The 59534-nt window shown below is 38.0% G+C and overlaps 1 protein-coding gene and 1 long non-coding RNA gene across 6 annotated transcripts; one reads left to right on the plus strand and one right to left on the minus strand.

Moving 5' to 3' along the window:
* The first annotated feature begins 8585 nt into the window (after positions 1 to 8585).
* On the plus strand, positions 8586 to 29806 carry UPRT (uracil phosphoribosyltransferase homolog). Of its 5 annotated transcripts, none has more exons than XM_085006081.1 (7): positions 8586 to 9186; positions 18839 to 18881; positions 22029 to 22098; positions 23134 to 23196; positions 25056 to 25217; positions 26178 to 26276; positions 28595 to 29806. In XM_085006081.1, exons 2-7 carry the CDS (start codon positions 18861 to 18863, stop codon positions 28699 to 28701), a joined length of 522 nt encoding a protein of 173 aa, XP_084862207.1. In that variant the 5' UTR covers positions 8586 to 9186; positions 18839 to 18860; the 3' UTR covers positions 28702 to 29806.
* A 4268-nt stretch (positions 29807 to 34074) lies between these two features.
* Positions 34075 to 44830, minus strand: LOC146394662 (uncharacterized). The gene is made up of 2 exons (XR_014835659.1): positions 42629 to 44830; positions 34075 to 37673 (listed from the first exon to the last, which is right to left on the minus strand). It is a non-coding gene; the product is annotated as an uncharacterized LOC146394662 (long non-coding RNA).
* Between the last annotated feature and the right edge of the window lie 14704 nt (positions 44831 to 59534).

The following is a 59534-nucleotide window of genomic DNA, read 5'->3' on the forward strand; positions in this document are numbered from 1 at the left end:
CTGCTGGTGGTGGGGCCCTGGGGGGTCCTAGGTCAAGTATTAGCTCAATGGTGAACAGAGCTGGGTTCCCAGGTCTCTGGGGGTTTTGGAGCCATTGTCATGGCCTCTGGTGGGCAGGGACATTTACTGATACATTTGGCTATGGGGTCCATGGTGCCCTGAAGCTGATGTTGGCCCAGTGGTGGGTGGGGCCACATCCCAATTTGGCTGGCTGAGGGGCATAAAGTGCCTCAGAGCTGGCACCATCCTGCTGGTGAGTGGGCTGGGTCCTGGGATCCTAGGGTTGGTGCTCACCCACTGGTGTATGAGGCCAGATCCTGGGGCTAGTAACAGCCCATTATTGGGCTGAGCCAAGTCGTGAAGTCTCTTGCTGTAAGCCCCAAGTGTCTTGGATCTGGTGTTGGTCCATTCGTGTGTGAGGCCAAGGCCCAAGGGGCCCCAGGGTTAATACCAGCTCACTGGTGATAACAGCTGGCTCCCAGTTTCTGTCTTCAGAGCTCTGCAGGTCCCAGAATTGATGTTTCAGATTTCTGTTGGGCAGGATCAGGGGTCAGGGGCTCATAGGGTTGTTGCCTACCCACTGGTGGGTAAGGCTAGTTCCAGGGCTAGTGCCATCTTGGCCACCTCCCCCTCTTTGAGCACTTTGAATATGTTATCCCACTGCCTTCTAGCCTTCATTGCTTCTAATGAGAAGTCAGCTGCTTTTTTCCCAAGTATATAGATCACATTTTCCTGTTTCTTTGCATGACTTGTAAGATTTTTGTTGAAAACTGAACATTTTAGATAATATATTGTAGCAATTCTGGGTAATGCTCTCCCCTCCCCAACTTGTTGTGGTTATTTGCTTCTTTATTTGTTTAGAGATTGGCTGAATTATTTTATTTTATTTTAAATGATTTTTCTTTTTTTCCGTTATAGCTGGTTTACAGTGTTCTGTAAATTTTCTACTGTATAGCAAGGTGCCCCACTCACACATACACAAATACATTCCTTTTTCTCACTTTATCATGCTCCATCATAAGCGGCTAGATATAGTTCTCAGTGCTATACAGCAGGATCTCATTGCTTATCCATTCCAAAGGCAGTAATTTGCATCTATTAACCCCAAATTCCCAGTCCCTCCCACTCTTTCCTCTCCCCCTTGGCAACCACAAGTCTGTTCTCCAAGTCCATGATTTTCTTTTCTGAGGAAAGGTCCATTTGTGCCCTATATTAGATTCCAGATATAACTGATATCATATGGTATTTGTCTTTTTATTTCTGACTTACTTCACTTAGTATGAAAGTCTCTAGTTCCGTCCATGTTGCTGCAAATGGCATTATTTTGTTCTTTTTATGGCAGAGTAGTATTCTATTGTGTATATATACCATGTCTTTTTAGGGATTGGCTGAAATATTTTAATGAAGTCTGTTTCTTGCTCCATCTTCCACAGCGTTAAGTTTCTTATTTTTCTTCTCAAGGGAGCACAGATTTGGTATGCCACAGTCACCTTGGCATAACAGTAGTAAAGACAGTCCCCGACTTATGATTTTTCAAATTTACAATATTGTGAAAGTGATATACATTCAGTAGGAATTATATTTCAAATTTAAAATTTTGATCTTTTCCCAGACTTGTAATATTCAGTACAATACTCTTTCATGATGGTGCGAAGCAGCAGCAAACTGTTGCTCCTAGTCAGCCACATGATCATGAGGGAAAACAACCAATGCATTTAAAACCATTCTGTACCCATAAAACCATTCTGTTTTTCAGTACAGTATTCAATTACATGAGATACTTGACACTTTATTATAAAATATGCTTTGTGTTATGTGATTTTGCCTAACCGTAGGTTGATTTAAATGTTCTGAGCACATTTAAGATAGGCTAGGCTGACACTGAATTCTTTCTTGTGGGGTGCTCTAATTTCAGAGAACCTTGAAAGTCAAGAGAAATATTGTAATAGAAGCCAAATTTAATGTAATGGAGTGCCAGAGTATTTCATGTCAGCAATGATTGAGGATTGTGTCAAGACTTTTATAAGTAGGTACATATGAGATCATAGTCTTCTGACTTCCTTTTAACAAATCAAAGCCAGAACACATTTAATTAATCTTGTCAATCCAATTCACTGATAACTAGGTCTGATACTGTAATTTGCAAAGTAGGAATTTAAACAACTATAGCATTGCTTCTTGCCTTTTGATATTTTTTTTTGACAATTTGAAGCATCAGGTTTACACAGGCCCTTTGATAGTGAGATTATTTGGAATTATCTTTGTTTATGTCATAAATTATGTGCTTTTGCAAACAGACTCTGAAGTAGGGATTTGTGCATAAGAAGTTTAAAATGGAGTGATTTTGAGAACAACACTTGAGAGGGAATAAAAGAAGCAGAATTGTGGAGAGCAAATATGCAACAGAAGACTTGGAAAACTTCATGAGGAGCTCTGAGGTTGGGATTGTCTTTTAGAGATGTTTCCAATTACAGTAAGGTGTCTGAGTCTTATATCCTCATATGAAACATGATGGATGCAAGCTGTCCCTGGAGAGAAGACAGGGGTGTAGCACTGCATGGGGCAAAGTCCTCAGAATAGGACAGTTCCTATAGAGGGAATAAGTTGTGAGCTTGTCAGGTAACATTCCAGGTAGCTGCAGGAATGAGTGCCTTGGTTGCCCCTTCACAAGGGATGAGAGTGACACACCACAATAGTCACATTTTCCTTCCTTTAGATGTGGTTTTCTCTCACCTCCCCACACTTCCACCTCCAAGTAATTTCCTTGTCTTACTCTTTGTACTATTAAGCCTGTAGCAAGGTTCAGCAGAATTGTACTCTCTTTCTCTTTGGCTTTGAAATATGGCTTTTGTAGATAACTTAAAATCTTGAAGAAGTGAGGGAAATTGACCAGCAGCCAGAAACCTGGAATCATAATACCTCAGTTCTTCATAAAAATTTTTATTGTGAAAAGAACGCAATATGAAATGTATCCTCTTAACACGTTTTGTGTACAATGCACTATTGTTAATAGGTATAATGCTTTATCGCAAATCTCTAAAACATATTCATCTTACTTAACTGAAATTTTATGCCTATTGATTAACATCTCCCCATTTCCCTCCCCTCGCCAGCCCAGAGTAACCAGTCTTTGATTTTATAAATTTGACTATTAAGATAACTCATTCAAATGGAATCATGTAACAGTTATCTTTCTATGTCTGGCTTATTTCACTTAGCATAATATCCTCAAGTTACATTCACATTGTTACATATTACAGAACTGTCTTCTTCTCTAAGTCTAAATAGTATTCCATTGTATACACCACAGCTTTTTTACCCATTTATCGACACTTAGGTTTTTTCCATATCTTGGTTACTGTATATAATGCTGGAATGAACATGGGAGTGCTAATATCTCTCTGGGATATTGATTCAATTTTGGGGGGTATATATCCAGTAGTGGGGTAGCTGGATTATATAGTAATTCCATTTTGAATTTTTTTAAGGAACATTGATACTGTTTCCATAGCAGCTGCACAATTATTCATACTACCAACAGTGTGCAAGGGGTCTAATTTCTCTACATCCTCACCAACATTTGTCATTGTTGTTTTTTAAAACAGTCATTGTGACAGGTGGGAGATGGTATCTCATTTTGGTTTTGATGTGCATTTTCTGATGATTAGGGCTGATGAGCATTTTTTTATATATCTGTTGGTCAGTCATAGCCCTTTTTGGAGAAATATATATTCAATGTCTTAGCCCACTTTTAAATTGACTAATTAGATCTTTTGTTATTCCATTGTATTAATTCCTTATATATTTTGGACATCAATCCTTCATTGGATATATGTTTTATAAATGTTTCCTCCCACTTTACTTTGTTTATTATTTCCTTTGTTATGCATAAGCTTTTAAATTTGATGTAGTCTGTCTTATTTATTTCCACTTTTCTTGATTTTTTTTTAGTGTCATATTCATGAAATCACTGCCAAAACCAATGTCATGAAGTTTTCTCCTATGTTTTCTTCTAGGAGTTTCAGGCCTTATATTCAATATTTTTAAAAAATTTTAATTGAAGTATATAGTTACAATACACTTATTATATAAGTTACAAGTGTGCAACAGTGAGTCACAATTTTTAAAGGTTATAATCCATTTATAGTTATTATAAATATTGGCTATATTCCCAATGTTGTAGAATATATCCTTGTATCTTATTTTACTGAAAACATTTGTTTTAAATCCATTTTGAGTCTCTCTTTTGTCAGAGAGATAAGGGTCCAACTTTATTCTGTTACATGTGGATGTCTAGTCTTCCCAACACCATTTGTTGAAGCACAATCCTTTTTCCATCGTGTATTCTTGGCACCTTTCTCAATATTTGTTTACCATATAAGTGTGGGTTTATTTCTGCACTCTCTATTCTGTTCCACTGGTTTATATGTCTGTCCTTATGATAGCACCATACTGTTTTAATTACTGTAGCTTCATAGTATATTTTGAAAACAGGAAGTGTGACGGCTTTAGCTTGCTTCTTCTTTTTAGGATTGGCTTTGCTATTCATGGTATTTTTTGGTTCCACATGATTTGTAGAATTGTTTTTTCTATTTCTCTAAGAAATGTCTTTGGAATTTTGATAGGGATTACACTGAATTTTTAAATTTATTTGGAGCATATGGACATTTTAATAATATTAAATCTTTCATTCCATGAACACAAGTTGTCTTTCCATTTTTTTTGAATCTTATTTAATTTCTTTCATCAATTTTCTGGTGCTTTCAGTATATTAGTGTTTCACCTCCTTGGTTAAGTTTATTCCTAAGTATTTTATTCTTTTGGTACCATTATAAAAATAATCGCTTTCCTAATTTCCTTTTCAAATATTGTTAGTGTATAGAAATGCAAATGATTTTGTATGTTGATTTCATATCCTGTAATTTTAATTCATTTATTAGTTCTAATAGTTTTTTTTAATGGTGTATTTTTTTTTCTTTCTACAGCTATGGAAATTCCTGGGGCTAGAGGCTGAATCAGAACTGCAGCTGCTGGCTTATCCCACAGCCACAGCAATGCTGGATCCAAGTTGCATCTGCGACCTATACCACAGCTTGTGGCAATGCAGGATCTTTAACCCACTGAGCAAGGTCAGGAATCAAACCCGCATCCTCACAGCCACTATGTCATGTTCTTAACCCACTGGGCTACAACAGGAACTCCAGGTATAATCTTTTTTATAAGACATGCCTATTCTCCCCCCCAAACCTACTAGAAATTGTCTAAGATCTACTGGGGAGGTTTTGTACTTACAAGTAAATTAACTTCATAAGGCTGGCTATATTTATTTGAAAAGTGATTCAAATATTTTGGAAGCAAGAGTAATAAACAGTAAAGAAGGTAAGATATATATCTGAAAAGCTATCCAAATAGACATTTTGACATCATTAAGAACCACAGAACCAAGGTAAGGTATACACCTAAAAGGTGATACAGCTATTCATTTGGAAAAAGTGAATCACGCTATTTGTTCAGAACGTTGGCTATCCTTTTATAACAGATTTTTGTTCATAAGAAATTTAAAATTACAAAGCAATGGCTTAAGGATCACCAAGTCAACTTGAATTAAAGAACTGTTGGAGTTTAGGGCTCAAAGGGATTGTCAAGGAATTCATCAGAGTACTAAGCATTAATAGAAATTATATCAGAATTTCCCAACTCAGTCATAAAGTGTAATTTTTTGTTCATAGGTTAAATCTGTTATTGCAGGTGACATTATTATCTAGTACAAAAAGTATGGTATGCAGTAGAGGAATATAACCTGGAATAATCTAAGGACCTAAGTTTCTATAGAAACAAACTGACCTGATGACACATAGGTTCAAATTCCTGCTCCTGCACTTATCACCTGTGTGACATTATTAAGTTACTTAATCTTACTACGTCTGTTTTCCTATCTGTAAAATAAGGGTAACAGAGTCTACCTCCTGAAGTTATTGAAAGGCTTAAATGAGGTAACTAAAGCATACTGCATAGAAAATAGTGTTTAATATCAATATTACTTTTCCTTTGCCTTCTCCCAACTCTCCTACTTATGATGTCACTCTAAATTAGGCTCCTAAGTTTCAATTTTCTCACCTGTAAAACAGGAATTACAATACTGGGCCTAACTACTCCACAATGTCGAAAGAGATAATCTATATAACAGTGTTTTGTAAAGGCACTATGTAGATGCATGTGGGTGATTTCTGATACATGCAATTGGTTTACTATTTCCCATAATTTCTAGGTATCATCTCAAATTTATAACTTAAAACCTAAAATGAAATTTACAGTCATCTCAATTATTATAGGAGAATTTTCCAACTTTTTGCTTTATCTGGCTCCATACCACCATTAAAAAGTGGGAAGCAAGAGAGATATATTCACATTTATCAGTTCTGCTATCAGTATCTTTGCAATAGGCTTCCATTTTGCCTAACATTATCCTTTAGTTTTCAAAGATCCATACTATCCATAATCTCCATGACCTCTACAACCATGGAGAGTTCCAAGATCTTCGCTCAATTTTCTTTTTATCTATTCTAGCACCCTAGCAACATTCCTGGCAAATAGTAAGCTCAAACACTATTTGTTAACTGAATGAATTGATGAATCTGTGGATGTGTATAAAGAAGACTGGCTTTAAAGTCAAAAGACTAGGGTTCCTATCTTGGCTTTGCTCCTTTTTGAATGTGTGACCTTGGAGAAGTCACTTTAGGAAAAAGAATTACATAGATATCGTCTAGAAATGGGGCTTGGTAATCCTCAAACTTTTTTTCGAGAATTAAATGAGAATAGAAGCTCTCTGTACATTATAACTACCGAATTGGAGTTGTTATCATTATTAGTGAATTTTACTTTAATAGCATCTTAAATAATTAAACAGGCTAGAAAAATAGATTCACTAATGATTACTGGTTAATATAAGTTAGTATATGCATGGGTGTTTCCTATAAGAGTGAAAACACAAGACATGCTTTCAGTTGTACTGTTCTTATTCATATTCTGTAGTATTGAGAACCAGGCCATTTGCCTTATAAGACACTAGACAATAATGACTTCAGTATAGTTTTGGTCCTCGGATGTCTCACAGTACCATTTTAAATTCATTATTGCATTTAAATTGTCAATAATGAAAAATACTGTATTTCAGTGTTTTCCTTTAGAGTATTTATTGGCAAAGTAGCTATTTAATTGCTCCTGCTCACTTCATGTTAGCAGATTCAGGTTTTAAACCCAGAGACCCTTTGAGTCACATTCTGTACTAGGAGAAAAGATGCGCAGGCTTTCATAAATGAGTGGGATTACAGTTCTAGGTTGCAATTTTTATCATCCAATCAAATTTAAACTCTATAATTACAGCTAATAGTGTACTGACCCAGAGGGTCAAACACAAAGCAGAGAAAATGGGAAAGAAAAAAAGGGAGAAAAATACTATTAATACCAATACAAAACAACAAGGAAAAATGGAAAAGAGAGCCAGATGAAGGCTCAAGTCTCACAAAGGCTCGATATTCCTGTTATCTGTTACTCATATTTCTTTGAATCTCTGTCTATGTTCATTATGTTCCTGTATGGAACAAGGAACTTTAAGAATTGGCTTTTAGAAGGCAAAATAGAATTACAGAATGTCTAAATTGGAAGAACATTTAGGGGTCAAATAATAAATGCAGCTCACTTGCAGACGGGGAAGGTCAAGTCCAGAGAGGGGAGGGGTCTTGTTAAATGCTGCTCAATAATTTTGAGCAGAATTAGTAGGTTTCCGACTTTAGTAGCTCTTCAAAAGGGAGCCCGTAAGCCACTGTTCTCAAAAAGTACCATTTAAAAAAAAAATCACAATTGCTGGGTTATGTGTTGGAAGATTCTTGGGTCCCATCTTAGATCTACTCAATCAGAATCTCAAAGTTAGGCCATGAGAACCTGCATTTTAGCAAGGTTTATAATTGTTCTAATTAAGTGTTATAAAAAGTACTGCCCTAAGCATTCTTATCTCAAGCCTTTATACAGTTAAGTCTGCACAGTCAAAAAAACAAAACAAAACAAAGACATGTCTTTCCAAGTATTTAAAAGAAACAAAACGGTAGTGGATCTGAAAAGCTCTCAGAATCCCATGGTAACTATACAGTGTAGGGCCAAACTAATAAAGATAAGGAAAGCTCTGGCAATCAAGCATACTTGGGAAGCTGCAGCTGGTAGAGAGAGGGCAGGCTCTTTCAGCAAGCTGCTAGGCATTTTTTAACTTCCTTTTTGGGTTACACAGACAAGCCTACTATAGATGCATTTAGAAAAGTCTGAAAATATGGGCCTTTGTGGGTCATCATTTCATCATCCTCTACCCCTAGTTTTTTCCAGGCTCTACCGCTCACTCAAAAGTTCTGCATGCAGAAGCCCTAGGGGGTCCAGGAAGATCCGCAAACGGAGCGAACTGGGCCTCATCAGGTCTTCCAGGCTAGATGTGGAACCCCACGCAGGCGCGGCGACGCAAAGGGTTAAGGAGCAGAGAGCTGGAGAGTGGCAGGGAGCGGAACCAATCGAGTGTCTAGGCAGGCGGTACGGCTGGTGTGGGCGGGTCAGGACCTAGCGAGCGATGGGGAAGCTGCGGTGGCCTTTGGGGTGAGAAGGCCTGGGAGGTTGGAGGTTGCGAAGAGGCGGGAGTGGTTACGAGAGTACGAGAGCCTTTGCGGGTTTTCCCTCCTCTCTTTATCCTTAAGGGTCGGCTGCTGCGGGGACAGCCCGGGCCCAGTGTATGGCCACGGAGTTACGGTGTCCGGACTCCATGCCCTGTCACAACCAGCAAGTAAACTCTGCCTCGACCCCAAGTCTCGAGCCGCAGCAACCTGGCGACCTGATGCCGGACCATGCCGGGGCAAACAGCGACTCCACCGCCAAGCAGACTCTCCTCAGCGTGCACGCCCATTCTATCGTAACCGCCGAGCGGGACCCTAAGGCCTGCGGCAGCGCCAGCTTCAACTCAGAGAGCAATGGTGGCAACTATGACGCATCAGCCAGCGACTCCCTCCTAGGGGACTGCGAACTCTTCCGGCAGATTGGGGCGCAGCTTAAGTTGCTGCCTATGAATGATCAGATCCGGGAACTACAGACCATCATCCGGGACAAGTGAGCCGAGAGCGGAAGGAGAAAGGGAGGTGGAGGGTCTCTGAAGAGGTGGGCGGAGATTGGAAGTGAAAAGGCTAAAGTTCTTGGCTTTAGCCGGTCTGTAGGTTTCCTGGCGGGGCCATTTCTTTGAAGAGGTGGTCTCACCTGACTCAGGCCTCCTACCCTCTTTCCTAGTACCTGTGTTTAGCGTAGCTTTGTGTAGGGAGGAAGCATTTTAAGTAACCCTCTTTGTTTCTTGGAGGGGGGGGGGGGTGTCCTCTGTCATTCCTAGCCGGTAAATGCGCCTACGCCATCTGCCCTGTGCCTGTACACGTGGTCAGTCTATAACCCAGAAATGGCTGCTATCCAGGGTTATGCTTTACCTCCAATCACCTCAGGCTCAAGAGTAGAAATTAAGCAATTTCAAGAGAATTTTGTTAAGCTCAGCAGGGCCTCTGACCCTTTACTTTTTGCTACTGCAAATATGTCTTTTTGTCTAAGGTGTTTAGTCTTGGAGTTTAAGTTTACTTGGTCACATGAAAGCTTATCATCCAACTCTTATCAGGATTGTGTTACTGTAAACTTTTAGAACATCAGATATTTCTTGTGTAGTTAATGAAGCAAAGGGTGCCTAAAGGAGCCTTTGGCACCCCTCCTAATCTACAAACGAAGGTAGCCAAAGTTACATGTTAAAATGCTATTTTGAGGGAATTCTTAAAGTCCGGAACCCATAGGTTAACATTAAGGCCTTTCTTCATGGTTCCTAGGAACTATTCTGAAACATCTCTACCTCTGCTCACCTCTAGAGTTCTCTTTACTCTGCATGTTCAAATTTCACCTATTCTTCCACATTCAGCGTTAAATGTCCATCTCTCCCAGGAAGCTTTCCTTTAATCATTATTCCTCTCTAATTAATCTTCTCTGGCTTTTTTAATGCAAGATTCACCTTCTATTTTGTATATTGTTATTTGTTTTGATCTTATTAGATTTTAAGAAACTGTATCTTATGCAATTAGATTTTAAGAAATTGTATCTTTTACATTTTTGAATTCCAACTATACCTCCAAGCAATAGTTGCTCAATTACTAAAAATTCTTTCTAGCTCTTAAAATATATTTATGAAAGTATCCTATTTAACTGTTTCTAATGAATCAATATTGAAAACTATGGGCCTGTGATCTAGTAGATGAAGTAGTGATCTTAAAAAGTGGGAGATATAGGCTTGGTAGTTGTAGTAGGGGAAACTGAAATAAAACAATCTGTAAAACAAAGAAAATAAGATGATTCTTGTTTCTATAGAGCAAGAGTTCCTGACCTTGTGTCTCAGACCTATGCTGTCTTGGACCTTGTGCTGCACTTGTGGATGGGCTTTAGGGCTTTAGTAAACCCTCAGAAATTATGTGGGAAATGTTATTTGTATGTGCATTTTTAATTTGTTTTAAATGACATCTTTATTGAGCTATAATTCACATACTATACAATGCATCTTTTAAAATGTGCAATTCAGTGGTTTTAAAGTATGTTCATTGCTTTGTAACCGTGACCACAATCAATTTTAGAACATTTTCAGTACCCCAACAAGAAACCCCATACCCATGAGCAGTCACTCCCTATTTCCTTCCAGCCCACCCAGAGCCCTAGACAACCACTAATTTACTTTCTTTTTTTTTTTTCTTTTTTCTTTTTTCGTCTTTTTAGGGCTGCACCCATGGCATATGGAGGTTCCCAGGCCCGGGGTCGAATTGGACCTGAAGCCGCTGGCCTACACCACAGCCACAGCAACACAGGATCCAAGCCTCATCTGCAAACTACACCACAGCTCATGGCAATGCCCTATCCCTAACACAATGAGCAAGCCCAGGGTTGGAACCTGCATCCTCATGGTACTAGTCAGATTCATTTTTGGTGGGAACTCCCGCTAATTTATTTTTTATCTCTATTTATTTGCCTATTCTAGACATTACATATAAATAGAATGATACAGGAGTTCCTGTCGTGGATCAGTAGTTAATGAATCTGACTATGAACCATGAGATTGTGGGTTCGATCCCTGGCCTCGCTCAGTGTGTTAAGGATCTGGTGTTGCCCTGAGCTGTGGTTTAGGTCGCAGATGTGGCTCGGGATCCCGAGTTGCTGTGGCTGTTGCCACAGCTCCGATTAGACCCCTAGCTTGGGAACCTCCATATGCCGCGGGAGAGACCCTAGAAAAGGCAAAAAGACAAAAAATAAATAAAAATAGAATGATACAGCATGTGCACTTTTGGGACCGGTTTCTTTCGTTTAGCATACTGTTTCCAAGCTTCATCTGTATTTTATCAGTACACCACTCCTTTTTTTGCTGAATGGTATTCCACTGTATAGATATATCACATTTTGTTTATCTATTCATCAGGTGATGTACAATTTGTTTGCTTTCCATTCTTTGACTAGTTATGAATAATGCATACATTTGCATATGTGTCTTTTTTATGGGGTGAAGATTCCTTCTCTTTCATTAGAGTTCACAAAGGGGTCTTCATGACAATGTAAAGGTGAACAACTGCTAAAGAATTTGGAGAGGGCATGGCATTCAACATTAATATATCAGTATCCATACCTGATTTTACTGCATTATTCAGAAAATTCAGTGTGGTATAATAAACCTGAGTGTAAGTGAAATCTTTTTTTTTTTTTCTTCTGAGTTTGGAAGGTGACAGCAGTTTTCAGTGTGATCTTAGGCAAGATGTTTAGCATCTTCGTGCTTCATTCAACTTTATCATTTGTGGAATGGAGATATTCATAATATTTCATGGAGCTCCTGGGAGGCTAAAACTAGGTATTTGTGAACGTTTGTTATAAACTGTGAAGAGCTATGCACATTTAAGGTATTTCAAGTCTTCAGGTTTGGATTTGTTCATGGTTCTGATTGCATCTATAAGTTCTGGTTTCTTGAACTTTTGGGAGACAGAGTAATTCAATGGTACATAGAATTCACGTTCTTATTTTAAAAGACAACACTGAAGGATCTTAAGTAATTTTTATCGTACTGCAATACAGAATAGAAAGACTCGCTACAATTTTTGATATGCTTAGTTATTTAGTGTGGAGACCGTTTTGTTTTTGTTTATCCAGTCTGTTAATAGAAACCTTTGTTCTTTTATCTTCAAAAACTGGCATCCCATCACACAAACAAGACCTGTTTCACACCCCTTCTGGGGGGGGGCTGGCATAGAGTGCTTGTGGTTAGAGGAGCTATATTTTTACATGGGTCTAGTTATGGAAGGTGACATCAGTTATCACATTCTGTCTTCTTTGGGCCCTTATGTTCTTCTCTGTTTTATGTGGAATCATATATGTGCACTATGGTCTCATGATAGAGGCTGTTGAGTACTGGTTATTCTTTTTACTGTTCCTGGTCCTTCCTACCTATATAGTGAAGGGATTGTTTTCTGAATTAACTTTGGCCTGGGGAAATGGGGTGGAGGCAGAGGATGGCATGTTGTAAATATATAAAGCAGACAAGATTGAGAACGTTGGACTGATTTAAAATGTCTTTTTATTTATTTTTTTGAAATGCAGAGTATTTGCAACATAATATGTTGGTTGATTATTGAATTTCAAGGAAATAGTTTTCTATCTGGGTGCACAGTAATCTAAACATCAGATGATCAGATAATTTACTCAGTCACACAGGGTCACTGGTGAACTCAGGAAGAAATGACTGCTTCATTTACAGTTTTTGTTTTTGCAATGAGTTTAAACCACGCATCCTTTCCTTTCTGCTTCCTTTATGTACTAAACCCAGCAAAATCTGAGTATAATGCCCCTTTCCCTTGAACATAGTTCATGACCTCATATTTAAGAAAATGCTGTGTATTTAATAGATCATCCCCCCTCCTCAGTTTTTTGTTTTCTTTTGTCTCCTGAAACAGTAAAGTGAAGCTGTTTCATGAGCTGCTCAACGTTTCCTGTCTATTTGTCCTCAAAGGGGCTTTGTCATGGCCTCAGCAGGCAGCTTGGATGAAAGTTGAGCAATCCTAGGATATTTTAGTCCGTGAAATAGCACTAAAGAAGGAGTGCTTTCAGCCTGTGACTTTTTTTTTTTTTTTTTTTTGGTTACCTGGTGGGGAGACAATTAACCTCGGGTGGATGAACATCCCATGCAGCTCTAATTAGTGAGTGCAGCCTAATGTTTTTGAGTCATTTGACTAGGTAATGTTCTTAACCAAAGCTGTATATTTGAATTGCTTGGAGAATCTTTTTGTTTTTTTGAAGCCCATCCTTAGAGTGGAGTAGTAGAGTAGTCTTGGGTGGAACCTTTGTACTTGTAGCTTTATACCACAGGTGATTGTGTGGTGCTCAGGATGGGCCACTCCTCCACTGGGAGAATAGGAATTTTCCTTTGCATGGTGATTTGGCTGGTTTTGGATTTGTGGTATGGGCTGAGCCAGGGATTCTAAACTAAACAGAACCAGCCTAGAGAGCCTGGCCTGGCATCACTCCAAGCCAGGAGGAATTTCAGAACTGTTCCCTTCAACTTGTACAAAAGCAAAATGTCCACCACAGAAAAAAACTGACTTGCAAGTTTTTTAATTCATGGCCATGGTTTTGATTTTTCATGTGAATTTTCTAACTGGCTTTTAAGCCAGAAGTGAGGAATTCACCTCTTTATACATACCCCTGTTACAATATTTATTGGGCATATCCTGGTAACGTCTCACCAACTAGTTTGGACTCTGGGGAGGCAGAAGGAAGGTCTGGCCTGGACAGTACCTGGTTCATAAGGGTTTTGATGTTACAACATTATAAAAATTAATAAATAAACTTGAATGACTGAGAACTGGGTTCTAAAGGGAAAATGAAAGTTTCTTCTTTTTCTACCTGATTGTGAATGTTTATATTGAATTCTGCCTTTGAGATTCAAATAAATAATTAATGACACTATTTTATGAGATTTTTAAGAAGGTGCTAAAGAGCTACCATCTTGATGACTTGCACCTGGCAGGTAGTAAAAGCTATTTTCATTTTTGTTTTTTTCACATAAGATTAGGTTTGCTCCAAGTACTTCACTGGGGGTTTGTTTTATGGAGGGTGAAGGAAGGAGGAGGAAAATCATTTATAAATCATCTGCATACCATGACAAACCTTGGAGCTATTCTTTATTTTAGTGATCACATGACAAAGTAGCTATGAAAGTAGAGCTTATGTTTTTGGAAGTTTCACTAAACATTAACTATAAGTGAAACATTCCTTTGGTTTAAACCTTCCAGAAAAGCTTTTATGTTTATTTCTCTTTAACCTATTGCTTAAAAAAACAAACAAGAGCTAAAATTGAGTCTATTTAGTTCTTCCTCTTTAGTTTAGGTTGCCAGGTAAAATATAGGTTATCCAGTTAAAACAATGAATACTTTTTTTCATGTAAGTATATCCTAAACATTGCATGGGGCATGCTTCTGAAAAACAAATTTAACTGGGTGCCCTATATTTTTATTTGGTAAATCTGGCAACTTTATGCCCAGACTTAACTTCTACCTCAAATGCTAAAAACACTCCTTTGGTGTAATCTTCATTTTCAAAAATGATACCTAATTCAGTGCAACTGGGATTTGATTTAAGTAAATTGTTTTTTAAGAGACAAGTCAGAGGTTTTAATTTAATTATTTTAAAAGGGTGTATTCACCTTCATTACATATTCTTTACAAGCCATATTATAGTAGTGGGTTCTCCATCTTTAGAAGGAACATTTTAATGGTGTGTTATTTGCCTGTCAGACTCTATTTCATTGTTTGCATTATATGTACATGACACTCTGATTCACAGGGAGAGAAATGTCATTAAAATACATCTAAAAATTGGTTACCTTTAAGCAAACATTCCTTTTTTAGAGCAAAATATAGATAATTGCTTTACTTAGGGACTTAGCATCGGGCTGGAAAGAACCTTGGAATACGTTACCTCTGTAAACCTCATTACTTTCATCACTAAAGCAGTGGTAATAATAGAATCTACCTCAAGATTATGTGAGGATTAGATCAGATAATGCACCAAAAATGCTTAATACTTGGCACCAAGGAATCTTTTAATAAATGATGGCCTATGGGAAAGAAGGGAGTAATATATGTACAGCATTATAAAATCTGCTATAACTTCTGGACCTTTTCAGAAAAGCCTTCTAAATAAATCTTTGTACACCTTGTGTATGTATGTATACAGTTTTTAAAATAATTTTTCTTTAAAAAAAGGGGAGGGGTTGTCAAGTTTATTCTGAATGGAGAGAAGTAACAGAGAGTGATAAATGGTAATTTCGGCGTAGAATGCTCCAGGAGACGTCTTCCAACACACTAGAGAATCCCTCTAGCAATAGCAGTAGTGGTAACAGTAGCAGCAGAAGCAAGGTCTAGTAAGAGGAAGGGAAAGGATCTCTATTTGAAATCTTTTTTTTTTTAATATTATAAAACATTCATGGAGTTCCCTGTGGCCTATCAGTTAAGGACTTGGCATTGTCACTGCTGTGTCTCAAGTTCAACCCTTAGCCCAGGAATTTTGGAGTGCCAAAAAATAAATAAAAATAAAAACATTCCTCTCTCACAGTTCCATATGTTGTGGATGTTAAGTAAATACATACTAGCCTTTTGGAAGAAAGGTCAGGGGTTCAAGAGGTTTCATCTTGGTTTGGGTTTGCTGAGATATATGTGTTTTAAAATATATACAATTGCTACAGCTTCTCTGGAAATTTTAAGCTGCTTTATAGACACTATTAAATAATGAAGAGTTAGGTTTACCAAGTCCACATTAAAATGAGGATTTGGCTTCTGGTATGATTTTCATTCTTTTGTTGTTTCTGTGTGAAGATCATTTTTTTTTAAATGGCTGCCTTTGGCTTTCATTTTTTACTACAGATGTGTGACACATTTGCTGGGGAGAATCCACTATATTATATTCTTAATCCTATTTGGGATTTGCACAATTTAAAAGATACTCAGATTAACACTAATTAAATTTCCATGCTCTGAATTATGAGTGCTTGGAAATCATTGTTTAAATATTTGAATATATTTTAGAATATTCCAGGGGTGTGTGTTGGTATGTTTGTTGCTTTATGATAATTTTTCATTAGATTTTATTTGGAACAGTTATCAGAAAAAGGATGATTAAAATGTCTATTAAAACTTTGTTTCTAGTATGGTTTTTTTAAGAAAATGGTTTTGAGACAAAAGTGGATAGAATTATGATTTGAAACAAAATATATGGAGTGAATAAGACTTGGGGTCTGGTTTACATTAAAACATCTTAAAATTTTTTTTTAATGTTTGGGCTGTGCCCACAGCATGTGGAATTTCCTGGGCCGGGGATTAAACCCACATTGCAGCAGTGACCCAAACCACTGAAGTAACACCACCAGGTCCTTAACTTGCTGCACCACAAGGGAACTCTCAAAACATCTTTATTAACAAATACTGTAGTCTAGTGTTGAGGCTAAAGTAGGGGCTCAGTGATTATGTGCACTTGATTGATCCAACAAGCCAATATCTGCTTTATGAAACTCTAGTGTTAATAATGTTAAGGATTTAGATGTAGCTATGGAAGACCACTGCGGGTTTTTTTTTTTTTTTAAATGCAGCCAACTTATTGTATTCTAGCTGTACTTTAATTTCTAAATTGATTTCGAGTAAATGGTATGGGTCTAAAGTCTGTCTAAAACAGCAGGTATTAAGTTAGTAATCTGTAGTGGGATGACTTGGAGCAGTGATTTTTTTTCAGTTGGAAGTCAAATAGCTATCAAGAGATGACAGTTCATATTAGGTTCTCATAGTGTGTACCTTTTTTGGAATGTAGAGAAGATCCTTATCCTGTAAAAGTTATCAGCTGTGGCTGATATTTTGGGGGAGAGTGTGAAAGGTGTTAAAAATGTCTGATTCTAAAGTTAAAAAATAACAAATTTGGGTAACTCTGATCACTTAACCTAATATAATTTTTCTATGTAATATATTTATGTGTAACTGTCTAGAAATTTTAAAAAACAAATATTTCACATGTATTCTCAAGATATATTACTAGATATTTCTTTAAGACAAATCCAGACTTTTCTTCCCTATTGAAAAACTGTGTTCTGGTAGCTTAGACAAGTTTGTGTAGGTCTAGCAAACAGGTCAGTAGGCTTTGGGTTTTTTTTTTTTTTGGTAGTTCACTGACTTTTACTTCCTTGACAAGAATGTTGTGAAAATCAATTATAGAAATGAAAGGTTCTAGTGTGATAGTATAGTTTTATTTAAAAACCGCAGTACATAACCTAGAGCCTGTTTTAAATGAGCTCTCTGTGTGTAGGTGTGTGGATAGAGTTTTCTGAGTTTAGGGAATATTTATATATAAAGAATACAAACCTGTATTCTTTCTTTTTTTTTTTTTTTTTGTCTTTTGTCTTTTTAGGGCTGCACCTGTGGTAAATGGAGGTTCCTAGGCTAGAGCTCAAATCAGAGCTGTAGCCGCTGGCCTACACCACAGCTACAGCAATGTAAGATCTGAGCTGCATCTGCGACCTACACCACAGCTCATGGCAACCCGGGCTCCTTAACCCACTGAGTGAGGCCAGGGATCAAACCTGCATCCTCATGGATACTAGTTGGGTTCGTTAACTGCTGAGCCATGACGGGAACTCCCAGACCTGTGTTCTTGCTATTGCTCAACTGTGATCCGTATTTTAGAGAGTTAATATCTGTAATATAATAGAAATTTGGTTACTCTAAAGAACCTAATGCCATTTGTGTCAGGGATATTTCATTGCTTTTACCTGTCAGAGAATGTAAATGCAGCTTGAAAAAGAGAGTCGTGATTAATGGCATACTGAGATAATATATGCTTGTCATTTTGATGTTACATTGGGGAATATTTTAGGTATGCTATGGATAGGCAGATGGGGATTTTTAAGTACATAAACTGTAAATCAGTCAGATCATTTAACTTAGAGCAGGAGGAGAAACAATAGTAGATTTTTACATACAGGAAAAAAAAATGTCAGCCCTCTAACATTCCCTTTTGGCTGATTAACAGCTTGTGAATAGGTGCAACTGTGGATTATTATTACTTGGGTACCTCAGGATCTGAAAGTTTTGACCAGGAGTATTGGTTAATGTACAGGAACTTCTGTATAGAATGTACAGTAAAATGGTAGAAAGATCTATAGAATAAGATCTTTGAAAAAATCGGCAAAAGGAAACAAATTATCTATAGTTTGAGGAAGAGGTCTGGAATGCAGTGGCAAAAATAGAGGATTTACTTGTTCATACCATTCTCATTCTAAAAAAAAATTAGAGACAAAGTAGATGGGTTACTTATGTTGGTAACAAGGGTTTTAGGTCAAGGTGAATGGTCGGTGAGAATGGGGAGAACCTGCTTTTCTTACTGCAAAGTTTTTTTCTTGAGCTCTTGGAATGACACCATCTTCCAGGGGGAGCTTGTTCATCTACTGGTTGCATAGTATATACTTGAGCCATTCAGTGGGCGACTACATGATCTTTTAAATTCTTGTCTCTAATGTTGATATCAAATGATATTTATCAAGTCATTCCACTTAGGTTCCTATGTCCTAGTGAAAAATATCATGTCTCAATAATAGTCTGTTACAGGTAAACTTTTAAGCTTTTAGCATGTAATAGGTCTTAATTTCAGTGTTACCCTATATATTAAGTAATATTTTACTTTAAAGTTCTAATTTAGACTAAAACTTGTACTTCCTTTTTTTTAGGACAGCCAGTAGAGGGGACTTCATGTTTTCTGCAGATCGTTTGGTAAGTGGATGGAGGCTTTCTATTTTCATTTCATTGTTGTTCTTAATGATATAATCATAGTAGGCCAAGGGGCTTTTTTTTTTTTTTTTGTTCTAGATCATTCTGGGGATGAGAGATTGTGTCAAGTAACTGACATCTTGCTAGACTTCAAAAGTGTTTCACTGTTGCATTAAAGCTTTGCCTCAATCCCATTCACCTCAAAGCATTGTTCTCTATAGTTCTGAGGTACCACTGCCTTTGAAGTGGATCTTGGTAACCTGATCCTGAGCCTTAAATGCCTTCTTTTAGGGCAGTGAAGTACATTAAAAGGCAATCAAAGATGTAAGGAGACCTAGTAGTTACCCTTGTGGTATCCATTGAATGCATTAAAAACTAATACTTCTCTTACAGTTTACATGGATGTGGATATTTATTTTGCCTCTTCTTTTCTTTAGTATCCTCATATGTGAAATACTAAGTTGGACTATCTGTGCTCAGGAACTTCCTTTTATTTATTTTTATTAAATTTTTTTTTTTTTTGCCATTTCTTGGGCCACTCCCGTGGCATATGGAGGTTCTCAGGCTAGGGGTCCAATCGGAGCTGCAGCCGCCAGCCCAAGCCAGAGCCACAGCAACTCGGGATCAGAGCCATGTCTGCGACCTACACCACAGCTCACAGCAATGCCGGATCGTTAACCCACTGAGCAAGGGCAGGGATTGAACCCGCAACCTCATGGTTCCTAGTCAGATTCGTTAACCACTGCGCCACGATGGGAACTCCTTAAAAATTTTTTTTTAACCATGGTATGCAGCAGCTTGATGTAGGATCTCAGTTCCCAGACCAGGGATTGAATCTGGGCCACAGCAGGGAACTCCTAGGGACTTCGTTTTAAGGCTTGAACAAGCCCAGTTATCTTTAGCTGATCTCATCTGATAGGATCTCAGACCAAGTTAGGTGTCTTGGGCAAGTATTTTTTACTTCTTATGTGTATATATCTAAGTGTGTTTAGTGCTTGGAATGAGGTTGACACATACTCTGCTGTGGTTTCATCCATTCATGAAATATACATTGAACTCATGTGAGTCATACATTGTGCTTGACTGTGTTGTTGGGTGAGGAGATACAGTCGTAAAGAGTATAGACATTGTCCCTGATCTCATGGGGTTTACAATCTAAATACTGTTCTCAGTATTTAGTTTGGGAAAGAATGAAAAGTGACTTATTAAGCTTACAGGTATAATCAGATAGAAGATAAATTATTAAAGGGAATGTGGTGGTGGGGGGAGGTGTGAAACTTTTCGTTTAGATTTTCCCTGAAGAAAATTTTTATTTCAAGAGAGTATAGATAACTCCTATTCTACTTTTGATTTTAAGTATTCTTATAGGCTACTTATATTTGAGCTTCCAGGGCAGTAATGATCCTTGGATATACGTCAAGATAAATGTAATTGACATTCTTGGAGTGGCAGTTAGGTTCAAAGGCTACTTATATTTGAGCTTCCAGGGTAGTAATAATCCTTGGATATACGTCAAGATAAATGTAATTGACATTCTTGGAGTGGCAGTTAGGTCATGTCGTCTTTAGTCTTTTATCAAACCAAAGGGACAGGTTCAAGGCAATTGTGTCAGTGGCTTCTGTGGGGAAAACAGAGGTCTTGGTGTTAACTGGTAGAAAATGGTCCCTCTTTCTTTCTCTTGTTCTCCTTGTGCCCTTTTTCTATAGAAAATAGGAGTTAACTTCATGGTTATTGTAAAATACTTGCCTGAAAGACCAGGCATTAGATCTTATTCAAATGAGATAATGAGGACCTAGGGCATAATTCACTTAAGGGGATGGTAATTTGGACCTCTCTGTTCTCTGCAGTTGGATTTGAAGGTCCAGATATTGGAGGTGGGGGGTGTGGAGGGTCGATTGTGGTGAGGACTGGAGCTGTTGAGTATTTCTAGTACCCTGTCTCTTCTAGCACAAGGGACCTATTATAGTTGACATTAATTCTATCCTGAATTTGTCAGGATTGGCTTCTCTGGCACTCAGGTCTTTTTTATTTTTTAATTTGAGTTCTTTATATTTTAGTCACTCTTCTGATTTTATGTTCTCCTGTAAGGCTTGGACACATTGATTTCTGTCCCAGAGCTGTAGGAGATGTGCAGGCAATAAGACTATAGGAGTATTACTAGGAGGAGAACTAGGCTCTTCAAAGAAAATGATCCTCTTCTCTTGTACTTTGCTCATAAGCAGCATTAATCTCCACATAAAGTGGTGGCTAGAGGTGAGTATGCACACACACGCACTATTCCTGAGGTTCCTGGACCTTCTGGTGCTGCAGGTTGACAAAGTACTGGCCTATTTAGCATTGATCATTTTAATGGCAGCAGGGTATTGTGTTGTAATAACAGATCATTGGGCCTGGAGTTTCTCCCTGCTGTTCCTGATTCTCAATCAGTAATGTAATATCGATTGGGAAAAATGAGCTTTGCAGACTCAGCATTGCTTTTATTGTAGTGGGCTCTGGGTGCTCATAGGAATATCATATCTGGTGGTTTTAGGAGGCTCTTCCAGTACTGGTGGATTCTTTCCTATGAACCATACATTAAAATAATTAGGAGACTTTTTTTGACGCTGGGAAGTCCCAATGCATTCAACTGGATCCTACTTCAAGCTCAGTAAACTGGTTCAGCCGCCTCCACTCATTTATTTCCTCGTAAGAAATTCAGGCTTTATTTGCATTATGGTGGGCCTTTGTTAAAAAGAATCCAAATTAACAATCTCAAAGTACTAAAGGAGGCAAAGAAGTTCCCAGTGGGCACTATTTCTAGAGTAACCAGAACCATATTACTTCCAAGGATGCCTGCCATGGAAGTAGTTGCTGTAGTTGCTGTAGTTTTGCATTTCTCATAATATAGCCTGGACTGACTGAATGAGAATCAGAAGGGATATTTGAGCCTTTAGTGGCAATCATGTGCCTCACCAAGGATATCTAGCAGCAAGCAGCCTGACATTTGGATCTATCTCTGCATCTAACACATGAGAGGGCCCCTTTCCTATGACCATAAGCTAAATCCTTGCCTAGTGTGTTACTGACTTTTTGCCTAGTGTTCAGCCCCTTAGGCTAACAGCTAATAGATCCTTAGCAAGTTCTCAACTTGTTCTTCCTTTGACTGTCTAGATCAGACTTGTTGTGGAAGAGGGATTGAATCAGCTACCATATAAAGAATGCATGGTGACCACTCCAACAGGTAACCAGGGCTGTTAATCTCATATTCTTCTCATAAAAATTCTGAGATAGAACTGGGGAGAAATGGAAAGAAAGCAGTCTAAGTAAACCAGTATGCAAAATGAGGAGTCTACACGGAGCTGTTCTTTTAAACAACTTAATAAACTTGAGACATTTAGAAACGAAATTCATGTGAGTGGCTTGCTTATCAGTTCAAGTTAAAGGTTAATAAATATTCTGCATCATGCAGGTGTTGCCTTTGATGATGGCACATTGGGACAGAGCTGAGGATTGCCAGCAGTTTATCTTCACCTCTGTGGGGAAGCTGCTGGTGTTAACAAATGGGTGGGCTAGTTTGGCATTGAAACTCCAGGTAAAAGGATGAAAGTAAAAAAGAAAACTAAAATGACAAGGATTGAAGAAGCTGCTTTGTTCTGCTGTAATAGAAAGCAGCCAAGGATCCCTATTTCAGAGATTTCAAATTCTAATTTGTTCTTTAGTAAATAATGGAAGTTGCTATATCCAAAGGTTGATTTTATGAAAATTGGGGGCTGAGCTTGCTGCATCATAATTGAACAAATTCAGAATGAGACCAAGGGTTGAACATGTCTTGATAATTTAGCCTTTCTCTTCTGCTTTTTAACACAGAATGGAGGCTCATAAAAAGGGACGAGAATGAGGAGCTATCTTTTGTGCCTCACAGTGGGGTCCTAGTTTGAATTGATGGGGTTTATAGCATTCTTGGAGTGCAACAATTTTCCTCTGATTTCAGTCTGAGGACCATATATGTGAATGTCATGCTATCATAAATGCCTATTATCACTCGATGAAGTCTACCTCACCCAATTATCCCCACAGGTTTCTTATGAAGAATTAAGACATAACTATGAAAAATCATGACCCTGCTTATTACTTCCAACTGGGAACCTAAGATGTTATACAGTATGTCTGGACAAGAGTTGCTCTGTATCCATCTGCTTTAAACCATAGATACTTTATAAAATATGTAGTTGCTCCAATGAAGAAAGATAAATTCTTTGGTTTTATTCCTCAACAGGGTACAAGTATGAAGGAGTGAAATTTGAAAAGGGAAATTGTGGGGTCAGCATAATGAGAAGTGGTAGGTTTGCATACATGTGTGATTTTCTCTGTTTGCATGCATATATACAGTTAGCTATTTTCCAGGAGAGAGGTGGGCTTGTCTCTCATAATTGCAGCCTGCCTTAGCTTAAATCTCACCACTTGTGTTGTCTCTTTTCATGCTGCCTTGGAATCATGGGCTTGTGTGTTGCTGAGTTCGGCTAATTTTAACTGCAGAGCATCTTTTCCTAGTAGCCTGACCCCATGGGCAAGCCATCTTTGAAAGATATTCAGAGAAGGGTAGGAGAATAGGAGGATGCAATGATGCTGTCTTGGAGAGAACAAGGCAACTTGAAGACTGATGGAACATAGTACAAATTCAGGCCTGCAGAACTTTGAACACCTGATTATAGAAAATCTTTGTTTTGGATTCTTAAATTTCTTTTGTGAGGAACAGTCTTGCTCTGTCAAGATCTGGACTGAATCACCTAATATTTTTAGTTTTATATTTGATGAATATGTGACTGTGTTGCAGAATGACTGTGATTAACTGGAGGTATTTCTATTTGCTAGTCTTATAAATGTATTTATGTTTGAGTCCAACTGATTGCCCTTCTAAACCAACCTTTGTGTAGCAAAACTAAATGCCTGTAATTAGGACCTACACCTGTTACATGGGGATGATTATTTCCATTCAGCAATTTATCATTAATTATTCTTTGCACAAAGTCCAAGGTATATTAGAAGCCCCACTTGCTTGCATTGGAAACATATGGATTTTTTTTACCACATATAAACATTCCCTTTTCTTCTCTGGCTATAAAGTTCTGTTTGTGAATAAGTCAATATCTCAAAATAAAATAGGAACTTTAAGCTCTCTTTTTTAAAGAAGGTAACTTAAGCAGTGATAGGATTTTCAGGACAATGTTGTTCAACCTTTTAAAACTAGTGAAGGTGATGGACATGGGTTTTTAAGACAAAATTTCTTCTGTTTCAGTCCAGCTCCTGCCCTGTGGGCAGTAGCATGGTCCTTACACTCCTAGTGTATACCAGATGACCGGTGATGCATAGATAGGGTGTTTTTAACCTTAATAGCTATTGGTTGATTTTCATACATATCAGAAAGAAACTTCTTATATTTTCATTAGTGATATCAAGTTTCTTCTTAAAATAAATGTAAATGAAAACAATTAAAGAAAAATATTAAGTAAATAATTATACAAATAGAATTCCGTTATGCCCTAAAATCTTGAAGGTGGTATGAAAATGACTGACTTTTGGTGAACACTTCCTTAAAGGAATTCAAACTCAAAAATAGCTCTATGTTCAGCAGCAGGTGGTGGTGGTGGTAGTTGTGGTTCTCTTGGGAAAGAGGGGACAACATACTACTTTTCACTGATTGCCAGCAAAGCTTCTTCCATTGAAGTCATGACTGGGGCTAAGTGATATCTCCTGATTCCACCTTGATCTAAATGGAGAGCCTTTGTTCTATAGCCCCCATTCTTCCATAAATATTTTATATTTTTGTCAGGTGACAGCAACAGAATTTCCTTAAAATAATAGAAGTGAAATGTTCTTGATATTAGAAAAGCTCATGGAGCAGCTTAATAAAACACTTTATTTTCTGTAATCATGGAAGCTCTAAAACTTGCAAGCCATTGGTAAAATTAGCTTATTCCAGTTTCATTGACCAGCCCTTAACCTACTTTCATTGACCAAAATTAAGTATAAAATATGAGCATATTAGAATTAAAAGCTGTTAGCTTAGGAAGAATTACTTCCATCTTGACAATGTCTTTATTCTGTTTATAACAGTAACAAACTCTGCTTTGGCCTATTCTTGGACTTTCACTCCAACTCCTCCTAATCCCTTTTGTCTTTTTTACTTCCTTCTTCAAGGTGAGGCAATGGAACAAGGTTTACGAGACTGCTGTCGATCCATACGAATTGGAAAGATCCTGATTCAGAGTGATGAGGAGACACAAAGAGCCAAAGTATATTATGCCAAGTTCCCCCCAGACATTTACAGGAGAAAAGTCCTTCTGATGTATCCAATTCTCAGTAAGTGGTTTGTATTTAATCTGTAACCTTTGGTTAGGGTTTAAATTCAACTTAGTGCCTGCCTTCTGGGTACCCTTATATAAAGGCAAAAATCACTTCTAAATGTTTTTTTTTGCCTTTCCTCAGTTGGATTTGGAGTTACTCTGGGCAGCTTTTTAGGGAATTATCATTGTATAATAATATACATTAATCAAATTGTAGAAAGTCTAAAAAGCTTCTATCTTAAAATGAACATATTGAAGCAAAGAATCATATGAGGCAAAATATATAGAAGATGGAAAATATATTGAAATATGTCCCCTCTTTGGCCCAGTGAATATTAACAATGATTTTCTCAATTTATCCTCTTTGGAGGTAATATTTTTTTCTACTATTCTAATCTATTTCCTAAGCTTACTCTGATGGTGGGTATTAAATTTGCTATCTCAAATACTGAATGAATTTAGGGCTTGTTGTGCATTTGAAAACTGGAAAGTATATGGCTTATGTCCGTTACTGAAAATAATGTCCTCGGTAAAGAACAGGCACCTTCTTTTTTTCTTTTTTTTTTCTTTTTTGTCTTTTTGTCTTTTAGGGCCACACCCACAGCATATGGAGGTTCCCAGGCTAGAAGTCCAATCGGAGCTGTAGCCTCTGGCCTACACCTCTTCCACAGCAAAGCTGGATCCGAGCCACGTCTGCGACCTACACCACAGCTCATGGCAACACTGGATCCTTAACCCACTGAGCGAGGCCAGGGATTGAACCCACGTCCTCATGGATGCTAGTTGGGTTCACTATCCTCTGAGCCATGACAGGAGCTTTAAGAACAGGCACCTTCAAATGAAGCTTTGACTAGTGTTAACATAATATAGTATCTTGTGTTAGATCACCAAATTGCCCTTACTTCAAAGAAACTTCAAAGACATTTTGAGATGAATGTTAAAGTTGCCAATGCATTTGGTTGTCATTTGATTTCAGGCACTGGAAATACTGTAATTGAAGCTGTAAAGGTTCTCATAGAACATGGAGTTCAACCTAGTGTTATTATCCTACTCAGTCTGTTCTCCACTCCTCATGGTGAGTTTAACATAGGGCAGTAGCTGCCAGCTCTGAGTGGTCGTGGGATGGGTAAGTGTGCATCTGTCCAGCCTCTCTTCCAGAGGAAAAGTTCATTTGCATCTACATTAAAATTGAATTTTGGTAGTTATAATTTGTGTTTGTCATCTCTAAGCTTAGTAATAATACTTTACACCATTCTAATGTTTTTCAAATTCAAATAGAAGAGTATGAACTAACCCCACTGAAGGGGATTGTAATTGTTTTCCTGGTGGTCCTTTTTGAGTAGAGATTGCAAATGGCTGAGAGTTCCCTATTTTTCTGTTCCCCACCTGAGCTTGAGAATTGTTCTCAAACAGCAAGAAACTCGAAGTTCTAGCTAGCACTCTGGTCTAACTGAAGTAAATTTTGCAGTGTGAAGCAAAGAGAAGTTTTTAAAGTTAGACTTCTGCTCAAAGGGCATGGTGAGAAAACTTGTGTTCTCCATTTCCTGAGGGAGATAAGCCTAATTTAAGAACATGCTTTTTTTTTTGCCATATGATCTAAGACAATTGTGAAAGTGTCCTACAAATATAATCATAAATGCATGTAGAAATTCAGCGTTTAGGATAGTCACTAGAGTTATATTTCATGTAAGAAGAAATTTGAAAGTATGTAAATGAATTACTTGGAAATGGTTAAAGAAATATACAATTGACCCTTGAACAACACAGGTGAACTGTGTGGGTCTACTTATATGTGGATATTTTTCAGTAGTAAATACTACAGTATTTCACAGTCCATAGCTGGTTGAATCTGTGTATGCAAAGGAACTGTGGATTCAGAGAGCCGACTCTAATAAGTTATATGTGGATTAACTGCCCCCTGCCCCATGTTGTTCAAGGATCAATTGTATATTCAAAATAACATAATATTATGTAACTATTAAATCATGTTTTTGAAAAATATTTAATGACATCAGAAAATCTGGTAGATGTAAAAGAGAAGAATAAAAAATAATAGCATTAGACTAGTATAAAATGTCATCACCAAATTTAGAGATGACTAATACAAATTATGACTATTATAACTACCAAAATCAGGCTTGGATTTAACATGGAACCTAATAAATCTTTCCTTAGCATCAGAGGCTAGACAGATGCACAATACTATTTCAATTTTCATTTTAAGTTACATAATATTAACAGTGGTTTCCTTAGGGTGGTGGGATTCTAAATGATTCCTTTTCTTTTCTAAGCTTTTTTTTTTTTGTATTTTCCAAATGTTCTACAATGAATTTGTACTTGTATCATAATTGAAATGAAAGTGAAATATATGGATTCTAGTTAGGGCATTTTCTCATTTGCAAAGTTTCCAAGTCTCAGCCAACCCTGGAGAGGCTACCGAGAAATCAGTTGGGAGTGCTGCATTTAGTAGGCCATTGATTGTTCAAATGTTGATGGTGACAAAGGGTGATTTGCTTGATCGTCCATTTATGTAACAGACGTGGCATTGTGAACATCGAGATAACCAAATAATTATTGGGTTGTCTTTCTTTGGGACTAGAAAAGCAATCGTTTTAGTTCTAATTGTGTTAGTACACGCTAGTGTACTAACTCTTTGACATTATAAATGAAAAAATCTTATTCTGTGGCAGCCTTGCTATGGCTTTTTAGTTTGACTGGGGTCATAGCTAGTGTCTTCCCCTCCCTCATCTATTTCCCTCCCCCTATACTAGACTCAAAACTTCTCAAAAGCTAGCTTCCTCTTATATAACAAAGGAGTGTTTGCACTTGTTTCAATATGGTTCCACTTGAGAAACCATCATCTTATGTTATGATCCTGTTTCCAGAAAGGACTGTATTCTCTCTATTCCAGCTGCCTTTACATTTATTTTTATTTTTTGGCTCTGCTCACAGCATGGGGAGGTTCCAGGGCCAGGGATCGAACCTGTGCCACAGCAGCGAGCCAAGCCATAGCAGTAACAATGCCAGATCCTTAACCCACTGAGCCACCAGGGGACTCCACAGCTGCCTTTAAAATAAAATAGAAATGACTCTTCAGGGGAAAAGTTGCTATAACTGAATATATTTTTCAAATCTTGGATACAAAACAATTTGATTCTAAGAATTTATTAGTGAGTGGGTAGGAACATAGTGTGACTACTATCAAAGCTTTTCTGATATCAGATATTATATAAACTAAGAGATTAACCAAGTCTGACTTTGTGTCTAAAGATCATTGCTCTCTGTCCTCTGTCAATATTAGATCTAATGACTGATTATAAAATTACTGAACTCCAAGTAATGTTATCAAAAAAATCCTGCCATAATGACAATTTTTCTTTTATTTTTTTGAAGGTGCCAAATCAATCATTCAGGAGTTTCCAGAGATCACAATTTTAACTACTGAAGTTCATCCTGTTGCACCTACACATTTTGGGCAGAAATACTTTGGAACAGACTAAGTTATTGAAGAAAAATTATTCTCTGGCATAACATTACGGTTATGTTTTGAGTTTCTGTTTCACTAATTCACCTGAGGAATGACAGAAAATTTGTGTTAAAGATACTTTGTAATTATTGAAAGTGGGTATAGTAAAAAGGAAATATTTGAGGTTTATTTATTTTTATTTAGTTATTTCTTGACTTTTGGCACCAAATTCAACAAATAAGCATATACAACTCATAAAATATTTTAATAATGTTCTTGTGCAAATTGCTGATCCCTCAGTGCATTGAAACTGTTCTCTAATTTATGAACCTCAATTTAGAGGTTGCTTGCAGCCACAAATAAAACCCAAATTCGAGTCAGTTCTTTGGCCCACTATACTTTGCCTTTTGTTTAGTTTGCTTTTATTTTTTAGTTCTAGGGAATTTCATGTATGTAGCTGTTGTCACCTTCCTCTACTCTTTACTTCCTAGTACTATACGTATTGGTAACGTAGAATGAAGAAAGAATGCCTCCTGGAATTTTATGTTTCCATTAATATCTTCACTCAATTGGCAGATCCACTTAGCTCTTCTGTCAAGCCATTATGTTCTTCATGGCTCATTTCCTACTTTGTGACTTGGTGTTTGCCCTGCCAAGTGTAATGCAGTAAAGAAGATGGTGGGGCATTTCCAACAATGGAACTGTAACATTAATTTACATAGATCGAACTGGGAACGTCTGGATGCTGACAAGGGAGAGCTAAATACTGTTAATGCTATCAGTGCCCTAGAAATTAATTTGGTGTTTTTACTGAGGTATGGAGAAAAGGATAGTTTTTCATTGGGTTCATGGGCAGTAAGTAAATTAAAATGCTTCATTTTTAATTTGGATGTTTCTGCTGGAGGCCTTTGATTTGGAACTTAGTTATTTTGCATGTTTGTTAATTGTAGATGTATTAAAATGGGAAAAATACCATGATATTAAAAAAACCCTAAGATTTATATGTTTATATGTTATATGAACATATTTAGGCTTCTGAAAGGAAGATAAATCATTTTAGGAATCTGTGTTTGCGTTCTGAAAGTTGCTTTTAAAACCCTGATCTCATTTTACATTGATATTAAAACATTTTAACAGTGGTGGCTGGCTGATTATTTGATTATACTCCCATAGTCTCATAGGCAGCTGTTGTGGGCTTGTTTTAAAAAAACAAAAACAGAAAAGAGCAGAAGGCAGTTTCCTTAGAAAGAACCAAAGCTGATGAAAGTCAGCAGAGATTGGGGGAGAGGAAGGAAAGCGGGACTACATTTTCCCTTTGAGCCTAGGAATACTAGGACTTCACTGTTTTTCCCTTCATTATGAAGACTTACTAAAACAGATTAATTGATAGAATTGATACTAAAATTCTTCCAAGGCAAATGTTGCTTTCATGTTTTTATTGAAATTATCATCTATACTTGTCAGCTAAGAATTTTGATATAGATTTTGTTTATTCTTTTTCTTTTTTCTTTTTTTTTTTTTTTTTTTGCTTTTTAGGGCCGCATCCGTGGCATACAGAAGTTCCCAGGCTAGGAGTTGAATCAGAGCTGCAGCTGCTGGCCTACACCACAGCCACAGCAATGCAGGATCCAAGGCGAATCTGCGACCTGCACTGTATAGCTCATGGCAATGCCAGATCCTTAACTCACTGAGCGAAGCCTGGGGTCAAACCCAGTTACTAGTTGGATTCATTTCCACTGAGCCACAATGGGAACTCCCAATTTTGTTTATTCTTGATTAGCAGAAGTTGTAACTGAAGCCCATTACAACCAAAAATCTTTTTCTTTTTGTTCCAGGAAGGATATGAGCCAGCAAATTTAGATAGAGACCAGATCTGCTTTAGGTTGATGGATTAAATTAGTTAGAAAGGTGATGTTTATCACTATAGGAATCAGTGCTTCTGAGTTAGTGCTTAGGTTAGGGTTTTGATATTTTGTTTGAAGTGACTTTCCAAAATGTCAGGCAAATTCATATTTGAGTGTAGGTATAAAACCATATTTCTTTTTTTTTTTTTTTGTCTTTTTGCCTTTTCTAGGGCCGCACCCACGGCATATGGAGGTTCCCAGGCTAGGGGTCGAATTGGAGCTATAGCCACCGGCCTATGCCAGAACCACAGCAACATAGGATCCAAGCCGCTTCTGCGACCTACACCATAGCTCACAGCAACACCAGATCCTTAACCCACTGTGCAAGGCCAGGGATCAAACTCTCAACCTCATGGTTCCTAGTCAGATTCGTTAACCACTGAGCCACAACGGGAACTCCCCTATAAAACCATATTTCAAGCAAATTAATTTTATATTGTCAGCCATTTAGATTTAATGTGTCTCTGTTCTTTTTCATCACCAAACATGATTAGGGATTGATTACATTTGGTTCCCACATGAAGAGAATTCCTACTATAAACAGTAGGAATTATTCACTGGGGTTGTATTTCCCGCTGGTGTTTATCCTCTACCCCCCTGCAGATTTCAAGAACAATTATAACTGTGTCTTCTGAAGCTTGTAACTGTCTTCTGAAGCAAATGAAGCATTTATTTGTGGGGTTAATTACTTGCAGGACTCTGAGCCCAGGAAATTTTCTGAATGACACAAAATTAATGGACTATTCAAAACTAGATTGTTTTTAATGACAGGAACTTCAAGAGCAGTTTAAACTGCATAGATTCCTTATTGAGGAAAGAAACCCTAACACAATAAAAATAAGCAGCAATATACAGCAGTGTTTCTCAAGAGTCGAATGTGCATCAGACTCACCTGTAGGGCCATAGATAGCTGCGCCTTACACCTGCAGTTTCTGACTCAGTAGGTCTGGAGTAGGGCCTAAGGACTTGCATATCTAAGTTCCTAGGTGATACTAATATTGTTAGTCTGGTGGCCACAACTTAATATCAGACATTACTTCTTATATAAGCATTTAATGATACAAATTCCATTATAAATACTGGTTTGGTTATACCCCACAAAGTTTGATATTCTGTGCTTTCATTTTCATTTGGGTCAAGATACTTTCTCATTTCTCTTTAGATTTCTTCTTTGATCTAGGGCTATTTAGAAGTGTGCTATTTAATGTTCAAATATTTATAGGATTTTCTAAGTTCCTTTTTTGATATTGATTCCTAACTTAATTCAGAGAGTATGTTTCGTATGATTTTAATCCTTTTCAATTTTAAATTTGTTTTATGGTCCATGATATAGTCTTTCTTGGTAAATCTTGTGTGCTTTAAAAGTATGTGTATACTACTGTTGTTGGATGGAGAGTTCTATAAATGTCAGTTAGGTTAAGTTGTTTGATAGTGTTGTTCGGGTCTTTTATTTATTTAAAAATTTCTGTGTATTCTATCAATTATTGAGAGAGCAGTATTGAAATCTGACTAAAATTTTGGAATCGTCTGTTCCTTCTTTGAGTTCTCTCAGTTGTTCCTTCATGTATTTTGAAGCTCTGATGTTAGGTACATAGTAAACCTTTAGGATTGTTATGTCCTCTTGATGGATTGACCCTTTGTCATTAAGGGATGTCTCCTTTTATCCCTGGTAATATTTTTTGTTCTGAAATCTACTTTGGCTGATATTAACAAAAACATTCCAGCTTTCTTTTGATTGTGTTAGTATGTTATATTTTTTTCCTCATCCTTTTACTTTTAACCTTTGTGTTTTTATATCTAATCTGGGTTTCCGGAAGGCAGCCTAGAGTTGGATCTTGCCTTTTTTTTTTTTTTTTTTTCTTTTTATCATCACACTCACGGCATATGGAGGTTCCCAGGCTAGGGCTCTAATTGGAGCTACAGCTGCCAGCCTATGCCACAGCCACAGCAAAGCGGGATCTGAGCCGCGTTTGCAAACTACACTACAGCTCATGGCAATGCCAGATCTTTAACCCATTGAGCAAGGCCAGGGATCGAACCCGCAACCTCTTGGTTCCTAGTCAGATTCTTTTCCGATGTGCTATGACAGGAACTCTAGATCTTGCTTTTTTTTATCAAATTCAACAGTCTGTTTTTTAATTGTGATGTTTAGATCATTTTAATTTAATGTGATTTTGATATGCTTGGTTTTTAAATCTACCATTTTGCTATTTGCCTTCTACTAATCCCATTTGTTCTTTATTTGCCTTTTCCTCTTTTTTGACCGTCTTTGGATTAATTGAATATTAATAATTCCATTTTATCTCTTTTAATAGCTTATTAGGTATCATTCTTTGTTTTTTTAGTGGTTCCCTCAGGGCTTATAGTATATACCTTTAACTTATCACATCGATGCAGAACTTAAGCAGTATATTTCCATTCCTTCCTCCCCAACCTTGTGCTACTTTGTCATACATTCTACTTCTACATATGCTAAATTCCGCAATGCATTGTTGTCATTTATTGTTTTCAACAGTTGTCTTTTAAAAAGTTATAAAAAGAACTAAGAAAAAAAGTCATTTTAATTTATCCTTCTTTGGTGCTTTCCATTTCTTTGTATAGATCCAGGTCTGTCACATATTATTTTCCTTCTACCCAAAGGACTTCTTTTAGCACTTCTTATAGTGCAGGTCTCCTAGTAAGAAATTCTTTCAGCTTTTGTGTGTCTGAAAAAGTCTTTAATACACCTCTGCTTTTGAAAGACATTTTGCCAGTATGGAATTCTAGGTTGGCAGGTTTTTCCTTCTTAGTACCACAAAGATGTTGCTTCACTGGGTATCTTGCTTTTTATTGATGTCTGCTGTTATTCTTCCATTTACATTTTTTTTCTTTCTATGGCCACACCCACACCACGTGGAATTTCCCAGGTTAGGGGTCGAATTGGAGCTGCAGCTGCAGCCTACACCACAGTCATGGCAACACTGGATCCTTAAACCCCTGAGCAAGGCCAGGGATGAAACCCACATCCTCACAGGGGCTTCTTAACCCACTGAGCCATGATGGGAACTCCTCTTCCATTTACATTTAATGCAGTTACTGAAAAGTAGTATTTACATGTGCCATTTTGCTATTTGTTTTCTTTTTTTTTTTTTTTAAGGCCGCACCTGCAGCATGTGGAGGTTCCCAGGCTAGGGGTCGAATCACAGCTGTAGGTGCTGTCCTACACCACAACCACAGCCATGCAAGATCCAAGCCACGTCTGCAGCCTACACCACAGCTCACGGCAACACCAGATCCTTAACCCACTGAGCTAGGCCAAGGATTGAACCTGTGTCCTCACGGATCCTAGTCAGATTCGTTTCTGCTACGTTATGACAGGAACTCCTGCTATTTGTTTTCTATATGTCTTATGTATGTTTTCTTCTTCTATTCCTCCATTACTGCTTTTTTATGTTAATTAGATATTTTCTAGGGTGCTTGTGTCGAGTATCCCAAGACCACTCCCAGGACTCATTAGGACTCAATTTTATTATATTTATTGTTATGATTTATTACAACAAAAGAATATGAAGCAAAATTAGCCAAGAGAAGAGGTACATGGGTCAAAGTCTGGAGGAAATTAGGTACAAGCTTTCAAGAATTGCTTTTTAGTACAACTGCACAGGATGCACTTAATTCCTCTATCTCTAGATTGTAGCAACATTTTTGAAGTATAGTCTGCCAAGGAAGTTTACTTGCTTAAGATCCCAGTTTTTATTGGGATTTTGTCACATAGGTGCCCAGTGCCTTCATGATTGATCCAACGGTTACCAAAACAGACTATCTTATTGAAAGCTACTGTTCACCATAAATCACATTATTTACACAGATATCTTGGTACACTGTGTTTCAAAGCTCCAAGTGTACAAAAACACTTTTTGGGTTAAAACATCCTAAGAGCTCAATTCCTGGTAGTTGGACAAGGACCATTCATGAAAATAGACTCATAGGAATGTGCAAATTTTGAGCAACTTAAACCTGCCAAGTCAACTGTTTCCTGCAAAATTCACCCTCTTGGCCTTTGGCCCAGGCTCTGTTACAGGAAAATGATTGTATTTTTCTGAGTTCCTACATTTAGTATAGTATATATATAAAAGATATAGTAATATATTAACACAAATATGCCCAGCATGGAGGAACCAGTGTAGGATATGGGTAGACGTGAATAAGCAACTAATCCATCCTATAAAGCCATTATTTAAATCTCCATTTTTTAATATTAATTTCCTCTTGGTCTTCAGTTATTTATAATAAACTTGTGTAGAACTATTTAGCATATTAATTAACTGATGTTAACTACATCTAGTTCCTCATGACACCAACCATTTTCCATTGATAACACATCCTGAGGAGGCTTTAATTCAGTTTCCCAATACATATGCTTATCAATATTTATATAAGGTAATAGAATCTTATGAACAATGCTGATATTATACCATATCACACTATGGTTATAATACAGTTCTGTTCATTCCACAGGCCAGTAAGAATCAAAGAGGTATTTATACCCTCCCAGCATAACTGGCCTTTGCCCATTTAAAAGATGTGATTATGGATGGGTATTGTCACAACTGGCCAGGATTTGGTTATTTCCAAGTTCTAAGTCACATGTGTACTAACTTGCTAGGGTTTTCATAACAAAATACCACAGACTAAGTGGCTTAAATAAAAATTAATTTTCTCACAGTTCTGGAAGGTGAAAGTCCAAGATCAAGGCTTTGGCAGGGTTAGTTTCTTCTTTTTCTTTCTGTCTTTTTTTAGGGCTGCATCTGCAGCATATGGAAGTTCCCAGGCTAGGGGTCAAATTAGAGCTGTAGCCACTGGCCTACACCACAGCCACAGCAACATCAGATCCGAGCCATATCTGTGACCTACACCACAGCTCACAGCAGTACTGGTTCCTTAACCCACTGAGCAAGGCCAGGGATCAAACCTGTGTCCTCATGGATGCTAGTCAGATTTGTTTCAGCTGAGCCATGAAGGGAAGGAACTCCAGGGTTAGTTTCTTCTAAAGACTCTTTTCCTTAACTTGCAGGTGGCCACTTTCTCGCTCTGTTCACACATGGTCTTTCCTCTGTACCTATGCATCCTGGGTGTTATTTCCCTTTGTGTGTCCTACTTTCCTCTTCTTGTAAAGATATCAGCCATGTTAGATGTTAGATAAGGGCCCAACCTAATGACCTCCTTTTAACTTAATCACCTCTTTAAAGGCCCTGTCTCCTACAAAGTCACAGAGTTGCTTGGGGGTTAGGGTTTCAACATGCAAATTTTGTCCCTAGTATGGAGACAAAGCTATCATCTCTTCTCAGTTTATATGATTTTACTGAGACTGCTTCCATTGTGTACTGTTATATAGCAGGGCCCATCTCTCCAATGGCAAGTACAAGAGTGTAATTCAATATGGTTCCTATTCCTGCTAACTGCATTACAGAGTATATCTTTTTTGGGACCATTCTTGGGATGAGAGCTAGCAGAGTGCATCAGTGCAAATTACTCTTGCCCCCATAGAAATTCCACAAGTTCAAAGGTCTATAAAGTTTCTAGAAGTGTGACCTGGGTGAAGAGTCATTGCTCCATTGCTACTTCCTCCTCTGTTTTACAACAGCCAAGAGACCCTGTTGGGGGTTAGGGTACAACCCCTTTCCCAGCATCAAATCTTAGCTTTGTCCAGCATTATTTATTGAATCTGCCTGATTTGGTTCACTTAAAGCCTTATCATCTTTCCAGGCTGATTCCCATTCTTTTCCTTTCTTTTGAAAGGATATCTATTCTGATTGGTCTGTTCTTGCTAACACAACTTTTTCTTCTGATTGCCACTCATTAAAAGTGAATTGAGTTTGTTCTTTGATGCTTAAACTGCCACCAACTTCTCTTAGAAATCTTTTCTATCTCATGGACCAATTCACCAGACATATTGTTGCCATTGTATACTAATTGCCTGAGTGTGATTAGGATACATGTTTTGTATCCAAAAATCTTGGGTCCCCCATACTATGATTATATGGGTAGTAGTCATACCTAGATATAATTTACTCAAATATTCCATAAAGGCCTCTCCAAGCCCTCCTTGTCTCAAGGTGGTCATTTCCTGTGGGGATTCAAGTTCACCTTATGATTCCTACTACCTTATTTGTATTAGAAACTTATTGTTGCTATTTTATTTAATAACTTCACACCCACAGAAACAAGGGTATACACAGCACACTTTAGCATCATAGGCATGCAGCTTCTCTATTCTATCAACAGTAGCCTGCAGTCTTTCAAAATATTAAGTGATCTAAGTTTATAGTCACAGAGTGATCAGTTTCCTAGGAGTTGTATACTGCATAGTTTGGTAGTTCACTAGGCGCAATTCCTAGAAGTTTCTTCCCCAAATGATATTTTTATAGTAGATATAACCTGAAATTTAAGAATTAAATATACTGGCACATCACTAGAGTTCCATTCAGCCACCAATAGTTGATCCTGTTCATTATCATAGCACATGACCAGAATGTTTATCAGTAATATTCAGATTCATAGTCTTCTGTTCAGCCTTGTCATGGTCCAAAGTGGGAGTGGTCTGGGCAAACATACAGCTTCACCCGCTTGAGCATCTGGTATAGTTATGCTAAGAGACAGAATTTTTCTCTCCTCTGAACCTCTCTTGGGGAACTAGTGTAATGTTGGATGTCTTGTTCCATTAAGCCATTTATTCATTTTTTTTACCTTATTTATTTTTTCTTTGTCATTGATTTTAACCCAAACTTTTCCACCATTGGAAGGAAGGTCAGATTCAGTGATGGTGCTGGTACAGATTTGCTGGCAAGAGCAGTAAGAGTCTAGCAAGTGCTTTTCTTTCAGTCCATTCCCATTCATAGAGTAGGGTTACACAGATAGAGAACTAGTGGGGGCTCTCTTAGCTGCTAGGCAATACAGCTGCAAACATTGTCAATTCCAGTTTTTCACAATAAGGTGAAAATAAGATCTTTTCCAAATGGACCTTACAAATTCTAGCATAAAGGTTTGAAGGTATAATCAGTTTCTAGCTTAAGGACCATCCCTGGTTCTGGCAGGTACTGTTGTAGTCCTGGTCCTGGAATCACTGCATCAAATAGGAAAAAGAAGTTGAGGTGATGTGGGAAAGAGTTGTCTGGTTTTACGGAATCCTCCCTACCCTTCCCTCCCTAGATCCCCTACAAATGTTTTTTTGTTTGTTTGTTTGTTTTGGTTTTGGTTTTGGTTTGTTTGTTTGTTTGTTTTCTCCCCAGAAGCAAGGGAAAGCTTTAGTCTCTGATCAAAGAATGAAGAGGTATGGTGTGGAGCTCAGGCTTTCCTTGACAGGCTGTGGGCAGGGCTGCTCTATAGGGAATCTTGGGGGTGGGGAGGAGTTCTTGCCAGTCTGGCACAGGCGTGTTTCTCCCCGCTCCAGACAGAAGTGCCTGGAGCATCATGTCTGCACCCTGCCTGCCACCACCATCTTGAATTGCAGTGCCGTGAGCAGCACTTCACACAGCCTCCGAGTTGAGGTGTTGGTACAGCGGTTCTGCCCTGGGAAGTCTGAGTAACAACAGTGGGGGTTGTTCTTTGGTTGCTTTCATGTCGAATGTGAGCACATGTTTATAAAGTTATGAAAGCTTTTATGCCTTTGTCGTTTGCCAATTTTTTATTGAGACGTAATTCACATACCATGAAAATAACACTTAAAATCATTTAATTAATGATTTTTAGTATAGTCACAAAATTGAACAACCGCCAAAATCTAATGCCAGAACCTTTTCATCAACCCAGTAAGAAACCCTGTATTCATTAGTAGTCTCCATTATCCCTCCCCAGTCCCTGGAAACCACTAATCTACTTCCAGTCTTTTTGGATTTGCCTGTTCTAAACATTTGATATAAATGTAATTATATAATATGTAGTCCATTTTCAATTGATTTTCATGTATATTGTAAGAAAGAGTTCGACTTTATTCTTTTGCATGTGGTTATCCAGTTGTCCCAGCAACATTTGTTAAAAAGACTGTCCATTTGCCAGTGAATTGTCTTTGTACCCTTGTCAAAGATCAATTGACTTTAAATGTAAGAGTTTATTTCTGGACTATCAATTCAGTTTCATTGTTGTATATGTCTAGCCTTAGGAAATTTTGGTTACTGTAGTTTTTTAGTAAGCTTTGATATCAGGAAGTATGAGTTCTTCTACTTTGTTCTTTCTCAGGATTGTTTTGGCTTCTTGGAATCCCTTGCAGTTCCTTATGAATTTTAGGATAAGCTTTTCCATTTCTGCAAAATGGGCCACTAGGATTTTGATAGGAATCTGCATTTAATAAAATATTTTATTTAATAAAATAATATTGACATTTTAAGAATGTTGTCTTCCAATTAGCATTGTCTTTCCATTTTTTTGTGTCTTTAATTTCTTTCAATACTGTTTTATAGTTTTCAATATACGAGTCTTATCCTTGGTTAAATTTATACCTAAGTATATTATTCATTTTGATACTATTGTAAATGGAATTGTTTTCTTTATTTCCTTTCAGAATGTTTATTTCCACTGTATAGATATACTGATGATTTTCTGTTTTGATCTTATATCTTGCATTTGCTGAATTTGTTTATTAGCACAAAAAGGTTTTTTTGGTGTGTATATTCTTTAGGATTTTCTATGTATAAGCATGTTATATACATATGGAAATAATTTTACTTCTTCCTTTCTGATTCGAATGCCTTTTATTTCTTTTTTGCCTAATTCTTGTTGCTAGAACTTCCATTATAATGTTGAATAAAAGTGGTGAAAGCAGACATCATTGTCTTGTTCCTGATCTTAGGGGGGACAATTTCAGAATTTCATCATTGAATATCATTATAAAATGTATACCTCTTCATCTCTCTTAACAGTTTTGTTTAAAATCTATTTTGGCTGTTAATAGTTTAGTCATTTCAATTTCCTTAGGGTTACACTTTGCATGATCTATCTTTACTTTCAGCCTACTTTTATTTTTTAATCTAAACTGTCTCTCTCGTAGGCAAGATATAGTGGATATTATTCTATCCATTTTTACTGAAAATATCTACCTTTTGATTGTGTTGATTAATTTATTCACATTTAATATCATCAATGTACTTGGGTATATGTCTGCCATTTTACCTTTTCTTTTCTGTATATCTTTCTTGTTCCTCTGTTCTCTCTTCCTTACTTTCTTTTGTATTAAGCTTTATAATATTACACTGTAATTATTTTTCGCTATATTTTTTTTGGTCTTTTTGTCTTTTTAGGGCCACACCCAGGCACATGGAGGTTCCCGGGCCACGGGTCCAATCAGAGCTATAGCCATCGGTCTACGCCAGAGCCACAGCAATGTGGGATCCGAGCCGCATCTGCAACCTACACCACAGCTCAGGGGAACGCTGGGTCCTTAACCCACTGAGGCCAGGATCAAACCGGTGTCCTCGGATGCTAGTCGAGTTCACTAACCATTGAACCACAACAGGAACTCCATTTTTCACTATATTCTTGAATGATTTTCTTATCGGTTACTTTAGATTATAGGGTTTACCATATACAACTCAATTTACCAGAATCTACTTTACATTCATACTAACTTAATTCCAATGACATACAGAAATGTTACTTCTGTATAGCTCTGTTACCACTTCCCTCTCTTTGTGCTGTTATTGTTGTGTATAGTACATCTAAATATGTTACAAACAAAACAATTCATTGTTACAATTCTTACTTCGTAACATTTAAGTCTTCTAAAGAAACTAAGAAAAGAAAGCAAAGAGTTTGTTATATTAATCTTCCTATGTATCATTTCTGGTTTTTTTCATTGTTTTATATAGGTTCAACTTAATGTCTTATATGAGCTCCTTACTCTGATATAGCTTTGCTCCCTCCTACCTCCTTTGTGCTTCTAAATTTACATTTTCATCAACACTGTGGGTAGGTTTCCTTTTCTCCACACCCTCTCCAGCATTTATTATTTGTAGACTTTTTGATGATGACCATACTGACTGATAGGAGGTAATACTTCATTGTAGTTTTGATTTGTATTTATCTAATAATTAGCAGTGTTAGGCATCTTTTTGTGTGTTTTTTGCCATCTGTATATCTTCTTTGGAGAAATGTTTATTTAGATCTTCTGCTCATATTTTCATTGTGTTTGTTTTTTTGATATTGAACTATATGACTTGTTTGTTTGATGTGATGGTGTAGGGGATTGTTTCTTTAATTTCTCTAATAGTTTATCATTTATAAAAACTCAACAGATTTTTATATACTAATTTTGTATCCTGAAACTTTACCCAAGTCATTGGTGACCTCTAGTAGTTTTTGGTGACTTCTTTAAGATTTTCTATATATAGTATAATGTCATCTGTAAACAGTGACGGTTTTACTTCTTTCTTTCCAATTTGGATTCCTTTTATTTCTTTTCTTTTCTTTTTTTTTGTTATTTTTTTTATAATTTATTTTTTTCCCCACTTGCTGTGGCTAGGACTTCCAATACTATGTTGAATAAAAGTGGTGAGTTGGGCATCCTTTTCTTGTTCCTTATCTTAAAGGAAGTGCTCTCAGCTGTTCACTGAATGTTATTTTAGCTGTGGATTTTTCATACATGGCATGTATTGCTTTGAGGTATGTTCCCTCTATGCCTACTTTGTGGAGAGTTTATCATAAATGGAATTTGAATTCTGTAAAAAGTTTCTTCTACATCTATTGAGATGGTCATATAATTTTTATTCTTCACTTTGTTAATGTGCTGCATCACATTGATTGATTTGTGGACATTGATCCATTCTTGCATGTCTGAGATAAATCCCGCTTGATCATAGAGTATGATCCTTTTTTGTTTTATTTTTGGATTCAGTTTCTTAATATTTTGTTAAGGATTTTTGCATCTCTGTGCATGAGTGACACTGGCAAACAAAAGTACTTTTCTTTGTGATATCTTTGGTTTTGCTAAAGCAGTAATGCTGTTCTCATAGCATTACTAATAGCAATGAGTTCAGAATGGTTTCTCCTCTGAAACTTTTTTAAATATTTTGAAAATGATAAATGTTAACTCTTCTCTAAATGTTTGATAGAATTCACCTGTTAAGCCATTAGGTCCTAGACATTTGCTTCTTGGGAGTTTTCTTAAATTACTGATTCTATTTTATTTCTGGTAATTGGTCTGTTCATATTTTCTATTTCTTCCTGGTTCAGTCTTGGGAAGTCTATATTTCTAGTAATTTGTCCATTTCTTATATTTTGTCCATTTTAGTTGTGTGATTTATTGCCTTTAATATATATACATACACCTTTACCAATATGCTTTTTCTCTTATAATTTTCATGATTCTAGTTGTGGCCTTTTCTTTTTTGCTTTGAGAAGTACTTTTAAAATTATTTTGGTGCTAAATTCTTTTTGTTTTTGCTTGTCTGTAAAACTTTTGATCTCTCTATTAAATCTGAAAGAAAGCCTTACTGGGTATAGTATTCTTGTTTATAGGTTTTCCCCTTTCATCACTTTAAATATTTTATGCCATTCCTTTCTAGCCTGTAGAGTTTCTGATGAAAAGCCATCTAATAGCTTTATGAGAATTCACTTGTATGCAATTTGTTACTTTTCCCTTGCTACTTTAAATATTTTTTGTTTATTTTTAATTTTTGTCATTGTAATTACAGTGTATCTTGGTGTGGTCCTCTTTGGGTTGTTCCTGTTTTGGACTTCTGTGCTTCATGGGCTTTGATGTCTGTTTCCTTTTTTAGGTTAGAAGAATTTTCAGTATTAAGTGTTCAATTATGTTTTTGGCCCCTGTCTTCTTCTTTAACCTCTATAATGCAAATATTAGGCTTGATGTTGTCTCCGAGGTCTCTTAAACACTCATTTCCTTTTATTCTTTTCTCGTATCTGAGGTACCTTAAATTCTCATTTATTTTATTCTTTTTTCTTTTTTCTATTTGGCTTCAGTTATTTCCACTCTCTGTCCTTCAGTTTGCTGATCCACTCTTCTGTATCATCGAATATATTGTTCATTCCTTCTAGTGTATTTTTCATTTCAGTTATTATATTCTTTACCTTTGCTCAGTGCTTCTTTATGTTTTCTAGATCTTTGTTAAACTTCTCCCTATGTTCATATATTCTTCTCTAGGGTTCTATGATTGTTATCTTGAACTCTTTATCTTGTTGATTGACAGCTCTTCTTCACTTAGTTCTTCTAGAGTTTAATTTTGTTCTTTTGACTGCAACATGTTTCTCTGTTGTCTCATTTTCCCTAACTTGCTGTTTTTAATTCTGTGTATATTGTAGGTTGTTTACATTTCATGACCTTGGACAAGTGGCCTTTTGTAGGAGATGCCCTATGTGTTCTAATAGTGCAGTCCCCTCTGGTCACCAGAGCTATAAGGTCTAGTGGCGTCCCCTATGTGGCTGTGTGGGTCCTTTTGTTATGGCTGGATGACTGCTTTGGGTGGTCTGGTAGGCATGGTTGGCTCCCTTGTCTGGTTGTTTGCCGGACCCTGCCTTGTGCAGAAACTCTTGGCTGCTAGTTGGTAGGGCCGAGTCATGAGGCAGCTGGCAGCAGAATCCCAGGGGGTCCTAAGTCTAGTGCTGGCCCACTGGTGGGCAGAGCTGGATTCTGGGATGAGTGGTTATGGAGCCACTGTTCTTGGATCTATTGTTGGCCTACTAGTTTATTGGGGTTTTTCTTGACATGGCTGGCTGCATGTTCTTGAGTGTCCCAGAGCTGGTGCTGTCCCGCTGCTGTGTGAGGCCAGGGCCTGGTGGTTCCTGTGGCTGATTCCACTGTGATTGTGCTACATGTGTTCTGACAAGGCAGGCTTTAGAACTGTGGTGGTCCTGGGCCTGTGTCCATGCTAGTGTGCATGGTTGGTATCTAGGAGATCCTGGGGGATGAAGCTGGGTCCTAGGGTTGTAGGGTCTGGTGGTTGAGCTGGGTCTTGCCATGGCAGACTGTGGTGCTGCAGTGGTCATGGGGCTTGTGTCCAGCTCCTGCTGGGCTGGTGCCTGCCCACTGGTGGGGGAGGCTGGTCCTAAGGTTAGATGTGGCTCTCTGATGGGTGGGGCCAGGGCCCAGGAGATCCTGGGGCTAGTGTCTGCCCACTGGTTGACAGAGCTGTGTCCTGTGGTCTCTGGCCACTGGTCTTGTAGCGGTCCTGGTTCTAGTGTCTGTTGAATAGGACTGTATCCAGGGTTGTCTCTGTGCTCAGGGGTTCTTAAGGGACCTTGCTTGCTGTGTTCCTGCCCAGCTAGTTGCTTGGACTGAGGCATCCCAGTACTGGTGCCAACAAGCTGGAGGGTGGCACTGTGCCCCTGTGTTTATAACTAGAAGGAGGATTCCAAAATGGCACTTGCCAGTACTTGTGTCCACGTGGTAGAACAAGCTTTGCAAAAATGGCTGCCACAAGTGTCTGTGTATGCAGAGTGATGTCCAGTTGTCTCCTGCCTTTCAGGGAGATTCTTCAAGATCAGCAGTTGGGTCTGATGCAGGATCCTTTCAAATTATTGCTTCTGCCTTGGGTCCTAGAGTGTGTGAGATTTTTGTGTGCCCTTTAAGAGTAGAGTCTGTTTCCCCCTGCCTTTCCAGTCTCTTGACAGAAGGCCGTGGTGGCCTTTAAATCCAAATGTCCTGCAGGCTCATTTTCCCAGTGCAGGACCCCTGAGCTAGGAAGCCCAATGTGGAGCTTGTTGCCCTCATTCATTGGGGAGAACATCTGCAATTATAATTAACCTCCCATTTGTGGGTTACCCACCTAAAGGTGTGGGTCTTGACTATACTGCATCTCAGTCCTTCCTACCTGTCTTGTGGTTCTTCTTTATGTTTTTAATTGTAGAAGATCTTTTCTGGTAGATTCTGGTGTTTCTCTGCAACAGTTGCTTTGTATATAGTTGTAATTTTGGTGTGCCCATTAGAGTAGTGAGCTCAGAGTCTTCCTACTCTACCATCTTGCATCAGTCTTGATCATATGATTTTATTCTTTATTTTGTTAATGTGGTGTATCACATTGACTGATTTGCAAATATTGGACCATCTTTACATCCTTGGAGTAATTCACACTTGGTCATGGTGAATGATACTTTTAATGTATTATTGAATTCAGTTTGCTAGTATTTAAAATTATTCAAGATTTTTACATCCAAGTTCATCAGGGTTATTGGCCTGTAATTTTCTTTTCTTGTGGTATCTTTGTCACTTAAAAATTATGGTGGTGCTTGCCTCATAAAATGAGTTTGAACGAGGCCCTTTGTCTTCAATTTTTCCTAGAGAATGAGAAAGATTGGTATTAATTCTTCTCTTAGTGTTTGATAGAACTCACCAGTAAAGCTGTCTGGTCCTGGACTTTAGTTTTTTTGGAAGGTTTTTGATTACTAATTCAATCTCCTTACCAGTAAGGAAAAATAGTTCTAAGAAGTACATTTATAGTGATACATAAACAAGTCAGTTTGTTCAGATTTTCTATTTCTTCATGATTCAATCTTGCCAGATTTTATGTTTCTAGGAATGTATCCATTTCTTCTATGCTGTCTAATTTATTTGCATATAATTGTTCACAGTAGTCTTTTATGATCCTTTGTGTTTCTCTGGTATCAGTTATGACATACTCTCTTTCATTTTTTATTTTATTTGAGTCCTCTCCTTTTTTTCTTGGTGAGCCTCACTAAAGTTTTGCCAAATTTCTTTATCTTTTCAAATAGTGAACTCTTTATTTCATTGATATGTTCTATCATCTTTTTAGTCTCTTTTATTTGTTTATGCTCTGATCTTTGTTATTTCCTTCCTTCTACTAACCTTGGGCTTGTTCCTTTATGCATTGAGTCAAGTTGTTTACTTGAGATGTTTCTTGTTTCTTAACATAGTTGTATATCAGTATAAATGTACTTAGAACTATTTTTCCTGCATCCAATAGGTTCTGGTATGTTGTGTTTCCATGTTTGTTTGTCCCAAGAAACTTTTTTATTTCCTCTTTAATATATTCTTTAATTCATTGGTATTTAGAACAGTGTTGTTTAAATTCCATGTGTTAATGAATTTTCTAGTTTTCCTCGTGTTATTAATTTTTTGGTTTCATGCCACTGTGGTCAAAGAAGGTATTTAGTATGATTTCAGTCTTCTTGAATTTGCTGAGATTTATTTTATGGCCTAACATGTGGTTTATCCTAGAAAATGTTCTATGTGTGCTTGAGGATAATGTATATTTTATTGTTGTTGGATAGAATATTTTATGTATATATCTATTAGGTTAATTTGATCTAAAATGTTGTTCAGATCTGCCCATCCATTATTGAGTCTCTGGATGACCTACCCATTGTTGAGAGTGGTGTAACAAAGTCCTCAACTCTTCTTGTATTGCTATTTATTTCTCTTTTTAGCTGTTAGTTTTTGGAATGGGTTTAGTATTGCTATACTCTTTTAGCTTTTGTTTGTTGGAGAAATTCTTTATTCACCCTTCTATTTTAAACTATATTATAGCTTGCAATTTTTTTTCTTTACAGAACTTTGAATATATCTTGCCACTCTCTTCTGGCCTGTAGTGTTTCTGTAGAGAAATCAGCTTATAGCCTTATGGGGGTTCTGTTATAGTTAATGCTTTGTGTTTCTCTTGCTGCCTTTAGAATCCTCTCTTTATATTTAACTTTTGCCATTTTTATTATAATATGTCTTGGTGTGGGCCTATTTGGGTTCAACTTGTTTGGGGCCCTCTCTGCTTCCTGTATCTTGATATTAGTTCCTTTATATTTGGAAAGTTTTCAGCCATAATTCCTTCAAATATATTTTCAATCCCCTTTTCTTTTTCTTCTTCAGGAATTCCTACTATGCATAGATAGGCCCGCTTTATATTTTTCCATATATCTCTTATATTGCTTTCATATTTTTTCATTGGGTTTTCTGTCTGCTGTCCTGATGGGGTGATTTCCATTATTCTATCTTCCAAGTCATTAATTCGTTCCTCTGCATTATTTATTCTGCTCTTTAGTGCCTTTAGCTCACTTTGCATCTCTGCAAATGAATTTTATAATTTTTCTTGGCTCCTCCTTATATTTTCTAGTTCCTTTCTAAAGGAATCTGCATTACTGTTCATATCTGCTCTTAATTCCTTGATACATTCAGCCTTAATTTCTTCAGTATTTTCACTATCTCCCTTTTGAACTCAGTGTCTATCAGACTGCAGAGGTCTGTTTCGTTGTTTGCTGCTTCAGGTGAATTCTCCTGTTCTTTTAACTGGGAATGGTTCCTGAGCTTCTTCATTGGAGGGCTATTTCTATGCAAGAGTACCTCTTTGTATTTTGTAGGGGGTTACTATTTATTTTTGGCATGGGAGTTTGGATATTTGCTGTCTCTTTCTTCAGTGTGAGCAGGCTGTTATCCCCAGGTTGCTGAGTGTGTTTCTCGGGAGAAGGAGGCAATGGGTAGGGCCAGTAGTCATTGCCTGGTTGCTGGGCTCTTAACAGCAGCAAGAACCTGCAGGAAGGTGCACAGGCTACTCCTAGTTGCAGGGCCCTAGGAAGTGGTAATGAGCCTTAGGCAGATTTAGGCGGTGGCCAGAGCATTTGGCAGTGGCAGCGGCAGGGTGTGTGGGTTCCCAGGGGAGTGAGAGAAACGACAGATAGTATTCCATTTGCGGTGCCTCCTCTGAGGTGATTGGGGCCACAAGTGGTGCCTGTTCAAGGACCCCTAGTGTTAGCAGGCCACACCCACCTCTGGAGTCAGTGATAATTGCAGTGGTTTTCCTCCACCACCTGTAGCACCCTGTCCCACTTAACCCACACAGGAGGTACTGCACAGGCTGCTCCTAGTTGCAGGATCTTGGAAAGTGACAGTGATCAAGTGTGCGGGCACTGCCTGGAGTGTTTGGGAGTGGCAGCAGCAGGGTGGATATGCTCCCAGGAAAGTGAGAACAACAACAGATGGTGTTCAGTTGCAATGCCCTCCAATGTGGTGCCCTCCAAAGTGATTGGGGCTGCAAGTGGTGCCTGTTCACAGACCCCTAGTGGTGGTGGGCCACACCCACCTCTGGAGTCAGAGATAACTGTGGTGGTTTGGCCCTGCTATCTGTAGACCATACAAGAAGCACCCCGACCTGCTTAGTCCAAGCAGGAGGTGCTGCACCAGCTGCTCTTAGTTGCAGGGTCTTGGGACAGGACAATGATCAAGTATCTGGGAGCTGCCCAGGGCATTTTCCAGTGGCAGCAGCAAGGTGGGTGTGTTCCCAGGGGAGTGATTGCAACAATGGGTGATGCTTGGTTGCAGTGCCCTTTTTTTTTTTTCCAACCCTGAGGTGACTGGGGCCACAGGTGGAGCCCACTCACAGTCCCCCAGGGTGGCAGGCCATGCCTCCCTCTGGCCTCCAAGACAACTGCTGCTGTCCATCCCTGCTGCCTGTAGATCACGCAAGAGGCACCATGTTGCACTTAGCCTCCAACTGCCCTTAGCCTGCAAAAGAAGCGCCTGGTCTCCCATAGCCTCAGCAAGTGGCTTCTCACCACCCGTAGCCTGTGCCAGAGGCACACTACCCTCTGTGAGTCTTTGCATTCACAGGGAGATTTTTATGGCAGTCCACCCCTTCCTCCTCTTGCCTCTCCAACAATGTCATGTTGCTTCTCCTGCAGGCCCAGATCTCCTCCTGGGTTCCCTCTGCCATGGCATTCCACTCCCCAGCTTGTAGCACACTGCTCCCCCGCCAATGGCACACCTCTCCTTAGCCCCTCAGGCTGTCCCCACACAGCCAACCCTAGTCCTCTCCCTGAAATTGACCTCCAGAGCCTGAGTCTCAGTGCCCAGCCCCCACCCAAGTGTCTCCAGGCTGTGGCGTCCAGGATGGTGGTGCAGATGATCTGTGCAGCTCTCACTCTACTTTGCCCTCCTCAGTCCAGCTGCTGTGTGTTTCTTGGTGACTTTGAGGTCCCTCTGGCTCAGCTGATCTTTCTGTCAGTTAGGTGGATTCCAAGGATGTGGTTTCCTTTTCTCCTTCACAGCTCCCTCTCATGAATGCTAGTCCCATCTTTACTCTTTTTCTCTCTCTTTCTTTTTTCTTTTGTTCTACCCAGTTATGTCAAGAGTTTCTTGCCCTTTTTGGAGGTTTAAGTTCTTCTTCCAGCATTCAGTAGATGTTCTGTGTGAATCATTTTAGATGTAGATGTGTTTTTTTTTGATGTGTTTGTGGGAGAAGGTGAGCGTGACATCTTACTCCTCCACCATCTTGATCCTTCCCTTAGCTGTTAGTTTTTGTTTAATATATTTAGGTGCTCTGGTGTTGGGCACACAGATATTTACACTTGTTATATCTTCTTAATGGATTGCCCCTTTTATCATTATATAATGACCTTCTTTATCTTTTTTTATTAGTTTTAGTTTAAAGTATTTTTTCTGATATAGTACCCCAGGTTTTTTTGGGTACTTATTCCTTGGAAATATCTTTTTCTATTTTTCCTTCACTCTGTCTACTTCTGTCTTTAAGGCCAAAGTGAGTCTTTTGTAGGTAGCATGTTGTTGGATCTTAGATTTTATCCATTCAGCCATTCTATGTCATTTGATTGGAGGATTTAATTCATTTATATTTAAAGTAATTATTCATAGGTAAGGACTAACTATTGTCATTTTGTTAATTGTTTTATGTCTCTTTTGTAGATCCATTTTCCCTTGTTTCTTAACATGCTGTCTTTTTTATGTTTTTTTGTCTTTTGGTATCAATGTGCCTTGACTTGTTTATCATATTCTTTTGTATAATTGCTTCAGGGTTTTCTGTTGTGGTTACCATGAGGCTTACATAAAATATCTTAAAATTATAAGATAATTGTTTTAAGCTGATAAGAACTTCAATAGAATTTCCAAACTTTGCACTTTTATATCTCCTTCCACTCACATTTTATAGTAGTAGTTTATTGACTGTTATAAATAAACATAATATAAAAATGGGGAGGGGTGTGCCACTGGCTGAGAACAGTTGGATAAGACTTCTGGCTTGTTTCCCAACTCCAGTGTGGATAGGCTCCTCAGTTGCCTGTATTCTCTTTTCAGGCTTACTAGGTGGTCAGGATGGGTAGTATTCAGTAGTAGATGGGGCTATGAATTAGATTCCCTGCCTTGGCAGGGCAGCATTGTGGAACCTAGAGCTTGTATGGATTATTGGGAACCTAAATCAAGCAAGAGTGTACACTGAATTCCCTTGTTAGATATGGCCACCAGTTTTGCTTTGCATACAGGGAAAACCAGGGATGTGCTCTTTGTTCAAGTGCCACTGTAAGCAGGGGTATTGGATGGGTTATGCAGCTTCCCATGTGCTCTGGCTGGGTTCCCTATTCAAGCAGGCTGAAAGCTGAATTCAGCACTAAGCAGGGCTATGAATTAGTTTCTCTGTCTGAGCATGGTGGCAGAAGAAGCTCTAAATCTGGTACAGTTCTTTTTTGCCTTAATTCAAGCTAATCCATGCACCAAGTTCCCTGGCTGAGCAAGTCCACTGGCTTTGCCCTGGAGATTATTGGCTCTGCCTGTGCATCTCTTGGCTCATGTGTTGGTGGCTTACATAGATTCCAGGTATTCTGACCGTTCCTCCTGGTCATATGGGACTGGGAGACACTCTACAGTGAGTGGGCTATATCTTAGTCTCCCTGCTTGGGCAGGATGGGGAGGAGCCACTCCAGGCCTCTTCCAGTTTTTCCCAAAGAGGTTTTCTTATCAGGAGGACCCAGGACCTTCCTTCAACATTGGCTATGAATTAATCCCCCTGCCTGGGCATAGCAGAAGAACCTGGCTTTCTTCCAGGGACAGTCATCTTTGCCTACCCACCTCTCAGCTCGAGCACTGCTCTGTTACCCAGCTTACAGGTACTCTCACCTGCTCCTCTAGCCATATGGGACTAGACACTGTCTTTAGCTGGTGGGGCTATGACTAAGCTTCTTGAATGGGCATGATCAAACCAGTCTCTAGGGCTGGCAGAATTCCTCATTTGATGATCTGAATCAGACAGATTTGAACCACAATGAGGTCCTTTGTCAGAGTGCATCAACTTGGTTGTGCAGATGAGCAAAGCCACTTCTTGGGATTACTACTTGGGCACTGCTGCTTTGAACTTGGTATGCCAAATGTCTGTGTACTGGTTGTTGTACGCTCCACTCCATTCTTTGTCAGTCATATTCCCAGTGATTGAACCCTGCAGACTCCCCTGCAGTCCCCCTTTGGGCAAGAATGAAGTGAACCACAATGCTAGGTGTGTTGGTTGTCCTCCCTGGGCTCTTTTCTCATTGGAGGAACTGGAGTCTTGTGGGAGAACTCTCTGTGTAGAGCTGCACTGGCCTAGGGTACAGGAAATGTGTTCTGTGTGTAGCTGCTTCCCTTAGCCTTCTAATGCAGTCTGCCTTGGTCTCTGTGGTACACAGAGCTATTTCAGCCTCATCCCTGTGTTTTAGGATTATCTCAGTGGTGTCTTGCTCTTGAATAGTTGTTAGTTGTTCTTCCTTGTGAGGAAGAGTGAAGTCAGGAATGATCTATATCACCATCTTGATGATGTCACTTCTCCTTTCTTATTTTAGTTGTTGGTGTCTTCTCTTTTTTCTCCCTCATTCTAGCTAGTTTCATCAATATTATTTTCTTTAAAGTGTTAATTTTATATATCTGTGATTCTGTCTATTGTCTTTGCTTCAATTTTTATAATATTTTTTATTCTATTAGTTTAGTGTTTAGTTTGCTCTTTAAAAAAAATCCCCCAGTTATAAAATTAGGTTTTTGCTTGGAAATCTTTCCTTCTTAATGTAAGCATGAATAAAAAAAAAGTAAGCTATAATTTGTAGTATAGCTATAAATTCCCTCTAACCATTGCTTTTGCTGCATCTCATAAGTTTTGGTTTCTGTTTTATTTTTCTTTTGTTTCTAAGTATTATCTAATTTATCTTATTTCTTCATTGAGCCATTGATTGTTTAAGAATATGTTGTTTAATTTTCATATATTTGTGCATTTTATACTTTCCTTCTGTTATTAATTTCTAGCTTCATTCCTTTACTATCTATACTAGTCTGTCTGGGTTGCCTAACAGAATACCACAGACCAGCTGGCTTAAACAACAAATATTTATTTTCTAATCTTTCTGGAGCCTAATATCCAAGGAGAGCTACCAGGATTGGCTTCTGTGAGTCCTCTTTCTGGCTTGCAGAGAGCTGCCTTTTTGCTGTGTCCTCACATGGCCTTTCCTCTGTTTGCATATGGAGAAATACATCTCTGTTGTTACTCACTATTATTATAAGGATACTAGTCCTATATAGATTATGACCTCATCCTATGACCTCATTTAACTTTAGTTAACTTCTCAAAGACCCTGTCTCTAAATATCATAACATTAGGGATTGAGGTTTTAATATATGAATATCAGAGGAGAAACAGTTCAATTCATACATGGTCTGAGAAGATAGATCGCTGATGTCAATTTTTTTAATTAATGAGAATTTTTGTGACCTAATATATGGTTTATCCTGTAGAATACTCCATGTGCCCTTTAGAAGAATACATACTCTGCTGTGTTTCTCCCCCCATATATATCATATATATGATATGTATATCACTGAATATATATGATATATATTGAATAAACTACATATATATATATGATCAGGTTTGTAAGTTGAATAATTCTTATATTTTGTTATTGATCTTCTGTGTATGTATTCTATCCATTATTGAAATTTCCAGCTGTTATTGTACAACTGTCTATTTCCGGTTTCAGTTCTGCCAATGCTTGATTTATGTATTTTTTTCAAATTTTTATTATACTTGATTTACAGTATTCTGTCAATTTCTACTATACAGCAAAGTGACCCAGTCATACACCTATATATACATTCTTTTTCTCACATTATCCTCCATCATGTTCCATCACAAGTGATTAGATATAGTTCCCTGTGCTATACAGCAGGATCCCATTGCTTATCCACTCAAATGCAATAGTTTGCATCCATTAACCTCAAACTTCCAGTCCCTCACACTCCCTTTCCCTCCCCCTTGGCAACCACAAGTGTTCTTCATGTCCATGAGTTTGAGTTTGATTTTTGTCTATAGATAGGTTCATGTCTTCCCTATGTTGGATTCCAGATATAAGTGATACCATATGGTATTTGTCATTCTATTTCTGACTTACTTCACTTCGTATGAGTCTCTAGTTCCATCCATGTTGCTGCAAATGTCATTATTCTGTTCTTTTTTATGGCTGAGTAGTATTCCATTGTGTATATATACCATATCCTCTTAATCCATTCATCTGTTGATGGACATTAAGGTTGTTTCCATGTCTTGGCTGTTGTGAGTAGTGTTGCTATGAGCATAGGGGTGCATGTATCTTTTTCAAAGTTTCGTCTGGATATATGCCCAAGAGTGGGATTGCTGGGTCATGTGGTAGTTATATATTTAGTTTTCCAAGGAATTGCCATACTGTTTCCACAATGTAAAAGGTTGGACCAACTTACATTCTCACCAACAGTGCAGGAGAGTACCATTTTCTCCACACCCTCTCCAGCATTTGTTATTTGTTGACTTGTTAATGATGGCCATTCTGACAGGTATGAGGTGGTAACTCATAGTAGTTTTGATTTGCATTTCTCTAATAATCAGTGATGTCGAGCATTTTTTCATGTGTCTATTGGCCATCTGTTAGCATTAGAAAGGGGTGTATTTGTCTCCCAAAGCAATAGAAATAACAGCAAAAATAAACCCATGGGACCTAATCAAACTGAAAAGCTTTTGCACAGCAAAGGAAACCCAAAAGAAAACAAAAAGACAACTTACAGAATGGGAGAAAATGATTGGTTTATTTTTGTTTTCATTTCTGTTGCCTTGGGAGACTGACCTGAGAAAACATTTTTATGGTTGATGTCAGAGAACGTTTTGCCTATATTGTCTTCTAGGAGTTTGATGGTGTCTTGTCTTAAGTTTAAGTCTTTAAGCCAATTAGAGTTTATTTTAGGCATGGTATGAGGGTGTATTCTAGTTTCTTTGATTTACGTGTGGCTGTCCAGTTTTCCCAGCAATACTTGCTGAAGATGCTGTCTCTTTCTCATTTTATATTCTTGCCTCCTTTGTTGAAGATTAATTGACTGTAGGTGTCTGGGTTCATTTCTGGATTCTCTGTTCTGTTCCATTGGTCTCTATGTCTGTTTGGATATAGAAGTCTTGGTTGATAGTTTTTTCTTTCAGCATTTTAAATATGTCATCCAATTGCCTTATTGTCTCCATGGGTTTTGATGAGAATCAATTGTTAATCTTATTAAGCATCACATGTATGTGATAATTTACTTCTCTCTTGCTGCTTTCAAGATTTATTTTCTTTGGCTTTTGACGGTTTGCTTATACTATGTCTCAGTACATGTCTCTTTGAATTTATCCTGCTTGGAGCTGATTGATCTTTTGTCAATCTTTTGTAAGTTCATGTCTTTCATCAAATTTGTTTAGTTTTCAGAAATTATTTCTTCAAATATTTTTTGTGTCCCTTTCTCTATTCATCCTCCCCATCTTACTCCTCCCACTTATTCTCTTTCTTCTCCTCCATAATAAATATGTTGGTCCACTTGATAGTCTCCCACACATCCCTTAGGCTCTGTTCACTTTCATTCTTTTTTCTTTCTGCTCTTCAGACTATTCCAAAGTTTTCATCTTCTAGTACACTGATTTTTTTTCTTCTACCTGCAAAATTGTCTGTTAAATTCCTCTATTGAATTTTTATTCCAATTATTTTACTTTTCAGATCCAGAATTTCTGTTTAGTTATTTTACTATAATGTCTATATTTTTGTTGATATTCTCATTTTTGAAAGTTTTTTATGGTAAGATACACATAATACAATTTAGCTTCTTAGTGGTTTAAAACTGTACAGTTCAATGTACAGTACATTAGTATTGTTATGCAATCACCAACATTCATCTTCAGAGCTCTTTTCATCTTGCAAAACTCAAACTCTGTACCCATTAAACATTACCCCTTCATTCCCTCCTCCTCCAATCCTGGCAACCACCATTCTACTTTCTATCTTTAAGGATTTGACTCATCTAGATACTTCTCATTTTTATACCTAAATTTTTGCTTTACTTTTGTCCTTTGTCCATGGTTTCCTTAGGTCTTTTATCATACTTATAGCATTTGATTTAAGGTCTTTAACTAGTAATTTCAACATCTGGGCTTCTTTAGCATCTATTCCTGTCAGTGGATTTCTTCCTTTTTGCCATACTTTCCTTTTTAAAAAATACCTTTAAAAAAATTGGGAATTTGAATATTATCATGTGGAAAGTCTGAAAATGAGATTCTTCCTTTTCCCAGGTATATTAATCTGCTTAGGGTATCATAATAAAATACCACAGACTGAGTGGTTTAAACTACATATATATATATTTTTAAATCACAGTTCTGAAAGCTGGAAGTCCAAGATTAAGATGCTGGCAGGGTTGGTTTCTGATCAGACCTCGCTCACTGGCTTTCAATTTCTTACTATTCCCTCACATGCCCTTTCTTTTATGCATGTGCATGCCTGGCATCTCTTCCTCTCAATAAAGACAGCAGTCCTATTAGATTAGGGCCCCACCATTATCCCCTCATTTAACCTTAATTATTACTTCCTTAAAAGGCCCTATCTCCAAACCCCATTACAATGGGACTTAGGGCTTGAACTTATGAATTTTGAGGGGGCACAATATAATCCATAACAGTGTTTTGCTTTTCATTTTGGAATGCTGTTGTAGTCTCTTTGTTTAGTGACTTTTTAAAAACATAGAAACAGTTGCATTTATGATGCCATTTTACTTTGTTTTCACTGTGCCTCAATTCTTCTTCCTTCCCCTATTCCTCCTTTGCTAATTATTTTATTATGTGTGTATTTTATACTGTAATATTTTAATTTTAAAATAATATTCAATATATGTTTAGTGACTTTTACAAAGTAATTTTTATACTCTGTATTCATTTTTGTTTGTAGTCACTGAAGTCTCTGTTCCTTTTGCTCATGTTATTCAGCTAATGTTTTGACAGATATTTTCTTTAAATTTTTTCTTTTTTTTTTTTTTTGCTATTTCCTTGGGCCTCTCCTGCAGCATATGGAGGCTCCCAGGCTAGGGGTCGAATCGGAGCTGTAGCCACCAGCCTACGCCAGAGCCACAGCAACGCAGGATCCGAGCCGCGTCTGCAACCTACACGGCAGCTCACAGCAACAACGGATCGTTAACCCACTGAGCAAGGGCAGGGACTGAACCCGCAACCTCATGGTTCCTAGTCGGATTCGTTAACCACTGCACCACGACAGGAACTCCTTAAATTTTTTTTTTTTTTTTTGGCTTTTTGCCTTTCCTAGGGCTGCTCCCGCGGCATATTGAGGTTCCCAGGCTAGGGGTTTAATTGGAGCTGTAGCCACTGGCCTACGCCAGAGCCACAGCAACTCGGGATCCGAGCCACATCTGCGACCTACACCACAGCTCACGGCAATGCTGGATCCTTAACCCACTAAGCAAGGCCAGGGATCGAACCCACAACCTCATGGTTCCTAGTCGAATTCATTAACCACTGTGCCACCACAGGAACTCCGATTTTCTTGAATGCTAGGAGATAAAGACAAAAGGACTAACAAAAGTAACATGAAAGAAAAACAAAATAAACCACTCTCCCAGTTTTTACAGATCGGTTCTGTTCTAGGGCACTCCTTTAACAGGCTTGCACTGAACCTAGGCATAAACTCAAGGTGGAAGCTCAAAATTTCTCACTTTCCCTGGGCATGTACATGGGTGTCTAAATTCCCCTGTATCCATAGGTGGTACTTCTTCTTTTTTTTTTTTTTCCTTTTTAGGACCACACCCACACAGCATATGAAGATTCCCAGGCTAGTGGTCAAACCGGAGCTACAATTGCCGGCCTATGCCACAGCCACAGCAATGCCAGATCCAAGCCACACCTGCAGCCTACACCATGGTTCATGACAACACCAGATCCTTAACCCCCTGAGTGAGGCCAGGGAGCAAACCTGCAACCTCGTGGTTCCTAGTCAGATTCATTTCTGCTGCGCTGCAACAGGAACTCCTCCATAGGTACTTTTGGATGTCCAAATTTTCCAGTCTCCCTCAGCTTTTTCTCTCAGGCTTTAGGCAGTGTATTGTCTTAACCATATCTTTTGTCCCAGGTATCTGGGTTTTTATTTTTCCTAGCAGTATTTTCCAGCAAAGCCCATCACTCTTCCAATCCTAAGTTCCAGATTTGGAAAATAAAGACCGATGCCGTGCATCTATTCTTCAGGTTGCTCCCATCCTTCTTTTTCCTATTTATTTTCTGGATTGCACAGTCTTATATCATTTGTCTTCAGGTTTGCTTATTCATCTTCCAGCTCAGATATACTGTTGAACACCTCAGTGAGTTTTTCATTTCAATTATTTTAGTTTTCAACTCCAAAATTTCCTATTGTTGGGTTTATTTTTGATAATTTTTTCTCTCTTTATTTATTCTATTTGAAAAAAGTATCATCATACTTTGATTGTTTTAATCATGGTTTCTTTTATTTCTTTGAGCATATTCATTACACCTGCTTTGAAGTCTTTGCTAAGTCCAACACGTAGGCTCTCTCAAAGGCAGATTGTACTACCTGATTTTTTCCCATGTATTTATCATACTTTCATTTTTCTTTGCATGTTCCATAATATGTTATTGGAAATTGGACATTTATGATAATATATTATAGTTACTTGGGGGTATTGATCACTCTGTCTTTGAGGCTTACTTTTTTTTTGGTTATTTTTTTTGTTTAGAGCCATGGCTGTATTCTTTTAGTGAAGTCTGTTTTTGCTGCAATGTGAGGTATCTGATGTCTCTCTTCAGAGCATGCAGCTAGCTTTGGGCATGAATACACTCCCCATGGAATCACATGGTTTTAGCAGGTCCTTCTATTGCTGTCTCTTTCCCCGATCTCTGTTAAGCCATCTGCCTCTGTTAGTATAATACCCAGCCATTTGCATCTTCTAATTGGTGGGTGATTTCACTATTAAAACAGTGACCTGGGTCATAAATTGTTATACAGTCTGATCCAATTTAATTTGTTCCTACCACAGGAGGGCTCCTGTTTGCTGTGTAGGGATGGAAATTTTTCCTTTTCTTCTACCAGGTTATTTGGCTGTCTAATAATTAAGTTGATGTAAGACAGATTAACAAGAGAAAAACAAACAAATGCTTAATAACATGTATACCTCCTGCATACATGGGAGATACCCAAGAAAACCGAGTAATTGTCTGAATTGGGTGAAGCCATCACCTTAAATACTATCTTCAGCTAAAGATAAAAGGAGATATTGGGGGTGGTCAGTTATAGAAAGTTAACAGGAAAAGCACAGTAAACTTGGATAAAGTAGTTACACAGATCGAAGTCATTGCTTTCTCCATTGATAAGAGTTTCTAGAGATTTAGTATCATCTTTCTCTTCCTGGTACAGAAAGGGAGACATGTTTACAAATGGAGATTTCCCTTATAAATGTAAATATATCTTACAAAAGGGTAAATTCTACTCAGTTTTCAGAACTTCTCTCATGTCTGCTGTTTTTGTTTTTTTTTTTTTTGTCTTTTTTTTTTTTGTTGTTGTTGCTATTTCTTGGGCCGCTCCCGCGGCATATGGAGGTTCCCAGGCTAGGGGTTGAATCGGAGCTGTAGCCACCAGCCTACGCCAGAGCCACAGCAACGCGGGATCCGAGCCGCGTCTGCAACCTACACCACAGCTCACGGCAACGCCGGATCGTTAACCCACTGAGCAAGGGCAGGGACCGAACCCACAACCTCATGGTTCCTAGTCGGATTCGTTAACCACTGCGCCACGACGGGAACTCCTGTTTTTTTTTTTTTAATAACCAGCTTAAAATAGTAAATATGCCAAAGTCATATTTTGGGGTGGCAAAATCTACTCCCCTTCATTGTCTCTTTCCATGATTCTCTTTGTTAGACATCTAGCTGGTCTATGGTTTAGCTTATTTCTCTAATGGAGCTATAGCAGCCTCTTAATTGCTTACTACTAAAATCTCCATTGCTTTTAAGAGCACCCTTAGGCTTGAATTACCCTACGTTGTATTTCAAATAAATTCTGTTGTATTGGGGAGAGCATTGAGCTATCTGTTCTTATGTCCTGCCTCTCATCCTTGGGCAAAATTTCTAGACCACTGCTCTAGAACAGTTGACAGGGAAAGTGGCCCACTTCTCTCAGAGTGAAACTTCTGTTTTATGAGGAGGGCACTTATTGGGCATAGTAACCTCTGGTGTTTTTGGCTTACCTTCCCTGGTGCTCTTTCCATGACTGCTTCTCCTTGCTGCACGAGCAAGTCTGTGTGAGGATGATCAACCTTCCTTGCCTGGGGTGGAAGTTCTGTCCTACAGTTGTGGGCTGGTGGATAAATAGTCCCCAGATTTTAAACCACTCTTGCCTAGGATAGAGCTTCTGCCACACAGAACTGGAGTGTGGGATGAAGGTGGTCTGCCACTCTAAACCAAATACTTCTCTGGTAACTTGGGAGAAGGAGCCCTGTGTTCTTGGCTACACCTGCTTGGAATAGAGCTTGCAATATGCTGAGCTGGTGAGGGGGGCGAATGGAGGGAGCAGGTTATGTTTCAAATGCCATAGTCTTGTAAGTAGTGAAATATAGTAGACTTTCTTATATGATTCTTTCTTCATTTTCTATATGCTCTTAGGAGAATTATGAGACATGTAAAATGGCTGTTTTAAAAATAATTTTTGATGGAGAAAGTGTCTGGAGCTTCTCACACCACTATTCTGGAATTTATCTCCTCTGGCCACTATTTCTTCAAAGTGTTTTTCTGCATCCTCCTCTTAAGACTAACAATTACACTTATATTAAGCAGCTTGGAGTTTGCCCACAACTCAATGGTTGTATGTTCTTTTTATTTCACTCTTTTTTCTTCTATTCAATTTTAGATAGTTTCTAATCAAAACCCCTATATAATCAACTTCATTTAGAATTTTT

The sequence above is a fragment of the Sus scrofa genome, chromosome X (assembly GCF_054392235.1).
Source record: "Sus scrofa isolate SSC_HxYL_T2T_F1_AM1 chromosome X, Sscrofa_HxYL_maternal_Yorkshire_Landrace_v2.0, whole genome shotgun sequence".
NCBI classification, from domain to species: domain Eukaryota; kingdom Metazoa; phylum Chordata; class Mammalia; order Artiodactyla; family Suidae; genus Sus; species Sus scrofa.

Excerpts from the sequence above, each read along its gene's own strand:
- UPRT (XM_021079380.2), top strand. The coding sequence starts at position 8,768 with ATGGCCACGGAGTTACGGTGTCCGGACTCCATGCCCTGTCACAACCAG. Across the intron at positions 9,139-18,838 it reads CAGACCATCATCCGGGACAA|GACAGCCAGTAGAGGGGACT; the intron begins GTGAGCCGAGAG and ends CCTTTTTTTTAG. Across the intron at positions 18,882-22,028 it reads TGTTTTCTGCAGATCGTTTG|ATCAGACTTGTTGTGGAAGA; the intron begins GTAAGTGGATGG and ends TTGACTGTCTAG.